Here is a 72089-nt window from a genome sequence, read left to right on the forward strand (position 1 = left end):
ACAATGAATAAAAATAGATATGCAACTTGATACCATTTTTTTGTAAAATATAAGGGTTTTTTTTTCAAACAAATTTCCAATTACCTGATCTTGCAACTTGCACCAGCTCTGTAGAGATATCGAACTGAGATGAACAACGCCTAGCAACTTGCTCAAGATCAACTTGTCGGAACCATAGCCTTCAACATAAAAAAACTTATAAATTAAAAAAGATTGTTCACAAATTGAAGATATAGATTACCATTTCGGAGGCTTTTTTCGGTGCTTAGAACGCACACGACGACCATGAAAATACCTGTTGAATATTGACCAAACATGAGATAGAGTGATTAACAAAACGGCGATAGATTCTAGGGTTTCAAGAAGCAGCTTATTAGGTCAAAATCCAATCAGAATCAAAATGCATGAATCAACTACAAAAAAATGATTAAACAAAAATCAAACATACAGTACCATCGGTCTTCAACATTAGGGTTTCCGAATTTTAAAAAACCCCCAAAATCCACACTACAATTGAACAAAACATTAATATAACCTGAATCGAACTTTAACGAATACAAAAACCGGATGAATTAGACAATAAGATGGATCGTATTTGTGGCTAAAAACTTACCGATTTAAGAATTCTTCGATTCACCGAGATACGACAGAGAATTGTGATTCAGAGTAACCTCAAAACTGGAGGATTGTGGCTAAAAACTTACCGATTTAAGAATTCTTCGACTCATCAAATAAGAGGATTGAAGAAATCAATCGAAGAAGATGAAATGTGCGGCGTTACAGATCTAGGGTTTTTGATCAGATGGAAACTCTTTTGTGGTTTGAGAGAAGATGAGAGAATGATTGTGTGGGATTTAGGAAATTATTTTAGTCTGAGAAACAAAGAATACAAAGCGTGTATTCAATTTGCCGCTCAAAAGAAAAATTGGGGAAACAATACAAAGCCACGTGTCAACTGATGGGTTAAGCTAATGACAAGTGGCTAAAGATTATTTTGCTTTATTAGAAGTAGTAGATTAGATACCAAAAAATAAACACTATAAAAATAGCTACAATTTAATGTATGTGTTTAGTGACAGCATCAGATTCCTAATTGATGGAGAAAGATATGGTGGCAAGAAAAGCTGCTTCCAGGAGGTTGTCAAGTGTTTTCGCTCGACGATTCCATTCTTGGGTGGTTGGTTTGGCTCTTGTTCCAGTAACTCGAATCCTAGATCGGTATATCCCATTTTAGTTTTACACCATTGTGAACCTTACGCCTTTTTTACTATCTGATCGAGGTTCTCGGCATTAAAAAAATCTTCGTTAACTAAATCACACATGTATATGTTGACATTTAAGAGATATACAATCAATAAAATCAAGAGCAATGGTGATATATATGCGGATTAGACACCAAAAAATAAACACTCAAAAAATAGCTACAATTTAAGGTATGTGTTTAGTGACGACATCAGATTCCTAATTGATGGAGAAAGGTCAGGTGGCAAGAAAAGCTGCTTCCAAGAGGTTGTCAAATGTTTTCGCTCGACGATTCCATTCTTGGGTGGTTGGTTTGGCCCTTGTTCCTGTAACTCGAATCCTAGCTCGGTATATCCCGTTTTAGTTTTACACCATTGTGAACCTTACGCCTTTTTTACTCTCTGATCGAGGTTCTCGGCATTGAAAAATCTTCGTAAACTAAATCACACGTGTATATGTTGACATTTAAGAGATATACAGTCAAGAAAATCAAGAGCAATTGTGATATATATGCGGATTAGACACCAAAAAATAAACACTCGAAAAATAGCTACAATTTAAGGTATGTGTTTAGTGACGGCATCAGATTCCTAATTGATGGAGAAAGATCTGGTGGCAAGAAAAGCTGCTTCCAGGAGGTTGTCAAGTGTTTTCGCTCGATGATTCCATTCTTTGGTGGCTGGTTTGGCCCTTGTTCCTGTAACTCGAATCTTAGTCCGGTATATCCCATTTTAGTTTTACACCATTGTGAACCTTACGCCTTTTTTTACTCTTTGATCGAGGTTCTCGGCATTGAAAAATCTTCGTAAACTAAATCACACGTGTACATGTTGACATTTAAGAGATATACATTCAAGAAAATCAAGAGCAATGGTGATATATATGCGGATTAGACACCAAAAAATAAACACTCAAAAAATGGCTACAATTTTAGAAATGTGTTTAGTGACGACATCAGATTTCTAATTGATGGAGAAAAGTCTGGTGGCAAGAAAAGCTGCTTCCAGGAGGTTGTCAAGTGTTTTTGCTCGACGATTCCATTCTTGGGTGGTTGGTTTGGCCCTTGTTCCTGTGACTCGAATCCTAGTCTGGTATATCCCATTTTAGTTTTACACCATTGTGAACTTTATGCCTTTTTTACTCTCTGATCGAGGTTCTCGGCATTGAAAAATTTTCGTAAACTAAATCACACGTGTATATGTTGACATTTAAGAGATATACAGTAAAGAAAATCAAGAGCAATAGTGATATATATGCGGATTAGACACCACAAAATAAACACTAAAAAAATGGCTACAATTTAAGGAATGTGTTTAGTGACGGCATCAGATTCCCAATTGATGGAGAAAGGTCTTGTGGCAAGAAAAGCTGCTTCCAGGAGGTTGTCAAGTGTTTTCGCTCGACGATTCCATTCTTTGCCTGCCATTTTAGAGAACCCTTATGATAAAATGTAACACCCCGTGTTTTCGAATGTCAAAGTCAAAGTCAAACTCCAAGTCAACTTTGACTTTCTTTGACTGTAGATAGTCGATTTTATGTTTTAGTTGTATTATGTGGAGTAAGTGTTGTAGTCAGCAAAAATCGAAGTAATCGAATGTGTTTTAAAGCGAACCGACCTACCACTGTGAATGATAGGAAGTAACAATGCGATAAAGTTAACTAATCAGTGATCAAACCGATCTAACAAACAATCAAACTCGAGACTCGAATTATGCGAATTGTGGTATTGATATACGTGTGTGTGCCTTATGTGTAACTTGTGCATGTTTACTTTACGTTTGGTGTGGTATTCAAGCAAACCAATCGAAAATCGAATCGAAACTCGAAAGGCAATCTAACACAATCGAACCCGACATCGAAATGTGACTTATAGAAGATTGTATGTTAGATATAGTGGTTGGGATTAAAAGTAATTTGACTAGGAACCCTATCGTATTCGTATCATCGTCCATCGAAATCGAAACGTCGGAAATCGTCGCAAAATACTCAAAGTGTGTCGCGGATCGAACAGGAGGCAACCTGATCGAACAGGCCAGCCGATCGGCTAGCATCTTGCCAGCCGATCGAGCAGCCCACTCCATCGGAGCTCCTGGCCGATCGGCTGCCACTTTCCTCTTTTGGAAGCCTATAAATAGGGTTGTCCTTGTCTTCATTTCCACTTTTGGAAAGTTCTGACCGGCCAGCTCCTATTCTTCACTTTTTCTCAGATTTCTCTCAATCCCGGTAAGTTTTCGCTCTAATTCTTGTACGATCTTGATCATTACTTGATTCTACACCTTTCTGTCTTTCAAAACTTGGATTCTAACCGTGAAATCACCAAGATCTAAGTGTTCTTGGGTGATGTCATCATGGTGTTCTTGAAGAACATCATGTTTTGGCCTCATTCGACTATGATTAGCTTAGATCTAACCGATTTCCACATAAACAAGTTAGGATCTATCAAAGATCTAAACATCCACAAGTTGTGAAGGATTGGAAGAAGGAATCCCAACTTTCTTTCAACTCTTTTACACTCAATGCCTTCAAAACCGCTAGAAACGGAGCTTGAACCGGCTAACTAATCATTCTAACAAGTTAAAAGGTTCAAGATTCGGATTCTATCAACAAGGTTCATCGATTCGGGTTAAACTCTAAGCCGACGTTTCGAACCGCTCAACGGACGGATTTGGGTGATTCCTGTCCGAGCCGGAGAGACAAGTAAGAACGAAGGTATCATAGTTCAACTCGTTATCAAACTACCTCGATATAATAATCAAACAGCCAAGTGTTAGACGAAAAGCCGACCAGGTCAGACTTGCTGGCCGAACGGCTAGGCTGTTCGAACAGCCCAGCCGATCGGACATGCCAGCCGATCGACCGGGCCAGCCGATCGGCTAGCACATGGCGTCCCACTTTTCCAAACTTTTGAAGTATAGTATTGACGAAGTAATGTTCGATCGAATAGGTCACTCGATTGGTAAACATTACTGTTCGGATCATGAGATACTATGCTTCAACACTTAATCGTTTTCACAACTCGTTCGTAGTAGGGAATGCCAGCCGATCGAACAGACTGTTCGATCGAGTGACATTCAGTTGAGGACTAATTCTGAAGATCCTAGCCGATCGAGTGAGCTAGCCGATCGGGTGAGCTAGCCGATCGAACGAACCGTTCGATCGATCGACTTGAAAGGTAGGAACACTTCAGTGTTCTCAAATACTCCAACAAAAACTTCAAAAGTTCAAATCCTCAAACACAAACACACCAGAGGAAGAAACAATCCACTCGAATGGTCCAGCCGATCGAGCCTACCGGCCGATCGAATAGGACTGTCCAACCGGACATACCAGCCGACCGAACAGCCCGTTCGATCGAACCTGCCGTTCGATCGACCAGCCCATTTGATCCATCCATTTACACTTGTTTACTTTTCCGCGTTACTTATCGTTATGCTATCGAACTATTCAGGCTAATCCTACTCTCAGCGCTCCCTTCAATCCACAATCAATCACTGTGAGTATACTCGATCCCTTTTTGCTTTTAGCACTTTTGGGTGTTACATACGTTACCTATCAAATCACAATCAAACACAAACTATTTGAACGCTGACCATTTGCATGTGCTACTTGACTAAATGTATATTGTTTATTATGTTTACACGTGGAGTGCTATCTACCTGCCTTAGCAACGTAGTACTATAGTTTGGACTCAGCACCCGTTCACACGGGGGTTGTTAAGGACAATTACTTGCATGGATTACGGTGGTAATCATGTATTGTGAACCGTCTCGAACGGTCAACCCGCAGTCGTTGGTATCGATGGTCCCATGTCGATAATTAACATGCATCGTTTTCCTCTGTGTACGTGCCTGGTTATGCGTAAACTATTCGAACTTTATATGCTATTATCAAACTTGTGTGCTCACCTTTACATTTTATGTATTGACTTTATTTTAATGTATGTGACAGGTATTTAGGATGCTTATTTGCTAGGAAAGCGAGGCTTGAATAAGTTTCTAGAAGCCCCCAACAAATAGTTGTCTGCCAAGAACATGCGTCTAAGGCATAGTTGTCTGTAGATCTTGTCCTCTGGCATTACAGCCAGAAAGTCAACAGAATAGGGGTCTAGAAGCAGATAAACAATTGCTGTAATAATATTTGAATCTGAGTTGTCGGAACGGAATTTCTTGTTTGGATGATTATCTGTAATGACATGTTTGTTTATTCGGGATACGGTATGGGACGTGTCTTTAACTGGATTATATAAATAGTTGTTATGGAAACTTCTGAACAATCTGTTTCGCTCAGTGCCACGCCTCGATGATTCCGCCATCGGTTGGGGTATGACAGATTGGTATTAGAGCCATAACTATAGGGAATTAGGCTAGACACGACCTAGTCCGGGTCGCTGTCTTAGAGACCTAGACTATAGTTAGGAACCATCAGGCCAAGTTTATGTGCTTATTCTGCAACCCTTCACTATCACTGCACTCAAGTTTCCAGATAAATCGGGTGATTTAGTTAGGAATAGGTGTGAAAGCCGCAAACTCCTGATCAAACTGCCTGACTTATGCTGATTTTATTTGTTTATTCATGCTTATCTCATTATTTACACCAACAAACAAGGGAGATTATACCAAATCAGGAGTGAAATCCATATTTTGATGAATAATCTCCTTCATCTTATGCAAAACAAGGAAGAAATTGCTAAGCCAAGGGGTGAAACCCTGACCTTGGCAGTTTGTTCTGGATTTTATTTATCTCACCAAGGCTTTGATGGACTCCAACGACCTGAACTCACAAGTATGACCTAGGGAACGCGTGTGGAATGCCCAAGGATCGAGGCAGAAACACGACCTCTAGAGTCGAAAGTGATGACAAGTTTACTGTGAATAGTCGAGTTGCCTTGGATAGTCGATGTCTAGTAGCCGCAGACAATCTACCTCTCGATTTTATGTGTTTCGATTCTGAGAACCGCAGCCGCGTACTTTGATGACCCGTTGATTTTGTGTGTTTATGTGTGATTTCTCTGTTTTGTGTTTATATTTGCTTTCTCTGTTTTATTTTGGGATGATATCCAATTCTGCTATCATTTTAATCGACACACACGACTCGTACTATTATTCTATCTCTAATCGATCCCCAGTTATCGCAATTCTCGATGGTATCATACTATGTTATACTATGCGACTAAGTTAGACTATACTATACAATGCTATTCGACATACTAATCAAACGACACGCGAGCTTTGAAGGATAGGTTTCTGTTTTCTGACTACTTCAGTGATTAAGTGCCTAGGTGTTTACGTGTTCTGTGATCTGTGTTCTATGTGTTTACGTGCTTCTCTGCTTCTGTGATTCTGTGCTTTGTGTACTTCTGTGTTCTATGATTTTGTGTATTTGTGAATGTGTGCCTATATGTTACGTAATGTGTGATTTGACGTGATTCTAAGCTTTAGTAGTCTAGACGTGTGAGGTGAGATTCATTTCTTTGTGATGAGTCTCGTGACGATGTCTAATGCAGACCATGTCGTCGTCTGGATCCCGACACCGTTTGACTCGCCAAGAGAAGAGAGACCGACGTCTCGCTGCGATCATCTCCAAAACCGTGGCGAAAGCTGTGAGTGAGGTGTATGAAAACGCTAGTAAGTCGTCTGAAGAATCCCGAGCTGAAATCCCTAAGGATTCAAGCAAGGCTGCTTTCAGCTTCAAGCAGTTCAAAGCATGCGGACCAAAAGAGTTCACTGGCGAAGATGGTCCAACAGCCATGTTTCACTGGTTCGACTCGGTCGAAGTCACTCTGCGCCAGAGCGGATGTCCTAAACATCTCTGCACTCTCAATGCTACAGGCGTCTTCCAGTCCCGTGCTCTAGACTGGTGGACGGCCGAACGAAACAATCGCGGAAATGATGCAGCTTACGGGCTATCATGGAAGGAGTTGAAGGCGATTATGATCGAAGAATTCTGCCCTCCTCATGAGCGCCAAAAGCTGGAGGACGAGTTCTGGGGAATCAAGCAGAAGGATGGAGACAACGCTGCTCTCACTGCTCGCTTCAAGCAGCTTAGCATTATCTGTCCTGATCAAGTCAAGACCTCAGACCAAGCCATCAAGAAGTACATTCGAGCCCTGCCCGATTGTGTAGCCGACTTTGTTCACGCCGCCAAGCCAGCAACGATCGAAGAAACCTACCTACTCGCCGCTGAGATCAATGATAAGCGAGTAAAGGCTGGTTTCTGGGATAAGTCAACCAAGTCTCTGCATCAAGCCACTGCAACACCCACCGACTCATCTGCTCAATCCTCCAAGTCTTCAAGAAGAAGGAAGAAGAACAACAATAACAGCTCCAGCAACAAGAGCTGTGCTGCCGCAACAACCGCTACTCCACTACAAGCTGTACCAGCTCAACAGCAGCAGCACCAGCGCTCAGCTCCAGTGATCAATGCACCGCCAGCAAAGCGTGCATACACAGGCCCTCACCCACTCTGCCCGACATGTTCGTATCATCATCCAGTGGGTCTAGCTTGCCGTTTTTGCGCTCACTGCAACCTGTATGGCCATTTCACTGCGAACTGTCGCTATGGTCCTCGTCAAGCCCCAGTTCAAGCCACTGCTAACCAAGCTCTACTCCCTGCCCCTCAAGGCCAACAAGCAGCTCCAGCACCAGCAGTCAATGCTCGAGTCTGCTTTGCATGTGGTGACCCTAACCACTTTGCAAACAGGTGCCCGAACAGGGTGGTTAAGCAAGAGCCCCAGCAGCAACAACAGCAACAACCACAACAGCAGCCTCAGCAACAGCAGCAAGCAGCCCATGCCCGAACCTTCAACATCAATGCCCGTCAGGCTCAGGCGGATAACAACGTGGTTAATGGTACGTTCCTTGTGAATGGTATTTATGCATCATGTTTGTTTGATACTAGAGCCGATAATTGCTTTGTGTCGTTTGAATTCGAGAAGCTCCTTAGTCGTAAGTGCTCTTATCTATCCTCGTCATTCGAAGTCGAAGTTGCTACAGGAAGAACTATTGCCGTTAATTCAGTACTCCGTGACTGTACTCTCGAACTCAACAATCACATCTTCCCAATCGACCTTATTCCAATGCAACTCGGAAGTTTTGATGTCATAATAGGCATGGACTTTCTTCGTGAAAACCATGCTGAAGTTGTGTGCTTCGAAAAGATGATTCGATTCTCGCTCGCGAATGGTGACCTATTGTGTGTGTACGGTGAAACAACGTCGAAAGGTCTCAAGCTTATGTCGTGTATTCAAGCCAGCAAATATCTCCGCAAGGAATACCGAGCTTTCTTGGCCAACATCGTAATAGCGGAGAAAGGAAAGAAAAAGAAAGTTGAAGTCAAGGATGTTCCAGTGGTTCGTGAATTTCCTCAGGTGTTCCCTGACGATCTTCCCAGACTACCACCAAGTCGTGATATCGACTTTCGTATCGACCTCATTCCTGGAGCTAACCCCGTTGCCAAAGCCCCTTATCGACTCGCTCCATCCGAAATGAGGGAACTCTCGAACCAACTCCAGGAATTACTCGAAAAAGGCTTTATTCGCCCAAGCACCTCTCCTTGGGGCGCGCCAGTCCTTTTCGTAAAAAAGAAGGACGGGTCGTTCCGGATGTGCATCGACTATCGGGAATTGAATAAGCTAACCATCAAGAACCGATACCCCTTACCCCGAATTGATGATTTGTTTGATCAGCTACAAGGTGCAGCATGTTTCTCTAAGATTGACCTGCGTTCAGGATATCATCAGCTACGGATACAAGAGGAAGACATTCCTAAAACTGCTTTTCGAACCCGTTATGGCCACTACGAATTTGTTGTTATGCCCTTTGGTCTAACCAACGCACCCGCGGTTTTTATGGATCTAATGAATCGCGTGTGTAAGCCGTATCTTGACCGTTTCGTCATCGTGTTCATCGACGATGTCTTGATTTATTCCAAATCGAAAGCCGAACACGCGCAACATCTACGTTTGGTTCTCGAGTTGCTCCAGGGGAACCAACTCTATGCCAAGTTCTCCAAGTGCGAATTTTGGTTGGAGGAGGTTCAATTTCTGGGTCACATAGTGAATAGTCGGGGTATCCATGTCGATCCTGCGAAGATTGAAGCTGGCAAAAGCTGGATTACGCCTAAGAACCCGTCAGAGGTTCGTTCTTTTCTCGGACTAGCAGGCTATTATCGACGATTCATTGAAGGATTCTCTAAGATCGCTGTGCCGCTTACTGCTCTTACGCATAAGGACAGGCCTTTTGTGTGGAGAAACGCACAAGAGACTGCCTTTCAAACCCTCAAGCATATGCTGTGCAACGCACCGATTCTTACGCTGCCCGACGGAAGCGACAACTTCATTGTCTATTGTGATGCTTCTAACCTTGGTCTCGGTTGTGTCCTCATGCAGCGAGACAAGGTTATAGCCTACGCATCTCGTCAGCTCAAGATCCACCACGAGAAGAACTGTACAACCCATGACCTCGAGCTAGGCGCGGTTGTCTTTGCATTGAAGATTTGGCGACACTACCTGTATGGCACTAAGTGTACGATCTACACTGATCACAGGAGTTTACAACACATCTTTAATCAGAGAGAGCTTAATATGCGTCAACGCCGATGGGTAGAACTTCTCAACGATTACGACTGTGAGATTCGTTATCACCCAGGCAAGGCGAATGTGGTTGTTGACGCGCTCAGCAGAAAGAGTTACGTGCTCAGTACCCGAAACATCCAAGCCCAGCACAATCTTGAGACCCTTATCCGCGAAGCTCAACATGCTTGCTTTAACGAGCGTACATTGAAGAGAGAAAGAATCTATCACGACGAAGCTCAGTTAGTGAGCAAATCAGATGGGATATTCTATTATCTGGACCGAATTTGGATCCCTAAGCGAACCAATTTGCGAAAGATTATCATGAACGAAGCCCACAAGTCCCGATATTCTATTCATCCCGGTGCAGACAAGATGTACCAGGACCTGCGTTATAAGTACTGGTGGCCGGGTATGAAACGGGATATCGCTCTATACGTTGGAAGCTGTTTAACTTGTGCAAGAGTCAAGGCTGAACATCAAAGACCTTCTGGCTTACTCGAACAACAGCCGATACCTATATGGAAGTGGGAGAGTATAGCTATGGATTTCATAAAGAAACTCCCGCCCACGCCATCAGGTCACGACAGTATTTGGGTTATAGTTGATCGTCTAACAAAATCAGCCCATTTTTTGCCAATACGAGAAGACTACAAAGTGGAACGACTAGCCCAAATCTACACCGACGAGATCATTCGTAATCATGGTACGCCTCGTGACATCATTTCAGATCGTGACGCTCGGTTCACTTCGCGATTGTGGGAAACGTTTCAAGCGGCCCTTGGTACGTCGCTTAATCTGAGTACTGCATTCCTTCCTCAAACCGACAGACAGACTGAAAGAACGATCCGTACTCTTGAAGACATGCTCCGAGCGTGTGTTATAGATTTTGGTGGTAGTTGGAACAAACACCTGCCATTGGTGGAATTCTCGTACAATAATAGCTATCATGCCAGCATTCAAATGGCACCTTTCGAGGCTTTGTATGGTAGAAGATGTCGATCGCCTATTGTGTGGCACGAGATCGGTCACTCGCAACTAACCGGTCCCGAGATTCTACAAGAAACGACTGACAAAATCCACCAGATAAGAGACAACTTGGTAAAAGCTCGGAACAGACAGAAAAGTTACGCCGATAAAAGACGCAAGCCCCTTGAATTTGAAGTTGGTGACTACGTACTCCTAAAGGTATCACCTTGGAAGGGTGTAGTCCGATTCGGCAAGAAAGGGAAATTAGCGCCTCGATATGTTGGACCTTTTAGGATTCTGGAAAGAATCGGAAAAGTCGCCTACAGACTCGAATTACCGGAGGAACTCAGTAACGTCCACCCGACTTTCCACGTCTCTAACCTCCGAAAATGCCTTGCTGATCATGATCTAATTGTACCGCTCGACGATCTTCAGGTCAACGAAACGTTACACTTCGTGGAAAAGCCCGTCGAAATCATGGATCGCTAAACCAAGCAGCTCAGGCGCTCTCGCATCCCGATCGTGAAGGTCCGATGGGAAGGCAAACGAGGCGCGGAGTTCACTTGGGAACTCGAAAGCGACATGAAGGCCAAGTACCCGCAGTTGTTTAAATAAATAGATCTGAAGCATCAAATTGGTAAATCACGGCGTTGTGTAGCCTTCGCGCCTAATTTCGGGACGAAATTCCCTAAACAAGGGGAGGCTGTAACACCCCGTGTTTTCGAATGTTAAAGTCAAAGTCAAAGTCCAAGTCAACTTTGACTTTCTTTGACTGTAGATAGTCGATTTTATGTTTTAGTTGTATTATGTGGAGTAAGTGTTGTAATCAGCAAAAATCGAAGTAATCGAATGTGTTTTAAAGCGAACCGACCTACGATTGTGAATGATAGGAAGTAACAATGCGATAAAGTTAACTAATCAGTAATCAAACCGATCTAACAAACAATCAAACTCGAGACTCGAATTATGCGAATTGTGGTATTGATATACGTGTGTGTGCCTTATGTGTTACTTGTGCATGTTTACTTTACGTTTGGTGTGGTATTCAAGCAAATCAATCGAAAATCGAATCGAAACTCGAAAGGCAATCGAACACAATCGAACCCGACATCGAAACGTGACTTATAGAAGATTGTATGTTAGATATAGTGGTTGGGATTAAAAGTAATTTGACTAGGAACCCTATCGTATTCGTATCATCGTCCATCGAAATCGAAACGTCGGAAATCGTCGCAAAATACTCAAAGTGTGTCGCGGATCGAACAGGAGGCAACCTGATCGAACAGGCCAGCCGATCGGCTAGCATCTTGCCAGCCGATCGAGCAGCCCACTCGATCGGAGCTCCTGGCCGATTGGCTGCCACTTTCCTCTTTTGGAAGCCTATAAATAGGGCTGTCCTTGTCTTCATTTCCACTTTTGGAAAGTTCTGACCGGCCAGCTCCTATTCTTCACCTTTTCTCAGATTTCTCTCAATCCCGGTAAGTTTTCGCTCTAATTCTTGTACGATCTTGATCATTACTTGATTCTACACCTTTCTGTCTTTCAAAACTTGGATTCTAACCGTGAAATCACCAAGATCTAAGTGTTCTTGGGTGATGTCATCATGGTGTTCTTGAAGAACATCATGTTTTGGCCTCATTCGACTATGATTAGCTTAGATCTAACCGATTTCCACATAAACAAGTTAAGATCTATCAAAGATCTAAACATCCACAAGTTGTGAAGGATTAGAAGAAGGAATCCCAACTTTCTTTCAACTCTTTTACACTCAATGCCTTCAAAACCGCTAGAAACGGAGCTTGAACCGGCTAACTAATCATTCTAACAAGTTAAAAGGTTCAAGATTCGGGTTCTATCAACAAGGTTCATCGATTCGGGTTAAACTCTAAGCCGACGTTTCGAACCGCTCAACGGACGGATTTGGGTGATTCCTGTCCGAGCCGGAGAGACAAGTAAGAACGAAGGTATCATAGTTCAACTCGTTATCAAACTACCTCGATATAATAATCAAACAGCCAAGTGTTAGACGAAAAGCCGACCAGGTTAGACTTGCTGGCCGAACGGCTAGGCTGTTCGAACAGCCCAGCCGATCGGACATGCCAGCCGATCGACCGGGCCAGCCGATCGGCTAGCACATGGCGTCCTACTTTTCCAAACTTTTGAAGTATAGTATTGACGAAGTAATGTTCGATCGAATAGGTCACTCGATTGGTAAACATTACTGTTCGGATCATGAGATACTATGCTTCAACACTTAATCGTTTTCACAACTCGTTCGTAGTAGGGAATGCCAGCCGATCGAACAGACTGTTCGATCGAGTGACATTCAGTTGAGGACTAATTCTGAAGATCCTAGCCGATCGAGTGAGCTAGCCGATCGGGTGAGCTAGCCGATCGAACGAACCGTTCGATCGATCGACTTGAAAGGTAGGAACACTTCAGTGTTCTCAAATACTGCAACAAAAACTTCAAAAGTTCAAATCCTCAAACACAAACACACCAGAGGAAGAAACAATCCACTCGAATGGTCCAGCCGATCGAGCCTACCGGCCGATCGAATAGGACTGTCCAACCGGACATACCAGCCGACCGAACAGCCCGTTCGATCGAACCTGCGGTTCGATCGACCAGCCCATTCGATCCATCCATTTACACTTGTTTACTTTTCCGCGTTACTTATCGTTATGCTATCGAACTATTCAGGCCAATCCTACTCTCAGCGCTCCCTTCAATCCACAATCAATCACTGTGAGTATACTCGATCCCTTTTTGCTTTTAGCACTTTTGGGTGTTACATACGTTACCTATCAAATCACAATCAAACACAAACTATTTGAACGCTGACCATTTGCATGTGCTACTTGACTAAATGTATGCTGTTTATTATGTTTACACGTGGAGTGCTATCTACCTGCCTTAGCAACGTAGTACTATAGTTTGGACCCAGCACCCGTTCACACGGGGGTTGTTAAGGACAATTACTTGCATGGATTACGGTGGTAATCATGTATTGCGAACCGTCTCGGATGGTCAACCCGCAGTCGTTGGTATCGATGGTCCCATGTCGATAATTAACATGCATCGTTTTCCTCTGTGTACGTGCCTGGTTATGCGTAAACTATTCGAACTTTATATGCTATTATCAAACTTGTGTGCTCACCTTTACATTTTATGTATTGACTTTATTTTAATGTATGTGACAGGTATTTAGGATGCTTATTTGCTAGGAAAGCGAGGCTTGAATAAGTTTCTAGAAGCCCCCAACAAATAGTTGTCTGCCAAGAACAAGCGTCTAAGGCATAGTTGTCTGTAGATCTTGTCCTCTGGCATTACAGCCAGAAAGTCAACAAATAGGGGTCTAGAAGCAGATAAACAATTGCTGTAATAATATTTGAATCTGAGTTGTCGGAACGGAATTTCTTGTTTGGATGATTATCTGTAATGACATGTTTGTTTATTCGGGATACGGTATGGGACGTGTCTTTAACTGGATTATATAAATAGTTGTTATGGAAACTTCTAAACAATCTGTTTCGCTCAGTGCCATGCCCCGATGATTCCGCCATCGGTTGGGGTGTGACATAAAATTCTTCCATTCAAGAAAATAACAAAAGGGTTAAAATCAAACATAAATCCATCATTAACTCTTGAAGCATAATTTACATTGCATAATACAAATAAAAGATTTATTAATCACCCATCAAACACTAGTTAATGCTTAGTAATACTAATAAAAGTTGAACACCATAAGGACTGAGTCATAATTTTTAATATTATATGACAAAAAATGGTAACTGAAGTTTACATCTACTCTAAATTCCCTGAAAAACCCAACAATACTCATTTGGAATTATGGAAAAGATTGTTTAATCTTCATCAATCATTCAGTTATTCAAAATAACTTATTAAAAAACGCCAACGTAATTGGGTATCAAAGTTTCACAAATCAAATTATAAACCATTAAAGAAACAAGTTGACCGTCCAATTAGACAAACAACTTACTCAGACTTTTAAAAATATGTAAAGAATAAGATCATTATTAAAGATTATGTGTTTTAGGGTTAGTGGAAGGAATTGGGGGAACATGGATGGGGCTGAAAGGGGCTTGTGTGTTGCAAACAATTATAAAGGATATGATAGTTTTCAATTGCGATTTTCGTCCCTAAAGGATATTATGGTCGTTCAACTATTTCGGTAACGTTCAACCAACAGACATTTCCAATAAGAATGTTATTGATTGTAATTGACAATCACATGGACTGAAATGACTGTTTTTTTTTTTCAAATAGAGTCTGTATGTGAGAATGAGCGTAAACCACAGAGACATAAATTGTACTTTACTCTTAATTTTAAAGGTCGGTTCTTGTCACATCAGTCTTTTCTTCTTTCTTTGTAATTTTAAAGTTATTTAATCAATAACTTCTATAATTTTATATTTCCAAATAAAATTGGATAAACCTTTAAGGGTTGTGGTTAACATATAACAAAGACATAAGAATATGAAGATTCATCATTGTGTCGAAAACACTTTTTGTTCATAAAGTAAAGATTCAATTTGGGCTAAAAATGTTATTACTATAAACATACGTGCTAAAATACATAATATATGAACATATTGTCCAAAAGTTAAAAACACACAAAACCCCTTCTAAACCCTAAACCTAACTCTTCTCCTTTCTTCCTCCACCGAAACCAGTTTCAGCATCACAATCATCACTTCAACAACCATGAAACCAGCTAGGGTTTCAGGTGCGCACAAAATGACGCCACATCTCCCCAACGATCCTGACTTCGAGCCGTTACGAGAGCTCTTCAGCCACCATATTCACTCATTCGATCACTTTATCGAATTCGGTTTAGAGAAAGCTCTCATGAGCATCAAGCCTGTTGAGGTCGTTGATCCTACAACCGATTTGAAGCTAAGAAATATCCTTTTATCTCGTTACAATACTATAATTGTATTAGTACTCGTGTTTGCTTCATTATTTTTTAAGCTGTAATGAAATTAGTCAATTACAATATGTTTTTGTTTAATTCTTGACTTGAATTGTACTCTGGTTTGAGAAACCTGAGCTGTATCATCCGCAAAAGGAACGGAGTTCGAAGCAGTTTCGTGAAGCTTTATATCCATTTGAGGTAGAGTGTGTGTATTACTGGATAATTCAGTTGGTTGTTTAGTGATGGTAGGAATGTATGAAGTTATTGATTAGCTGTGTTTTTTGAATTTGAATTACAGTGTAGACAAGCGAAAATTTCGTACACTGGTAAGTTTATGGTGGATGTTTGTTTTAAATATGGCGATGGTCCTGATGGAGCTGTTATTAGAGAGAAATTCAGTTTTGGGCAGTTGCCGATTATGTTGAAGGTAAGGGAATGTGTGTGTGGTGAATTCTTATTTAAAGTTATATGATTCTGCACTGTAGTGTTGTAAAAATCGGGATTGATTGGCGATTAATCGGTAATCAGTACTCTATTGTTTGGAATTTTATGTAATCGGACCCAAAAATCGGTTATCGGTCAAAGGCGGTCCTAATTGGAGTAAATTGTTCCTATATTCGATGGTGAGATTCTTCGGATTCACGAATTCTGATGCCGGTGACGGTGTTTATCGAATCGTCAACCGGAATTAGGGAAGGAGGGAGGACCCGGATGACTGTGTTGACGGCGGTGGGGTATTTCATGCTGGCAAAATCGTCTTCATCTTCCTTGTTACATTGCACTGCTGCAGAGTGAAGATTTTTGGAGGCAGTGAAACCCTAGAAATGGAGTCGATATGTGTTTTAGGGTTGTTTAAACAGGCTGATTGTGAGCTGGTGCGCCTAAGAATGTTATTAATAGCAACCAAACTGGGCTTCCCCAGTGGATTTTAAATGTAAAGGTTTTCTGCTTTTTAGGGTGGGTACATATATAACTTTGAAAAGTTGCATGTAAAAATTAAAAATTCCAATCTGATTAACCACTAGTCGGTACCCCACTGCCTAACTAGTGCATAGCGATTATTACAACACTGCTGCATAGTGGACCCTGGTTACAAAAACGGGAAGGATTTGGGTAATTCGTGATCACAGAACTAAAGTCTTAAGGCGTATGAAGTTGCTAAACATGTTGTAATAGGAAACATTCTTGTCACGGCCTGACATTTAGGGTTCCCTGAAACTTTTTGCAGTCAAAACTTTGTCACCTTAGAGATGCTGATCATCATAAACTGGTGTCCTATAAAGAAGAAGCATCAGAAATGGGCGGGTATGTAATTTTTTTATACTTATAACCTTTTTTATGTCATTCATAAAAGTTTCAAATTCTCACCTTCTGAAATAAAGAATGTTTATATGTCTGTTTTTTATGGCAACTTTTCAAGTGCTAATTACATTACATCTTATAGGTACTTTATATTAAATGGGCTTGAGAGGGTTGTCAGATTATTAGTTGTGCCGAAGAGAAACTACGTAAGTTACTTGTTACGCTTTACATAACTTATTTTAGTATTTTAACTGGTGACAATTTTAGCCAAATAAGCTTTGCAACATTGCATATTTGCAGCCAACTAGTATGGCCAGAAGTGCATATCGCAATCGAAGAGAAGGGTTCACTGATAAAGCTGTCATTATAAGGTCATTTCCTATGTTTCTATTTTTTGTGTGTTAAAAACAACTTTAATGTATATGTTTCTGTACATTTTCAAACTTGTTGGTTATATTATCTGTTCTCTTCTCAGATGCGTTAGAGAAGATCAATCAGCTGTAACCCTCAATCTATATTATCTTAGCAATGGGAGTGCAAGGGTTGGATTTCGGTTAGTAGTAATGATTATGGTGTAACAAAAGTTTTATGTTGTTTATAAAAATAACCGCTAATTTTTCTTACTTTGTAACATGTGTAGTATACGAGGGAGGGAGAACTTGCTACCCATAGGTCTTGTTTTGAAGGTACAAAGCACATATTTTCTAGTAAATTTAAAAATTTGTACCTTGTACTGATGTTTTTGTATATTTTTTCGGTCAACAGGCCCTTATTGATACTACTGATCATGAGATTTTCCTGAGTTTGACGTCTGTGTACCATGCTAAATATGAGAAGGCAAAAGGTTGCGTTGGCACTCAGATTTTGAGTGAAAGAGCAATGATTATTCTCAATGAAGTTAAAGATCTGTCTTTATATACCCGCATCCAGTGTCTGGAGTACATCGGTAATTATTGTTCTTTTATCACTTTCTGTTAACTCTTATTTTAGATGCATAAATTTTGTTTATATTCTTATATTGTAATCAGGGGAGTACTTTAAACCTTTTATGGACGGAATGGAACACGATAGTTACCCTGCTGTGAGTCTTATTTATACATCTCTATAATGTGTGTATTAATTTATGGATCTTTTTTTTGTCTTATATCAACAATTTTTTTTTTCTGTAGGTTGCTGACGCTGTTATGAGAGATTTCGTATTAGTCCATCTTGAGAGCAATCATGATAAATTTAATCTGTTAATGTAAGCAATTCTTGCTTTTGTTATTATTTTTTGGATTTCAAAGTATTGACATATCCTTTTATTCAGTTTTATGGTGCAGAAACTTTTCTCGTTTATTGATCAAACCTCTATACCGGACAACCCTGATTCGTTGCAAACTCAGGAAGTTCTGCTGCCCGGTCACTTGGTTACAATATATATTAAGGTAAAATAAAAGTTTATTATAAACAGGGATTAGAAGTACTGATATTAAATGAGTGATTGACATAGTTAGTGTAGGGTACGTAGGGCTTTAACTATTATTTGTAAAAGTTCAACAAGATGTTTGTGTAATAACGTGTTTTTACTTATTTTCAGGAAAGGTTACAGGAATGGCTACTAAAAGCTAAACGACTACTTCAAGATGAAGCTAATAACAGAAAGAAAAACTTTGACTTTGGCAGCTGTATGCTCTATTTCATTATTTAACCGAGTAAAATGCATTTTCGTCTCTGAGGTTTGGTCAGTTTTGCGACTTTTGTCCAAAGGTTTGTTTATCCGCATCTCGATCCAAACGGTTTAAAATCTTGCCATTTTCATCCGGGTCGTTAACTCCATTCATTTTTCTCCGTTAAGTCAGGGGTATTTCCGTCGTTTTGTTAACTTAAAAGGAAATTCGGTCTAATGGATTCGGTCAGGGGTATTTTAAGGGGGTGTTTGGGATTGCTTATGAAAAACTCCTTATCTCCTTTTTCAAAAAGTCACTCCCTCCTAACTTCTCCATTTCTCCTTTTCAAAGCCTTAAAACCTCCTTTTCAACCCATTACCCAAACATCATTTTCTAAAAAACTCCTTTTCCAAAAAGTTAAAAGTCAATAAGTTGTTTTATAAGCAATCCCAAAACACCCCCTAAATGCTTGTACATAAAGTGAAATAGACCATATTGCCCTTTAAGTTCACAAAAAAAGACGAAGATACACCGACTTAATGGAAAAATGGATGAAGTTAACGAGCTGGATGAAAATGGCAAGATTTCTGATCTTTTGGATCCAAATGCGAAAAAACAAACCTTTGGACGAAAGTCGCAAAACTGGCCATACCTCAAGGACAAAAATGATATTTTACTCTTTGACTTATGAAGACAAACTTTTCTTTAACTTAACCTTATTTATGTCTTTTTGGTTTGGATTATTGCAGTAGCTGACATAAAGCATGCATTGGATAAAAATCCTTCAAAACAAGTTGGTCAAGCTGTTGAAAATATGTTAAAAACTGGAAGATTAGTTTCATCGTTGACTCTTGATCTGAAAGAGGTACTCATTTACTTGTTTTATATACACATTTTTTTGTTAAAAACTGTTAACTGTTCAATTTCAAAGGTAAATCTGGTTTTATTTTTGTTTTTGTAGAAAGCTGGTATGACCGTGCAAGCAGAAAGGCTTAATTATCTTCGTTTTCTGTCACATTTTAGAGCTGTTCATCGAGGTTCATCACTTGCAGGACTTCGCACTACAAGTGTGCGTAAGTTGTTGCCAGAGTATGTATATTTTTGTATATTTCAACAATATTTATGTAGTTTACATTGTACTATCTTCTCTCTTACTCTCCTTTACTCTGTTTTATGCTCTTTTTCGACATATTTACAGGTCATGGGGTTTTGTATGCCCTGTTCACACACCTGATGGTACTCCATGTGGACTGCTTAACCATTTGACTGCCTCATGTCGTAAGTTTATAGCAAACAATCTCTTAAATGGTTTTATTCTAAAAGTTAAGTTAATATTATATATACAGATCTTGTAATCGTAACTAAATCATTATTTTTTTGTAGAAATAGTTTGAAAAGTCAACAAAAAAGTATTCATATGTTTTTGACCATTTACTGTATCTGATTACCCTTTATTTAACCTTTTACTGCTTCTAATTACCCTTTACCACTTTGATAATCAATTATAGGTATCACTTCCTTTTATGATTCACAAGGAAAAATTAGAGATTTTACAAAATTACAAAAATCTATTCTGAGTGTTTTGGTCGCTGCGGGTATGACCCCTTCAATTCCAAAGCTTGTCAAAGCTGGTCCTCCGGAAGTTCTTCACGTTTTACTTGATGGCCGTGTTATTGGTACTATACCAACTGATAGAATCGAGAAAACCGTCAACCACTTACGGAGTTTGAAACTATCAGCTGCATCAATGGTCTGCTTCTGTTCACTTAAAAAAGTTATTCATGCTTATCATCTTTTGTGAATTAACGTATATTAATAAACACTGAAACAGATCCCCGAAGATTTGGAAGTGGGATATGTACCTATTAGCATGGGGGGAGCGTTTCCGGGTCTGTACCTTTTTACAAACCCGTCAAGATTTGTCCGGCCCGTTAGACAGAAGTTTCCACCTCCTGGAGAGAACAACAATATTGAACTGATCGGACCGTTTGAACAGGTAAATATCATGAGTATTTTTTATATGAGACTGTAATTTTATTAATACGTAAGACATTTGTAGGTTTATATGGAAATAGAGTGCCCTGATGGAGGAAACGGTGGAAGATTAAATGAGTTTCCCGCAACTCATGAAGAAATTCATCCAACGGGAATCCTTAGTGTTGTCGGCAATCTTACTCCTTGGTCTGATCATAATCAAAGCCCTAGAAATATGTACCAGTGTCAGGTCTTTATCTTGTTATTTTAAACAATTTTGCGGTAGATTCTTATGTCACTATTTTTGTTGATTTACTGTTGAACTGCTTTTGAACTTGTAGATGGCAAAACAGACAATGGGTTTCTCTTCACAAGGAATCAATTGTCGTGCAGATCAAAAGGTGTATCACCTTCAGGTTCGTATAATCTCTTTTAAATGTAATTTATAAGTATAAATTTATAGTTGTAGTTATGTAATATTGCATGTTGGTTGTTGCAGACCCCTCAAACCCCAATTGTGCGCACTGCTACTTATGAAAAATATCTGATTGATGAATCGCCATTAGGGACAAATGCAATTGTGGCCGTGCTGGCTTATTCAGGGCAAGTGTTTTCTAGAACCATGTATATTTTGTTGTTTTTTTTTTTCAATGTATATTTATTCAATCTAATTATGCAGATACGATATGGAAGATGCCATGGTTTTAAATAAGTCATCTGTTGACCGTGGGTTTGCTCATGGTCACATTTACCAGGTAAGTTATTATCGCTATTTGTTGGATTTTCTGATTTGGAAAAAAATTGGTGGAAGATTAATAATTTAATATACTATGAATGTTATTTGCAGACTGAATCTATTGATTTGGCTGATGAAAAGGCTAAATCCGATCGTGCCAATAGAATATTTAGAAGAAGCAATCAAGATAAGGTTTCACATTCGTTTATCGATCAAGACGGTCTCCCATATGTTGGGCAGGTTCGATACTTCCCTTTATTCTCTTTTTTTTATGATGTAGTTATGTGTTTATTGATGTATGTTTTCTGTTAAAATGTTAACTGTCGACTACCAACTTTCAGAGGATTAAACCAGGAGAACCATATTTTAGCACATATAATGAAGTATCAGGCGCTTCATTTAATCAAAAGTTGAAAGGTTCAGAACCTGTTACAGTTGATTACGTTGCAGTTGATGTGAAAACCAAAAAGCAGATAACAAAGGTATATTTTTTCAAATATTTTTTGATTTCAGTTACAGTTATTGCCTTATTGGTCCAGTGGAATTAGTTTTGTGAATTTATTACAGGCAAACATACGTTTACGCCGTGGCAGAAATCCCATAATTGGTGATAAATTTAGCAGTAGACACGGGCAAAAAGGTGTATGTTCTCAACTATGGCCCGACGTGGATATGCCGTTTTCTGGAGTTACCGGAATGCGACCCGATCTTATTATCAATCCTCACGCATTTCCTTCTAGAATGACTATTGCAATGCTTCTAGAATCTATTGCTGCAAAGGTATCATAAATTCATAATCACTGTTATGTTATTAACTGATATGTATGTATGTGTGTATATAATTTGTTTGATTATATATAGGGAGGCTCGTTACATGGGAAATTTGTGGACGCAACACCTTTCTCAAGCTCGGTTAATAAGTCCGATGAAAGTGAGGGGGACCCACTTGTGAATGAACTTTTTTCCATGTTAACTGCTCGCGGATTTAACTATTCTGGTACTGAAGTCTTGTACAGTGGTGTTTATGGGAAAGAGTTAAAATGTGAGATTTTTATTGGTCCGGTTTATTATCAAAGACTAAGGCATATGGTTTCCGATAAGTTCCAGGTACGTTTTCTAAAAACAAATTTGACACGAATCTAAACACGGCAAGAAAGTTATAAAAGGGCTGCAAACGAACCGGACAAACACGAACCAGACCTTTTTCGTTTTTGTTTGTTAAAAATATGTGTTTACGAACTGTTCGTGAACACTTACCGAACGAAATTTTGATGTTCATGTTCGTTTGTTAAGGACATGAACGTGTTCGTTTGTGCTTATTTTGTTAATTTTAGGCAACGAACGTTGATGAACACAAATGAACACAAACTAATGTTCATGGCCACAAATGGAAACAAAAGAACACAAACAAGAGTTCATGAACAAAATATATAATACATTATACATCGACGCTTATTAAATATTTTATTTTTCGGAATTTTGAAGTATTTAAACAAAATCTAAAAACTAAAAACACTAATGAACTATCAAACATAAATCATAAATGAACACGTCACCGAACGTTCACGGACATATATAAACAAACGCAGCCTTTGTTCATGTTCGTTCATTTAACTAAACGAACCGTGTTCGTTTGTTTAATAAACGAACGAACACAATCGAACTTCCCACTGGACGTTCACAAACTACTTGCTGAACGTTTGGTTCATTTGCAGCCCTAGTTATAAAGATTTATTTGTGGCTCATAAAATAAATAATGTTTCAGGTTAGATCAACTGGAACGGTGGATCAAGTGACACGTCAGCCTATAAAAGGAAGAAAGAAAGGAGGTGGTATTCGGTTTGGTGAGATGGAACGCGACTCGCTTCTTGCACATGGGGCAGCGTATTTGTTACACGATAGGCTTCACTCAAGTTCAGATCATCACATTGCTGACGTGTGTTCGATATGTGGAAGCATTCTGACCACGACACTGATTCAACACCAGAAGAAAGCATTGAGGGAGATTGCTGGGCTGCCACCTGGCAGAGTCCCGAAAAAGGTCAAGTGTGTTGCTTGCCAGACAAGTAAAGGTATGGAAACAGTTCCAATGCCTTACGTTTTTAGGTATTTGGCTGCTGAGCTGGCGGCTATGAACATACGAGTCAGACTCGAACTAGGGAATAGCAATGGAGGTGGTGCTGCTTTGAAACAGTAATATATTTATGGGAGGGAGAGGGTTTTGTTTAAACATACAATTTTGCTACTTGTGAGAGTCAAAGAGATGTATTGTGTTTTTGATGTTGAATCTAGGCTAATTTTGTTGAACCAGAATGTTTATACTTTGTAGTGTTGTCAATTATATGATCGATATTCTTCTCTCTCTTTTTTTTATGTACCTTTTTCTAATGGTACATATAAATCATCAAACTAATTTGTTAACCTTTGACCTAACAATTTGTTTACATGATGAGTGAACATACGGAATTTGTTCTTTTATTTGGAAATATCAGGAAAAACAGTTAAAACCTTTTATTTTAAAAGTTTTTGAGACTGAAAAATTAAATGATTCATTTTATTAATGAGATAGAGGTGTGTTCATACTTTTTAATAGAGAAATGCGAAAAAGGTTGTAAACCCATGTATCATACAGGTTGAATAAATGAAATATCTCACGTAAGTAAAAGATGATAATTTCATACAAAAATTGTTTAAACCACACATAATTAAGAGATAATTTACACAATTTAAGAGGCTAGTATATTACATATAATTATTATTAAGGATCAAGATCATTTCAGAACCAAAAAAAATTACAGAACTTACAGAACTCATCTAAACCATTAGATCATCTGATCAAGGGCTAATATAGAATGTGGCATTTTAGTAATAATGTAGAAGTTTAAGGATAATATATTAGATAATGAAGGGTAAAAAGGTAAAGTTTCATATCCCAAATTATCACATGTTTTTGTATATCCTGATTTCTTTCGATTTCAATATTTGATTTTTGACTAACTTCCTGTTTTTTCTCATTTGTAGATCTACATAAATCGAAAAGAATATAAAGTTGTTACAAAATCCACAAGTGCTAATTGGAAAAAATAATTCGGAGGATTTCACATAATCAAAGCCGTAATCGAAAAAGTATTCAGGTTCTTTAGATTTTCATTTATTTTCAAATCATTAAGGTATACTATGCAATTTGTTTTGGGTTATATTATATATTAATACACTTGTTCCATTTCTTGTTTGTTTTCTTATAATCAATGGATCCATAGAAGATGGTTCAACTAGTGCCTCCTTTAATTGTTATACAGTGATATTATAGATTTTTAAGATCCACACGACAAAGAGTTCTAACTATTTTTACCAACTATTTAGCTAGTTTAATGTATTCGGATAGTTATTTAACTAAGCTAAATTTATTACTGAAATGATTTATAACATAAAAATATTGCATGCTAGGCGTTTGAATAAATGTTTACATATACGTAAATTCTTTAGTTACACGTATGTCGAACAACTACATATATGTAAATGGTTGACTTACACACCTGTAAAGCATGTTTCAAAAGTAGTCATTGTTTTTCTTTAGTTTAACATTTTAGAACCTATTTTTAGATTTTAATTTTATTTATTATTTACACTTTAAGGTACAAATTTTAATATACAAGTTAATTACATATATCGGTATGTTATTAAGCTTTTGATCCTACTCTTATTTACCTTGTTTGTTGTTATTGTATTTATAATAGTTTTTGTGATTGCAGGCTTTTGATCCATTTAAAGTGTTCATATTTAAAGAGAAGGGGGCCAATGAAAATGCATGTGTTGATATCAATTTTTCAATAGTTTGATTATACACATGTGTAAATATCGATTTATTGTTACATATGTACCTGGATATCTATTAACAGATGTGTAAACATAGATTTGATTTATGTTACAGTTAATATAAATTTATTAAATATATTTTTTTTGTTATTTACATGTACACAAATGTGTTTGATATAATAATGATTAAATATCTATATGATGAATGGTATGAAGAAATTTATGATGAGTATGAAGATTTACAAATATGTAAACAGGTTATTTATACGTCTGTAGAAATTAAAAGTGATTTACACATGTAAACATATAATTACTTTGAAAATGATGATGAACATGTAAATGTATAAACCTAAATGTTCATGTTATTTGATCAATAAAAATAGAGAGAGGAGAGAGAAAGAGAATAAAAAAATAATGAAAAAAGAACGTAATATTTAATAAATTACTATTATATCCTTTTTATTTAGTTTTAATCTAAAATATAATGATTGGTCTAAATTGGTTCTGCAAGTTCTGTTTAAAAATAAGGTTAATTATCATTAAATACACAAGTTAAAACTTACAATTGAATCATAAATAATTTGAAATATAAAGATACATGTGCATAATCTGCTAGTTCTATTAAATTTTAAACATTAGCTTGAGCACATATTTTATTAATGGTTTTCACATATAAGGAGAGAGTAGATGGTTACAAACAACAAAACAAAAGGAGAAATATTTATGTGATTATGATAGTTCTCTACTATAAAAGTTAAAATTGGTTTTTTATATTAAAACATCTTTATGTATCATAGTTTCTTTGCACTCCTGTTATATTAGGCAAAAGTGTTGATAAAGCAAATATATACTATTTTTAGCTAATTTTTGACATGTTATGGTTTGAAATATGGACTGGCTCACGGGCAAACCGATTCGGTAAGCATCCACTGGCTCAGGGTTGAACTGAGAGGTTATGATCGAATCTGGCTGAACCATAGAACATGGTGAACCGTTTGACATGATAGCGACGAATGAATTCAAGTCTCATCATTCATTACCGGATTATTCAAGGGTTTATCAACGTTTAAAACAAGGTGTATATCTTAATATTAACAACTATCTTCTTTGATCCCCTCTTCATTTCTTCTTCCTCTTTTCAATGGACCAAAATAAATAAATGACAGTAGGGCAAACTCAAAAATTGCCGTGCAATTTTATTAAATAATCATCGTCTCTTTAGTCGTTCAAAAGAAAAAAAAATTGTTGGGAAAAAAATTATTTACATCTATCACAAATAAATTAACAAGCCAAAGAATTATGAATGCATTCTCTTATCAACCTCATAATTTAGTTAATTACATACTCTCATTTCTTATATCCTCAGAATATAAATATAGGGTCACGTTCATTACAGAATAGCGAATTCTCGTGAGAACAAAACGAATAAAGCTAAACCGAGTACTCTTTTTAATTAATTGTTCATATTTTTAAGGGGAAATGGACTGTATCACCCTCAACTATGCAAAATTGGCCAATATCACGCTCAACTTTCAAGTTGGCTCCCACCACCCTCTACTCGACAAGTTGGTGTCACTGTCACCCCTTCGTTAAAAAAACACTAACTGAGTTAGTTTTTTAAGCCTATGTGGCATTTAAATGATGACTTGGAAGCACACGTGGACAGAAACTTGATATATCATCTGTTTAACATCAATTCAACCATTTAACCCTAATTCCCAAACAAACTCATCTTCTCCCCATCAAATTGGTGACGAAGATCAATTGCAGGTAGAGGGTCATCGCCGTTTTTGCCCTAATACCTCCTCCCCATAGCCGATCTTGCCCTAATTGCCCATTGAAACATTCAGGCAACATGTCGTCGTCTTCTACCTCTACTCTAATTCGAAAACCTAAAGTCTTCAAGGTCGATTTGGATGGAAATGTGTACTGTCATCACGACGTTGTTGCTGTTCTTCGAGTAGCTGGTCTTAAAAGTGAAAGACATGGTGAAGAATTTTACGGCTGTTCTCACTGGCCTGTAAGTTGAATTTGCATATCAATTTGGTGTTTAGGAGATATTCCATTGCAAATTCCTTATAGTTGTTGTGTTTTGTAGAGAGGGGATTGCAAATTCTTCCTTTGTAAAGAAGAAGTTGATAAGATGTTCGTTGAACGTTCATACGGCACCTCAACTCAAGTGACGTTTAAAGACCTGAAGATAAAGAACCTTGAATTACACAATATGTTGTTAATAGAAGAGAACAAGAACTTGAAAGCAATGAGATTTGACACAAAGACGAAGTCGAAGAAACCATATGTGCTAACCTTTGTAATTGCAATTGCCATATTATTGTATTTGTGGAATTAGTATTTATTGATAATGAACTGTTGTGGTATTTAGTGTTTGTAACCATTTGTGCCCACTTGTTATGAAATGAAGTGTTTTGTTACTTTGACTCAACTGGACATCTAAGTTAATGTACATGTTGACCATACTTGCAAGTGACTCAAACTGCATATGAAGCCAAAATGGCCACTGTTTGAACCAAAATTCACAAACTGTGTAAAGCAAAAGTGGCCAAAGTTTGACCAATTTTGCAGTCAAACTCTAACTAGGTGCATAATTGGCTAAAGTTTGACCAAACTACAGTCAAACTGTAAATAGGTGCATAATTGGCCAAAATATGAACCAAAGTGCAACTGCACTTGCAAGTGACTCAAACTGCATAACTAGGTGCAAAATTGGCCAAAGTATGACCAATTTGCAGTCAAACTGTAACCAGGTGCATAGTTGGCCAAATTTTGAACCAAAGTGCAAGTGCACTTGTAGAAACAGCAGACCAAAGTGCAGAAGCACTAAACCAAACTGCTGTCAAACTGTAAGTTGAATCAAAATTAGCCAAAGTGCAGAATCACTAAACCAAACTGAAGACTGACCAAAACATACCAAACAGAAAGCATGGTCATCAATTTTTGAGTCAACCTATTAAAGTGTACACAATGACCATAATGGAATATGTACACCAATATGTGACTCAATCAACAACAAAAAAAGTCAAACAACACTGAAAAGTCAAACAACACAGAAAAAGTCAAACAACATAGAAAAGTCATAGATTGACTACTTAACTGGTCCCACATTACTAGAAGGTGTTTTTAGACAAAATATTAGAGTCATACATAACATTGCCTACTTAAATAAGTCATACATAACATTGCCTACTTAAATAAGTCATACATAGCAGTGCCACAAACACAAAAGATCACATGTAACTTCAGCCTTGATTGGTCTTTCTCTTTCCCTTTTGACTTGACTTGTTGGTTCCCTTTTGAGTAGATTTCTGAGTTGGCTCTTGAGTGGACTGCTGGGTTGCCTCATGAGTGGACTGCTGGGTTGCCTCTTGAGTGGACTGCTTTGTTGCCTTTTTAGTTGACTTTTTCCGTCTCTTTGGAGCAGAACCACCTGAGACACAAACTTTAAGCCATGTAATTAACCAAAGAATAAACTTAAACTTAATAACATTTACCTTCAGTTGTTTTCCCCTTCTCAGTGCACTTTCTTTTGTTGTGACCTCTAGCCCCACAGTTACTACATTTCATTATAACCCCATGCTTTGTGAGTTTCCCAGGCCTTTTTGGATCTTCATGAGGATCCCTCTTCCTATTCTTCTTGGGCCTACCAGGAGCAGATTTGATTGGTGGTGGATCCATTGGCTGAAACCCTTTTTTAAGCACAACACCTTCTTGCATCCAGCTAGAAACCCTTTTTTAAGACCATCAAAACATACAAACAGTCTGAAGAATGCTTCACATGTGGCCTCTGGATCTAGATTAATGAAACCTGGTGGAGCAGTTTCCAACTTGAAAGTTGATGATGGATTTGCTTTCCTTAATGCATTCAGATATGAACCAATCTTACTGTAATGATCTCTCATTGATCCATGAAGCTTCTTATGTGCACTTTTCTTAGCCTTATAAGCCAATCACTTACTTATAATCACCTTGTACTTTTGTCTGACAGCAGTTATGATTTCCTTAGCAGACCAGTGTGGTTCGGCCTTAAATAAAGGTAGGAACTCATCACCTATAAACTTAGCAGTTAGTTGCCTGTTCTTTATCATGTTTCTTTGGCAAGTGTGACGGTTTTTCACACTTTTAATCATGTAACATTCTTTCCCTGTGTGCATTGAACAAAATAGATAGAAAGGACACCCTGCTACACACTTGATTACTACACGACCTTCTTGTTTGGTATCACTCTTTGCTATGAAAAGATTCCTGCCATTAGACACAGCATATCTTCTAACTGCCTCCTTAAAGGAATCCTTGAAGCAAACCTTGTCCCAACTTTCCAAACAAACTTCTTCCAGTTAGTTTTGTGCACTTACACTAGGAGCAGTTTCCCTAAACTTTTTACCTCGAACATCGTCTTCTTCACTATCGCCTGGTGTGGCAATATCACCATCTGATTCTTCATAACTACTGTATCCCTCTACGTGTGCACAACTTGCATCATTAGATTCATGAAAATTACCTTCTTTTTCATTATGTTTGATACACTCTTCAATTATCTTCTTTGTGGCTGCTTCTTCATCCTTGGTAGCTTGTTTAATTGCATCTTGTGATTGTTTCCATTCTAAATCTTCTATGTCTGAATCTAAGCCAACCAATTCTTCCAAAACCTCATCATCATCAGAATAACAATCCTCATCATCATCACAACTGGACTCTTCATTGTAATCACTGTCTTCACTGTCCTGTTCTAAATCAGCTTCTTTATCACTATGTTGACCAAAGACTTCTTCTTGTACAACCTCTTTTACTGATTCTTTCACAACCTCTTTAAGATTTGTTTCCTTATCTATATCAAATGCCCATGAAGCCTCGTGTACTGGTTCTTCAACAACCTGTTTAACACCTGATGTACTTCCAGATCTAGGGACTTCAGGAGTTGTAAAACATTTACCAGATGCCCTACCCACTTTCACGTGTATTACTTTTTTTCTGGGCTTGGGTACTAGTTTTTTTGGGTTGGGCTTGTCGTTTAATGGGCTGGGAACTAGATTTAGGTTTAATGGGTTGGGTATTGGACTGGCAACTGGATTGGGCCCGTGGTTTACTGGGTTGGGAACAGTGGTGGGTCTTATGTTCAGACATAATTGGGCTATGTTGAACAAAGACTTAAATGAACGATTCACTCCAATTTTTTGCCTTCATTGCAAGTTCCAACACATCTTTATCATCACGAGACAGTTTAAAATCACCATTATCCGCATCCATCCCATACATATAAAAATCTCTACTTTCGTACTCGTTGGTTTCCAGTGCATAATCAACTAGCTCAAAGTATGCGATATGATCAAAATCCATTTGGATTAACTTACAATTACCATCAATATACTGAGGTTGATCAAAAGAGAAATCAAGACAACCACCGTACCAAAGCATAACATCTATACGCTCCATAAGTTAAATCAGTGTGTAAAATCACAATGCAATCAACCCTAACATAAACCTTACCTCTTGGGAGTCTGAATTTTGCCTGCAATCGTCGATGATCAAGGAACTAGGGTTTGATCGCCAACATCGAAGTGAACTGGTGAACAGAACTGGATTTTGATGAAATGTAACTGATTAGAGAGGGAAAGGGGGTATTTATTGAGGCTCTGTCCACGTATGCTTCCAAGTCATCATCTAAATGCCACATAGGCTTAAAAAACTAACTCAGTTAGTGTTTTTTTTAACTAAGGGGTGACAATGACACCAACTTGTCGAGTAGAGGGTGGTGGGAGCCAACTTGAAAGTTGAGCGTGATATTGGCCAATTTTGCGTAGTTGAGGGTGATACAGTCCATTTCCCCTATTTTTAAAAGTTTTTTATTCTTTACATACAAATGTGTATGTTATATACACAAAAAGACCACTAATCTAATGTGTATTTTTTTTCTTTTACTTTCTAACGTGTCTCTACATAATACATCTTACACGTGTGTAGATTCTATAAATAAACAATTTATGTATATTATTTATTTATGAATTTTAAGATAGATGAAAGATTGCATTTCAATCATTTTCTTGAATTTAAAAAACTTTTAAGGTTGGAAAATGAATGGTTATTTTGTTCGTGTTTTGCAAAAAAAAAAAAAAAAAGAGTTCCGGGCCTAGAACCCTTCCTAACATGTACATGTACTTATCCCCTCACATGTGGCCTAGTGGTAGGAGGTTTGGTTTTCCAATGGTGACTCATGTTCAATTCCCACTTATGTCATATTGGGATGGATATAGGCAATGAAGGATTTGGACTAGACCTTGTGTGAGGTTGTCAGTTTGATTCCCAAGCCCAACCGGGTTTTCGTCCCACTGTGTGTTACGCCAGAGAGTTCTGCTCTTGTAGTGGCACAACTGTCAAGTGGCAGCCGACAGTATGGTTTCACGGGAGAACGCCCAAAAAAGCCAAACTTTGAAGTCAGTGTGGGCCCGGTTAAGACAACATAGTCTAGCCAAAGTGGGGCAATACGAGACTCTCCAATTTAGAGTGTGGTAGCCTTATACATGAAGTTCACCGGGTTAAAAAAAAAACATGTATATGTACTTGAATATAATAGTTATTAGCTCCAATCCTCGGAGCTAATAACTCGTATTTGTCATACCAAACCAAACAATTGTAACAACCACAGCAATCAACAATGAAGCAATGCATCATATCCCAAGGGTTTATGGTTATACTTACTAAAGTATCAAATGAATATCTACATTACCATGCAATTATTAAAATACCTAACAAAAAAAACACGAATGAGTTAAAACAAATATTGGTAATATCTTTATAATATAACATGTACATCCCTCGCTCGATATGACTCCGCTTGAATACACAAATTTATTGCATTACAAGAGCCAGTGATTTCCTGCACTTATGCTGTTTATAATTTATCCTGCTGTAAATCAACTCCTTTGAATCATCACCACTATGTACCTGCATAACATATACATATAATCAAGTCTAAATGTATGTATGCACATGAGTTTTTTGTGTGTGTGACTGTGTGTATAGGGGCGCGTTCAACTCTTACCTCGTTGTCAGTCTTCATCCAGGCACTAGATAAAATATCGTGATCTAGAATGATTATGTCGTTGGCATAGTCATAGTGTGGGACCCTCGACCCACAGGAAGAACACCAGGAAGACCTCCATATTCTTCCTCTTCTTGTAAAGAACCTGCATGATAAATGATGTTAATATGAAATCCCGTTGATAAGTGTAGTGAGGTGTTATGTAGGGGTGTAAACAAGCCCAGAGGCTCGAGAGCTACTCGTGATCGGCTCGGTTAAAAGCTCGAACGAGCCGAGCCTTAACGAGCCCGAGCCCGAGCTCGAGCCTGAAATAGAGCTCGTTTTGTTATCGAGCTCGAGCCTGAAATACAAAGCTTTTTTAGGCTCGCGAGCCTAAACGAGCCCATACAAAATTTTAGTTTTTTAATATATAATATACTAATAATGATGATAACATTGATGCGCCGAGCTTTGGCTCGTTTAAGCGATGTTGAAGTGAGCTCGAGCCGAGCTTTTAGCTCGTTTAAGGTTGTTCTCAAAATAATTTGAGCCGAGTCGAGCCGAGCTCGAGCTTTGGGTTTTACTCGCGAGCCGAGCTCGAGCTTCATAAAAACCTAACGAGCCAAGCTCGAGCTCGGCCCGGCTCGTTTACACCCCTAGTGTTAAGTCCCAAAAGACTATGTACCTGAAACTTCATCATCACCAGCCTGAGCACCGGCAACGCCAATGCAACAGTACAATGATTGCTCATCAATTTTCAACTGTTCATATGCCAGGTAAACATCTTCAATAGTGGCGGCTCCGTATAGCATTGTCAAATCGTTAATGCATGAGATATCCTGAAAAAAATACGTACATTGAAGGGTAAAATAGTCTATTCAGCAAAGTTGTAAAATCGTCTACCGAGTTTAACAGTTTACCTTCCTATGGACAGAAGCAGCCTGCAAATGGGCTATCAACCCGAGCCAGTATGCATTTGACTTACTTTCAGCATCATGTTTCATCAACAGGGTTCGTTTAGCCTGTCAACATACAAAATTATACTTTAAAGCAACTTTCACCTAAACAACCCATTCGAACCGTTACAGATTAAAAAAGAAACATAATTCGAATCATTTGATTTAAAAAAACTTTTTTTTGGTGTAAAGTGAACGGGTTTAATGAAGAACGAACCCGGTCCAGTTCATGTTCGGCTATCTTTTTACTATGCAAGCCTCTTAGAACACTTTTGCAAGCATCAACAGCCCTATGTACCTGGAGTAGAATCCAACTTGTTAGAACGAAAAAACGTTTCCAATAAGAGAAACTACTACTCAAAACAAACTTAACGCACCTTGCTCGGTGTAGATGTTACTGAGATAACATACCAACCAAGATTCAATCTGTCAAATAGGTTTATCTCGAAAGATACATCGTATGTTAATCCTTGCGAGTCTCTGACTTCAGTGAAAAGCCTGTAAAATTCAAATCGTAAATCAATACTAGAAAATAAATACAGTTATGAAATATGAGATGAGGATTACTAAAAAAATTAGAGTTAAATGCCATTTTAGTCCCTGTGGTTTGGGTCATTTTGTCAATTTAGTCCAAAGGTTTCATTTTTAACCTGTGGGTCCAAAAAGGTTTCAAAGTTGCCATTTTAGTCCACTGGGTTAACTTCATCCATTTTTTTTGTTAACGAGAAGGCCAATTCGGTCATTTTATATGGCTGAATTGCCCTTTTAGTTAACAGAATTACATACAAAATGACCGAATTGGCCTTCTCGTTAACAGAAAAATGGATGAAGTTATCCAAGTGGACTAAAATGGCAACTGTGAAACCTTTTTGGACCCACAGGTTAAAAATGAAACCTTTGGACTAAACTGGCAAAATGGCCCAAACCACAAGGACTAAAATGGCATTTAACTCAAAAAATTAATTAAAATATTATTTACAAACATATATTCACAAAAAAAAAATACCTTGAATTGATTATCTCTGCCAACAACCCAACTGCAATTGCAAAGAATAGTGGGTGATTCCTAGATCTTCTTTGCAGGTCGAAATTGACGTTCTTTGCCTTCATAACTTGTCCCCCGGTATCTGAATGTACATCTGTAAAAGAAATTTAATATATTTTAAATTTAATATATTTGTATACTTGTTAGATATTAGATAATGATATAATATACAAATTCTACATGCTAAAATATATATCAGAAAGGTTTACCTTTATTGACGGGCATGTTTCTTACGGACTCAAGAAAGTCGGTTCCATCAACTCTATATCCCCAGCGATTAGGTGCAGGGCCCGCAATGTACGCACACGCTCTCTCATCAGTGTCCTTCAGGAACACCTGTCAAATAGGAAACAAGTCATGAGACCACACGTAATTTATAAAAAATATTGAAGTGTCATTTTCGTCCCCTGAGGTTTGGTTAATTTTGCGACTTTCATCCAAAGGTTTGTCTTTTCGCATCTGGATCCAAAAGGTTTGAAATCTTGCGATTTTCATCCGACTCGTTAACTCCATCCATGTTTCTCCGTTAAGTCAGGGGGTATTACCGTCTTTGTAGACATTTTTTATTAAACTAAAAAACTATAAGAAATAAAGATCCACCTCTGATGACTTTATTTCTTTTACGGTTTTTAGTCTAATAAAAAAATGTCTAAAAAGACGGTAATACCCCTGACTTAACAAAGAAAAATGGATGGAGGTAACGAGTCGCGGATGAAAATCACAAGATTTCAAACCTTTTGGATTCAGATGCGAAAAAACAAACCTTTGGACGAAAGTCGCAAAACTGGCCAAACCTCAGGGGACGAAAATGGTATTTTACTCAAAAAATAATTACATAAAGGTCAGATGATAAAAAACTGTTTGCTCACTTGTTGAAAGTGCAGATCATTAGGTGACGGTCTAAAGAGGATCGGGTTGTAACTCAGAGCCTTGTCAGCACCTTTCGTTGGTCTAACCGTACCTAGGTAATCCATTACACAAGACTCGATGTCCTCTTCTGAAAAATCACCGACAATGCTCACCTCCATGTTATCACTGACAAACTGATTCATAACTGCATCTTTTACGGTCTGTAATGTTAAGTTTTGTAATGAATGTGGTGTGGGCTCCACAAACCGCTCGTCTTGGTCCAACATAGCTGTCATGAGCTTGTGAGCGGTTGACCGCTCCAAGCTTTTTGGAATAGAGCGATAATATGATAAATATAGTTGTCTTGCTCTATCAAATGCATCTTCAAGCCAAACGCTATGCTGCAAAATGGTCGTAAAAGTCAAACCTTGGTTGACCATCGAATATTAACATGTGATGTAATCCTAAAATTATGTCGTGTTTACCTCAAGAACCATATGAAGCAGCTGAAAAGCAGCACGCATTCCATTATCTCGTGTCGTAAACCGAAACTCCATACATAGGAATTCTTCTGTCGACTCTAGTGAACAGTTGATCAAATGATTCACGCAGAATAGCTCTACCTGAAAAAAACCAAAGATTTACAAATATTTTTAATTAATTAAATTACTAAGTACCAGAATGTTGGTAGTTAAGTGGCAGATATATTACCTGTTCCCTTGTAAAATTACCAACACGCCCCCCTTCACTCAAAGTTCTGACACCCAAAACAACCGCACCCTTTGTTTCTGGTGTTTCTGCCGCCCGTCCACCGCCAACTATAAGCCGCATCACCCCACCACATTTTTCGGTTTTGGATATCTTATTAAGATAAAAAAAACAAAAACTCATGTGACATAAGACAAAAAAGAATGAATTTGAAAAAAATATAATTAAAAAGATAATATATACCTTGTAGTTAATAGCAATCCCATTTGAGAGACGACACTGGGTGATTCCTGTTTCTATGTCATGAAATCTAAGAGCATTCGAATACGATGAACCCGCAGGTACAAAAGACGGTTGAAGTTGTAACTTCAAATCTTCCACCTCTGTTGAGGTTATTAAGTCCTTTGGTACCTCAAACTGCATTTTAAAAAACATAAAAGAACTCTGTAAATATATATATATATATATATATGACTGCATAGTGTGAGGTTCATTGGGGAACACTAAAAAAGTGGGGAACAGTGGGGAACCGACTCAAACGAACTCCGATTGGACTCATTCCAGCGGCGTTGGAACCGGCTCGTCGAACCCTAACTAGGATCGCTTAACACTAAACCCTAAATCATAACCCCTAAACCCTAAATATATTAGGGTTTGGCTTTTAGGGTTTAGCTTTACGGTTTAGCTTTAGGGTTTAGCTTTAGCTTTAGCCTTTAGGGTTTAGCTTTTAGGGTTTGTAGTTTAGATTTTACGGTTTAGCTTAGGTTTCAGCCTTATTTTTTAGCTTTAAGGTTTAGAGTTTAGGAGTTAGGATTTAGGGTTTAGGGTTAAGAGATCTTAGTTAGGGTTTGACGAGTCGGTTCCAACGCCACTGGAATGAGTCCAATCGGAGTTCGTTTGAGTCGGTTCCCCGCTGTTCACCACTTTTTTAGTGTTCCCCAATGAACATTCCCCTACAGTCATAATTGTCCCAAACCATAAAGAAGCCGATTATATATTTATATACCTCAGCCTCGGGCTCTATGGGTTCCTTCAAACCTTCTTCAATTGCAGCAGTTATCTCACTTGGGGATATCTTGAAATCAACTTCACCTACTCCGTCAACATGTACTTTTCTTGGAACACAAGCAACGATAGCTGCAGGTACCGGTGCAGATTCTTTTCCGAAATCTGATATGTACTCCAGTACTTGTGCACCAACGAAGTTCACCTGCATAAATTACGTTGAAAAACTCATTCAACGATGTGAAAAGGGTCCGTTTTTATTATAAAATGAGCTTACTTCTTCAAGAGTGATTGTCCCAGCAACGCTAATCAAACTTTCGTAACTTTGTTTATGATCCATAACCATATGGCCAAGTGCATCACTCTCCATAACGAAATCCAAATTATCGACTGATGATATATTATCACACATTGCAGCCAACTGTTCGCTATCTTTTAATAACGCATCAAGATAACGTGCCAGTTCTCCTTGGGTAACGCCAAATTCCTTAAGCCTGCGAACCTGAATCAAATAGATTATCATGAAATGAGAACCAGATCATATGAAGACAAAATTCTGAACCGTGAAACCGTCATATGGACATGATTCAATACCTCTTGTGTAGCCACTTTAATTGCGCTTTGCCAGCTCTTAGGTTCAGCAGTTACTGTAAGAGTAGTGACAGTGCATCCCTCTCTTCCTGAGTCACTATGATCCAACTCGATTGACGTAAACGGAGGGCTAGAACTCTGTAAATTAACCGTTGATTAGCAATATATAATATAATTACACGAAGAGCAAAAAACAAATCAAAATGCTTGATAAACACATCACCTTATATCTTGAGTTGATGCGAAAATGCAAAGCCGAAAGGAATATTCTTTTCATAAGAACATTACGCAAGTCACCATACGTTTGGACCTTGTTCACAGGAATCTACAATTGCAAATGGTCATGTTAAAACTATTGACTATATATATATATACATATATATATATATATATAGAGAGAGAGAGAGAGAGTTTAAAAATACAAAAGCCCCTAAACGTACGCAACCACCCGATAACGTGCGTAATTATACATATAACATGCACAATTAGGGTTGAAAGTTACAACCCATGCGTAAATTTCATGTTTGGTGGCATGCGGATTTTGATTTTTTATAATGTGCGTAATTATGCAAATAGTGTGCTTAATTAGGGTTTAACCCAACCCATGTGTAATTATGCATTATAACGTGCGTAATTATGTCAAGTTAATTACTATTGTGCCACTGCGTTCAATTGAAAGCATAGGGTAGGTCAGATGTGCGGTTGAGATGCTTGCGTACGCTTCGCATGATAAGGTGGTCTTGTACATTAACCGGCCTATATATATATATATAGGGGAAGGTTATACATTCGTGATCTTTTTCAAAATCAAAAAATGTTGGGAGGTTAGAGTTTCCTAGGTTTTCTCAATAACTATGGGTTTTCTCCCAATATTGCGAGAACACGCAGAATAAAATGAATCACCCATTTTTTTTCAATCCTAAAAACATAAAAAGTAAATGAAAATGTTACAAATGTAAGATTTATTGTTTCTCACATTAGAATTCAAAACAAAATATAGAAACTTTTCAGTTTTTATATAACCTACACATATGTAGGTTATGTGTAGGTTAAATTACCTACATGTATGTAGGAATCGTAAAATTTAAAAAATATGAACCTTAAATCCCAAAATTTAGAGATTTAGAGTTTTTTTTTTTTTTTGTTCTCGCAATAACTAGTGTTCTGTAATGATCCTCATCCTATATATATAGTACAAGTATCATTAGAAGCTTCTAGATCATTTCCCACCTTACAGAACATGTTGACCGAAAAGTTTTGGAGCAGTTCGTGCTGAAATATCTGGGGAGACTTCAGATTTTCATGTTCCCCAGGAAGGGACCAATTATGTTCAACAGGAGGGCGAATTGCGTGTCGTTCTTTTTTAACAAGCTTTGATTGGTTCGACGAAAGTGATCTGTCATGTGATGAGTCAGCAGATATCCCTCCTGTGAACTTAGGGACAAGAAAATTAGCCATTGCACCAAATGCACTAGTTTTAGGTGCTACAGGAGCCTCGTTCTCAACTTGCTTCTGTCCAAAAACAGCCTGCATATAAATTCTTTAATTAAATGTAATTCTCGTAACTAACGCCGTGCAGTATTTACTATTTATAAGCAGGAAATAACGTACTTGAATGTGGTGAACAATCGTTGGAATATTATCGATATCTCCCACGATATACAGAGTTGCGTTTGCTGGGAAGTACCATCGTTCGTGAAATTTCCTAATTTTTTCTGCATCCCACTTCTTAATTTGTTCTTCGAGTCCAATCGGAAATCTTTTACTCAGCTTATTCTCGGAATGTAAATGCTGTAATAACTGTAAATATAAAATAAAATACGGATTACAAATACTGACAACAGTAAGAAGGCTAGCTCATTATTTTCAAACTAATAGAAGCTAAAGGAAATATATATATATATATATATATATATAGGGTAAGGTTCATGCGAGAACCACCTTTATTGCGAGAACTAATGTGAACACAACCTAAAATAGCTAAAAAAAAACCTAAAAAAACCTAACCCCCCCCCCCCAAGCTAAAATGCTAAAAACTAAACCCCCAAAAAACCTAAAAAAAATCTTAAAAAATCTAAATTTTTTTTTTTAATATTTTTTATGTTAAAATCGCTACTTTTAGTAGCCAAAAAATTTTTTTGGCTACTAAAAGTACCGATTTTTTTATAAAAAAATATTAAAAAAAAAAATTTTGTGTGTTTTTTAGCTATTTTTAGGCATTTTTGGTTGTGTTCACATTGGTTCTCGCGGTTCTCGCAATAAAGGGTGGTTCCTAACGGATCATTGTCCTATATATATATATATATATATATATGATATACCTGGCAATCAACACGGTACTCGATAGTGTTCATCATTTGCAGCTCTGATAATATGGCACGTCTTTCTTTCTCAACCCGAGAAGTGAGGAACTTTGGGTAAAAAGCTATCTACAACATTAAAAAAAAAAATTATACGCATTATATGTTTCTACCAGATTGAAGAAACAGACGTGAGATTTCGAATTATGTTTCTAAACTGGCTCTTACCTCATTTAAAGCATCCAAAACAGATGGAAGCAGATCCTCATCAGAATCCTGTTAAAAAGATGCAAAAATAAATTGTGTAAATATGGATAGAAAGCCTATATAGACTCATCTTCATCGTTATTAGTGATAGCTAGTTGTGTTTACGTCTATGTACAATAGTTAGAGAGAATAAATGAAATCTGCAGTTACAAACCTGCATGGAAGTTGGTGAATGGATATGAAAAACCGTATGATGAAAATCCGTATACGCATTCGAGCGTGCACCGGTTCTTAAAAGCTTTTCACGCTTCTTACTTCCAAGAAACGCAACATGCTCAATCATATGTGCAATGCCTTGCTCATCGTCTTCCTCGTCAATCGACCCCGCATGGATCTCCATGTGCGCTTCAAATCTTCACATAACAAAATATTAAGTATGTTAACGAAATACGTAAGCAAAAACTTTAGAATCATGCGTTGGGAAATACAAAATTAAACCTGTTTTGTGGAACTTTATTGGGCAAGATGAGGTAACGAAGACCGTTTTCTAGTTGTCCCCTAAACAGCTTTGGGTGGGACGGAAGTTGAGCACTTAAAAACCCTTGTAACTCTTGCCACTCACTGTTTTCTGAGTCAACCATAAAATTATCAGAAGATTGCTGCTCCAAAACACCCTCTGGCCAGGCTGTACTTGCTGCATGTGGCTCGTCGGGACCCACAGCTGCACATGGAACTCGAACCCGTTTCCCCTAACAGTTCACAAGATATTAATCAGATACATATACAACAAGGTGCAATCAAAACTTTCACTTGATTATAATTAACATAATCAAAGGTTTGGTAATTCCCTTTGTATTCTTGCTCCGTTAATTACAGTTTAACCAAAGAAGTTTCATTTGTAAAGATAAGAAGATATATGGAACGGATCATAAAAACGTACAAGGGATGAAAAATAATATACCAATGTAACAAACCAAAATTAGAGAACTTACAAATACATTGTCTACTCCATGCTTTGACAGATGAAACACGGATTTGTCAGAGAAGGCACTTGGGGTAGATTTGCATATAGGAAAGCGTTTTCTCCGCCCGTGATGAAAGCAAGAGAAGCGTGTACATTGATCTAGCAATGGCCTTTGAATCACTGGCTTATCCAATGGAAAAACACATCTATTCCCAGCAATCTGTAGCAATTAAAGCAACAATATATGACATATAGTCAGATTAAGAAACTACACAAGCATCTGTAAATAATAAATAAAAATAAAAAAAAGACAAATAATATATTCACTAATTCCATAAAAATTGAGGAAATTTCCATCTTCATCATGTATTACAGTTTCAACTTACAATCATATAACAAACAATACAAAACTCTCAAAAAAAAAAAAAAACTCTTCTATAAATAACCAGTTACAAACATCCATAACTCCCTCTGATCCCATCAAAATCACAAATTTTGACCTACCCATAACTAGTCAAAGTCCTAAATCACTCCTCAATCATCACAACCAAGAAAACCATGTATACACAAAAAAAACAATAACTTAAACCCATATTAAAAATACCCAGTTAAAGAAAATTAATTGCACTATAGATACACAATAAAACAACAATAAATTTTGGTCTTTTATCAAAATTAAAAATAATGAAAAATACCCAGATAAAGAAAAGATGAAAAACAACCTTAGAGGTGAAGTAACGAGGCGGAGCAACGGCGGAGCGGCGGCTGTGTGTATGAAAACGGCGTAAAGTAACAGTCTTGATGGTGTTGTTGCAGGGTAAGAAGCGATGAGAATTGTTGGGTTTGTTAGAGTTAAGGTTTAATGGAGGCGAAACAGGAACATGAATGATTGATGAAGCAGCGGCAGCAGCTTCCATTGTTTGTGTAATTTGTGATTGTGAAGAAAGAAAGAAAGAAAGAAAGAAAGAAAGAAATCAAGACGGAGAGATATAATAAATTTGGGGACTTTTATTATCCTCACACACCAAAAATTGTTGTCTTGTGTTGCAGCCAAGGTTTGATTTTTTTTTTTTTTTCTTTTTTTGTGGCTTTATTTTGATTTGATTTTTAGGTGATTGGGCTTGGTTTAAAGCCTAATGGCTAATCTATGGGCTTGGTTTGGGTTTAGTATTTATGGGCTTCATATTTGGTGGAGAATATTTTTTGAAGAGTAAACTGTCATTTTGGTCTTTGAGTTTTGGTCACTTTTGACACTTTAGTTCAAAACTTAAATATTTTGCATCTAGGTCCCTGTTGTTTCAGTTTTATTGCCATTTTGATCCAAAAGTGAAACCAGATAATATTTGTCTTATAAAATCCTGCTATTTTGTCTTTTTCCTCATGAGCAAAATAGTCATTTTAATTTTTGTTAATTGAAATAATAAAATTAAATAATCCATCACAATATTCTGACCTGATTCCATCAGATTGTGAGCTTTCTTCTCACAATTTCTCCCCAAATCCCTTTGTTGCCCCTTAACCCTTTAGATTTCCCTATTTTGTGCATCACTTGATGACAGTAATTGCACTTGCATATTCCCTCTGGTTTTTTTCTTGTCATATAGGCCAACAAACAAAGCACATTAATTTGCAGGTAGGCTCAACTGGGTTTTGTGTGAACCTGTTACTTAGATATATGGATGTGTAAGTATATGTGATATATCACTGATCAGAGTCCGGTTCTTGTCCAAAGTAATATTCCGTATGAAGTAATTAACTGGGAGACGAATGTGTGCATGCGCTAGTTTTATTTTATGCGCAACGATACGTGCCTCCATTTACGAACACCGGTTTGACACCCATATTAATTAATGTGCGTATTTCCATACTAAGAACCCAAAGTGGGGAAATCCAAAGGGTTAAGGGGCAGCGAAGGTCAGGAGGTCGATTTGGGGAGAAATTGTGAGAAGAAAGCTCACAATCTGATGGAATCATGGACGAAAAGATGAAGATTTAGGGTTAGGGTTTTGGTGCTGAAGAAGATGAGATGATAGTATAAATGGATTATTTAATTTTGTTATTTTAATTAAGAAAAATGACTGTTTTGCCCCTGAGGAAAAGGACAAATAGTAGGATTCAATTTGAGAAATATGAGTTGGTTTATTTTTGGACCAAAATGGCAATAAAACTGAAACCACAGAGACCTAGATGCAAAAGGTTTGAGTTTTGGACTAAAGTAGCAAAAGTGACCAAACCTCAGGGACCAAATGGCAGTTTACTCTTTTTTGATTAATCAAATTTGTAACAACCCGACTTTTCAGGTCATTACCTATATCTGACATTTATTGCTTAATTGCCTTGTACTCTCGAGATTTCGATTATCGCAATGGGTTAAACGATATTTTTAAAACTATGTTTTTACAACGCATTCCCAACGCTCATTCAAGACGCAGTTATCACAACTAAACGCATACTATTTAAACGCATTTTTTCGCATATCGCATCGCACGATTATACTAAACGCTATTGCATCGCAATCTCATCGCAACTCGAAACGCAGATTTACTTTTATGCATCTTAGTTATTATGTATGTTATTTGTGTGTTTACTTGTTTAATGTTATGTGGATACCTCATCGCAATGCTTACTCGCAGCTCGCTTAAACACAACGCAACGCTCAACGCACGAAACGAAAGTCGGAAAACTAACCCGCACAACTCGGCCGATCGAATGACCACTCGGTCGAATGGACATTCTTCCGGATGACCATCCGATCGGATGGCCATCTGATCAATTGGCCATCCATCCGATCGGATGGCCATCTGATCAATTGGCCATCCGACACCTCACTCCCACCGCCTTATCTCTCTCTCATCCTATAAATACCCGTCTGTCACATCAGTGTTCACTGATGTGACAGCTCTATCCGACCCAACTCGCTCCCAGTTCATTCTCAGGCACTTTTTTCACTCGATCCAAGGCTATTTCGTAAGTAATTCTTCCTAAATCTTGTACTTCCATCATCACTACACGCTTCTACACCATCTTCTCCATCAAAATCATACATATGTAAGACAAAAACGCTTTTAGCACTTTTAAAGCTTAGTTAGTTTAATTTAGTATGTAGTTAATTACTTAACATGAAATTAATAATCATATTTTAAACAATAAATTAATAATGTGATAAATCAAGTGGATACATGGCTCCTTTTTATGTTTTGTTTACAGCTATGGGGTGGAAAATATGCATAGAATCGTTATTCTATGGTTATTCATATTGAGTCTAAAAGATAATTTTCTTTTGCTTGTAGGATTTAAATTGTTATACATAATGCATTCATTCATATTATTGGCTCATCTGTAAAGTCCTAATCGTTACACACAACCACTAACTTTGTCAAGCCAACAATAGTACGTTGACAGATCTATTGGCCTGACAAGCCCATCCAAGTAGGGGTCTGGATATACAAAGACTAACATTCAAGTAGTTCATTAGTTTGATCTCCCTGAGTTAATAAGTAAAACAACAGGTGGCGCAACATTTATTGTGACAACTGTCAAATTTGCATACATCCGTACAATTATTAAATGATGATTAGTGCTTAATGACTGTGCTAATTTACAAATTCATGACTTGAATATACTTACATGTGCATCACATATTGCAAACGACATATCATTGACTGCATGCAAACATGTTGACATAAATGATGCACAAAGCACAGTTAGCACAGTTAACAGACAAACCGGGAAAATGCTGACGGAGTTCAGTACATAGACAGACGTTGTTTTGAAGTAAGGACCACAAAACTGCTTCACTAGGTGATAGTTTAGGTGTCAGAAAGTTCCTAAAACTCACCCAAAGTGCTGAATTCAGCATAATTCAACAAAAAACAGCTTTTTAATAAGCTAATAACATGCAAAAACATGACTAAATGGTCCTGAATACTTTCATAAGTGTCGGGAATTAAAAGTGTCACAAAAGGGTACATAAAGATCACTAAACGGTATAGTTTGACACTTTAACGAACCGGTAATTAACCGAACAACCGGATACTACCCGAAACACTAAAATTTTACTAGAAGCATTGTTTTAACATTACTGGGCTAGTTATGATCCCCGAACATCATAACACCCACAAAAAATATCTTATAACCAAGACATGTAACTTACACTTGAAATTAAACTAGATTACAACTTAATGGTTTAAACCTAAGCTAATACCCCTACCTATCTAAGGCCCAAACAAAGGCCCCACCATCAAGATCTTACTTAATCTTACTAGATATCATTTGATCCTCTAAGATTTGTTAGAAGATTTTGTCATGTACTTAAAGAACATGTTATCCAACGGGTAATGTATAAACATGGTTATAAGATCAAGACCTCATCATCATCTTCATCACATTTCACCAACACAAACTCTCTCTCTCTCCCTCTTGCTTACATACAGCCAAGAAGAGCACACCCACATCCATCTTCACCTTTCAAATATCATTCATTCCACATGTATACAAAGGTGTAAGAAGATAAGTTAGGAGGCTTGGAGCTTTCGGAAGTTGAAGGACCTTCACCGTTTGCTTTTATCCACTCCATTTCTTCTAGTAATCTTCCCTGGCCTTGAGCTAGTAGTAAGAACACTACACTCTTCCTTTTACATCTATATTGAGTGGTTAAAAGATGTTACATGATGAATACTTGAAGAACACTAAAGAACATAATCATGAAGCATGAACATAAGCTTAATAAATGAAGTAATCATGATGAACTATGTTGTTTAAGTATTGTTTTGCTTCTTGATGGTTGATTCTTGTGTTTATGATGTTAGACATCATGTGGAACATACTAGATTGTGATTAAACACATGATCTAGCAAGTAGAGGTGATGATCTTGTGAAAAACCAAGATGATCATACTTTATGAATACATGAACTTGAAATAATAAAATTGTTCTCATATGAGATGATGATTTAAACACAATATAAGTCTTGTAAGTGGATGATTCCAAAATAGTTTTCTCAAGAAACTAAGTTAAATAACAAGTTTTACCTAGACTTGGTTCTTACATAAACAAATACTATTTTTAATGATTAAACAAGTGTAGAAACACTTGTGTAACAAAAAGATTACATAAAGAAGCATTTTTGGGAAATATGTTTGGAAGTTGTAAACACCCAGCTTCTTTAAAGATGAAGCTTTTAAAGAAGTAAATACATTTCAAAGGGTAACCAAACCTACTAAGCACACTACCAAGTTACTACAAGTTTTTATGAAAGTTCAAGTTCATGTTGTTATGTAAAAAGCGTTGTTTTGGCACTTGGTAAGTGGAGGTTAAGTTGTTGATTGTTGTGATAATTTTAAAACGAAAATGATATGCTTTAAAAGCATGGACACCTCCATTTTTAGGGGAAACTATGGCAAAATTTTCTAAAAATATAAACACTTAGAAAAATATTTTCGAACAAGCATTTTAACCATGGATTTTCTACATAAACTTTGCCATAATTTTTGTTACAAAAATACAAGTATTGGAGGTTGGTTTTTATAAATAAGAATGGATAAATATATATTTAGAATATATATCTACATTAAAGACATGATGTGTGAATATTTGTATATTTGTGCAATAGTTATATTATATTAGGATTTGAAATAATATAACATAACAAAATACCAAGAAATTACAATCCAAAATAATACCAAAAATCTCAAGGAATAAATATATAAGTTACACACATAATATCGTGAAACCGAACAAGAACGTAACCTACAAATATTCCAGAAAATACATTTATGAGTATATTTTTGGTAAATATTATTTTGGATACAAAAGAAGTGAAGATATGATTTTTATTATTATTACAAAGTATATCATATTTTCGGCAAGAAGAAAATATATTATTTTTGAGAAGTAAAAATATATTTTCCTAGAGTTTTTAGAAGGTATATTATTTTTGGGAAAATATACATTTTCTTGGGTAAACTTGAAAATATATTGTTTTGGAAATATATTGGCATTTGGAATAATACACCGGAATACGACGCCAATACATGACAAGATATACAAATACAAGAACACCAATACACATGTATGAGATACCCCCATCCTTGGGAAGGAAATACGAATAATAATACTTGAAAAGTATTATTGCAAAAATATTGTTTAACAATTATTCCGAAATTTAATAAATATAATTTAAGTTAAAATGTTAATTATTTTAACAAATAATTATATGCTTGGAATAATAACGAAGACACTTTAAAACGTAACTCAAAGGCACTAATTAATACCAAGACAAGGCACGACCCGTCCGTCTAATAGACATTAGTACTTTGTAGGTAGTCGTGTTTGCTGAAGGAACGTGAGTTACGAGTACTGAAGACGCAAGACTGTGAGTTCATGTCCCCCTTTTCTCTTAATTGTTTTCAGTTTTATAACTTCGGGGGTGAAGTACATGTTTCAAACGACTACAAATGCGTACAGACAAATACAATTGGTATGGTTAGCTAAGGAAAGTACAGTAGATCATGTGAATGGGTAGGCGCATACTTAAGGCCATTAATCTTCGCAGTAGGACCGAGGGACATGAGTGATAGATCTATTTAGGTGTAGCGAGCCCCATCCATGAGTCCGCCGAATGGGCCAGGTGGTGACTATGTCTTACAGCCGGAAGCCCGGTACAAAGTCTGCTAAGTTTGAGTCTTCCTGCACCATGTCATGTTTATTAATGTATTAGCTACACATTAATTGATCTGTTTCCTTATTGCATTCATACCGGGACTTATAAACTTACATACATACTTACAACGATTTCAAAGGTTTATACATACACACAAACAAACACATGAACTCGCTCAACTTTTGTTGATGTTTTCAAACTACATGTATTTTAGGGATTTAGTAAGTGGATCTGGTGGGCGTTGGAAGTTTTTATGCTGCGCTAAGGATAAAAGATGCCATCCATGGTCTTTGAGTATGGTCAGTGTGTCTTATTCCTGGACGAGACACGCCTTCCAAACCTTGGTGTTATTCAGTATCTTTTGATGAGTCCTTAATGAACCCATAAACAATTTGTATGGTTTGTAAAGCTTGAATTTGAAGTCTACGTTTTCAAAACAATGTTGTTATATTTTAAACTTATTTAATGGATGACGAATCTATGGTTTTATCACATAGTTGTTGTTATGATTGAATGCAATGGTATTAAGAAAGTCACACCATAATCACGCTTCCGCAAAAGTCAGGGTGTGACAGCTTGGTATCAGAGCTTCGATCGTAGCGAACTAGGATTCTTTCTCGAGTCTAGACTACGATCATTAGGGCTCTCACAAAAATGTTTTTACAAACATGTTTTCATTGCATACACGAAACGCCCAGATCCAGGAAAACAAGACATTTTTACAAACAAAAGACACGAAACACATTTCAAAGTTTATGCTTATGATTCAGTCTGAGAGACTGGGAAGTGTAGTCTGAGAGACTAGGGAGTTTAGTCTAAGAGACTGGGAAGGGCAGTCTGAGAGACTAGGAAGTTCAGTCTGAGAGACTGGGAAGGGTAGTCTGAGAGACTAGGGAGTTCAGTCTGAGAGACTGGGAAGTTTAGTCTGAGAGACTAGGAAGGATAGAAAGTTTCAGGAAGAATAATGTAAATACATGATTACATGATGAATCGTCCTTATTTTCAATATACTAAGTGTTAGTGATTGCTATAAATATACATGCTATGATTGTTATATACCGGCACACATGTCACCTTTTTCCGAGAGTGAGGAATCAGACATTGACGACCCTACGGCCACCGCCACAGATAATGAGATTGTACCTGCGCCGGAGATATTTGCGTCAGACACTGAGAGTGATCCTGATATGATGACCGAGGACGAGGACGACTTCCAACCGTCTGCGCTGCTAGACCTTGGTGATGATTTACCATTGCTGATGGCTTCCTTGACGAAGATCCTTTCGCCATTCCTGTTCCAGTCCATGACCACCTTATCATTGGTTACCCCGATGGCGAGCACATCGTGGCTCCGATCCTCGATGCCGTACCTCTTGTGGTCATACTTTCCGAGGCTTAGCCATTCGATGACCTGTATGATTATGACGTTGATTTGTTTATTGATGGTCCTCCTAATGACGCCCATGATGATGGAAAGTTAGACGAGAACGTTGTCACTAATTTCACTTCTTGAGATCCCTGTTATCAAGCTATCCTCTGATTCTAGTATACACTCGATCTCAGACTCCTTTGAGTCTATGACATCTGCAGCCTTACAGACGGCCGGATTGCAGCTTTCTACTACTGACTCAGACAATGACACCGCTATGACTGCTGCACCATCACCTGCTCGAGATCCCACACCTTTACCTGACCCAGAGCCTGCTCCTGAGCTAGCTTCTACTCCTTTTGGGACAGTCTGATGATGCGCCTAATGATCTTGAGCCGATTTCTGATCCCGACTATGTTTATTTTGGTTTACCAGACATTGCACCCTTATATACCTGACATAGTACCCGCACCGGATGATCTTCTCTTTTATTGAGACATTTGTTCCTGCACCTGCACTCGCTGATATTGCTCCTTTTCCCCTATGGAGACCGACGTCCATTGCACCAACATGCCTATCGCTTTCTTTCAAGACATACCCGCACCGTTTACTCCTTTCATTACTTCCCGCTGGACAAGCCATTCCGATAGCTCTTATCATACATTATGCTGATTGCAGACCCTCTACCATCCCCCACATTATGGAGGCTATACACAAAATGAGTCGCTCCTATCACATCAACTACAGTTTAAGGATATGAGTCGCAGAGTTTTGGAGCTTGAGCTGACACCACGTCCTCCACTCTGTCTATTGCCAGTATACTTTGCTCCTCCACATTCATCACTGTCTCCTTTTGCACTCTCACCTGCTGCTATTACACCTTTCCCAAGTTTTGATGCTCACCTCTTTGCTATTGTGCAGCAAATCAGTTAATTACTTCGACACATATATAAGCTCGAGGAGGAGTTCGCGCATGTTAACAATTTGCTTTCTTTCCCTCTCCACATCAGTCACCAGTATAGTTGGTTTCTGGTTTTATGCGGATTGCATTACTTTTGAGTAAAGACACTACTAAGGAGCCGAGACTGGGGAGACTTTTGAAGACCACTTTTGACTACGTGACTTTGATACACTGACATACTTATTGGACAAGGGTAGGGTGACCCTGTGTCCCTTTCGATGTAATACAGTTTGAAAGACAATGTAATTATGGTCAGAGAATAATGAAAGCCCAATCATCATGAAACATGCGACAATACTTTGTGGCCAATGACCAGTGAAAGCTCAGTCGCTATGTCTTCGTTAAGCACATTGTTGATCTGCATGTATGTGCTATAATTATAATGCTACGTGCCTGCTTGTTATGCTCTCATTAAACAATAATTCCCAAATTACTTGGTTATGCTATGGTTATGCTATTGCTTGATTGGTTGATATAAAAATCTAATATGTGTATGTACATATGAACTCTAAACAACTATATGCACTCCCTGAACATATAAGGCCTGACCTAACCGATCTTCTTCTTAGAAGATGTCGATACAAGGGAACGTCGATACCAACAACCCTCTGCTGACGACAGTGGCAAAACTACAAGAGCGCATCTCACAGGCCATAGCACAACACGAGGCCTTCGCTCCGAACGCGGCGGAGGTACCCCAAGAAATAACCCACCCAACGGCTGCACCTACAAGCAGTTCTTGAGTTACAAACCTCGAGACTTCGACGACACTGGGGGTGCCATAGCTTTTGTACGTTGGGTTGAGAAGACGGATTATGTTTTGCGATTAAGTAAATGCGCCCCCGAACATCAGGTCACGTACATAGCTGGACTATTTCTAGATGGGGCTCTGTCATGGTGGAACCTTCAGGTTTAGACGATGGGTGAGACTGCTGCATATGCTTTGTCATGGGACGAACTGAAAGAACTGATGCGCAAGAGATATTGCTCTAGGGCAGAGGTCCAGAGGTTGGAGACTGAACTATGGAACTTGAAAATAGAAGGTCCAAAGATAACTGAGTATGTGCAGAGATTTCATGATTTATCACAAGTTGCTTCGCGTTTGGTGGAACCTGAATCTAGGAAGATCGAACGCTTCATCGGGGGACTGGCACCTCAGATTCTAAGCCTGGTGACAACATCTAAACCTCCAACAATCACCGAAGCTATCGACTTAAGTGTGGCGCTCACTGAAGAAGCGATTAGACTAGGAAAATTTTCCACTTCGGAAGAGAAAGAGGAGACTCCTGTAGAGTCATCTGGAGATAACAAGAGAAAGCTTGCAAATTTCAAAAAGGGCACTCGGGCGAATAGTAAGAACAGGGCCAAAAAGGGAAAAGAATACATGGGTATCCTACCTAAGTGCTACAATTGTCGACGTTATCATATCGAGCGATGCAGATATGGAAGATGTGAAAACTGTGGTGTAACACCCCGTGTTTTCGAATGTCAAAGTCAAAGTCAAAGTCCAAGTCAACTTTGACTTTCTTTGACTGTAGATAGTCTATGTTATGTTTTAGTTGTATTATGTGGAGTAAGTGTTGTAATCAGCAAGAATCGAAGTAATCGAATGTGTTTTTAACGCGAACCGATCTACGACTGTGAATGATAGGAAGTAACAATGCGATAAAGTTAACTAATCAGTAATCAAACCGATCTAACAATCATCGAACTCGAGACTCGAATTATGCGAATTTTGGTATTGTTATACGTGTGTGTGTGCCTTATGTGTTACTTGTGCGTGTTTACTTTATGTTTGGTGTGGAATTCAAGCGAATCAATCGAAAATCGAATCAAAACTCGAAAGGCAATCGAACTCAATCGAAACCGACATCGAAACGTGACTTATAGAAGATTGTATGTTAGATATAGTGATTGGGACTGAAAGTAATTTGATTAGGAACTCTATCGTATTCGTATCATCGTTCATCGAAATCGAAACGTCGAAAATCGTCACGAAATACTCAAAGTGTGTCGCGGATCGAACAGGAGGCATCCTGATCGAACAGGCCAGCCGATCGGCTAGCATCTTGCTAGCCGATCGAGCAGCCCACTCGATCGGAGCTCCTGGCCGATCGGCTGCCACTTTCCTCTTTTGGAAGCCTATAAATAGGGCTGTCCTTGTCTTCATTTCCACTTTTGGAAAGTTCTGACCGGCCAGCTCCTATTCTTCATCTTTTCTCAGATTTCTCTCAATCCCGGTAAGTTTTCACTCCAACTCTTGTACGTTTTTGATCATTATTTGATTCTACACCTTTCTATCTTTCAAAACTTGAATTCTAACCGTGAAATCACCAAGATCTAAGTGTTCTTGGGTGATGTCATCATGGTGTTCTTGAAAAACATCATGTTTTGGCCTCATTCAACTATGATTAGCTTAGATCTAACCGATTTCCACATAAACAAGTTAAGATCTATCAAAGATCTAAACATCCACAAGTTGTGAAGGATTGAAAGAAGGAATCCCAACTTTCTTTCAACTCTTTTACACTCAATGCCTTCAAACCGCTAGAAACAGAGCTTGAACCGGCTAACTAATAATTCTAACAAGTTAAAAGGTTCAAGATTCGGATTCTATGTACAAGGTTCACTGATTTTGGGTTAGACTCTAAACCAAGTTCCGAACCGTTCACCGGCCGGACTTGGGTGATTCCTGTCCGAGCCGGAGAGACGGGTAAGAACGAAGGTATCATAGTTCAACTCGTTATCAAACTACCTCGATATAATGACAAGTAACCAGACGACCAAGTGTTAGACGAAAGGCCGACCAGGTCAGACTTGCTGGCCGAACGGCTAGGCTGATCGAACAGCCCAGCCGATCGGACACACCAGCCGATCGACCGGGCCAGCCGATCGGCTAGCACATGGCGTCTCACTTTTCCAAACTTTTGAGGTATAGTATTGACGAAGTAGTGTTCGATCGAATATGTCACTCGATTGGTGAACATTACTGTTCGGATCATGAGATACTATGCTTCAACACTCAATCGTTTTTACAACTCGTTCGTAGTAGGGAATGCCAGCCGATCGAACAGAGTGTTCGATCGAGTGACATTTAGTTGAGGACAAATTCTGAAGTCCTAGCCGATCGAGTGAGCTAGCCGATCGAGTGAGCTAGCCGATCGAACGAACCATTCGATCGACCGACTTGAAAGGTAAGAACACTTCAGTGTTCTCAAGTGCTGCAACGAAAACTTCAAAAGTTCAAATCCTCAAACACAAACACACCAGAGGAAGAAACAATCCACTCGAATGGCCCAGCCGACCGAACAGCCCGTTCGATCGAACCTGCCGTTCGATCGACCAGCCCATTCGATCCATCCACACTTGTTTACTTTTCCGTGTTACTTATTGTTGTGCTATCGAACTATTCAGGCTAATCTTACTCTCAGCGCTCCCTTCAATCCACAATCAACCACTGTGAGTATACTCGATCCTTTTTTGCTTTTAGCACTTTTGGGTGTTACATACGTTACCTATCAAATCACAAACAAACATAAACTATTTGAACGCTAACCAAATTGCATGTGCTACTTGACTAAATGAATGCTGTTTATTATGTTTACACGTGGAGTGCTATCTACCTGCCTTAGCAACGTAGTACTATAGTTTGGACTCGGCACCCGTTCACACGGGGGTTGTTAAGGACAATTACTTGCATGGATTACGGTGGTAATCATGTATTGCGAACCGTCTCGGACGGTCAACCCGCAGTCGTTGGTATCGATGGTCCCATGTCGATAATTAACATGCATCGTTTTCCTCTGTGTACGTGCCTGGTTATGCGTAAACTATTCGAACTCTATATGCTATTATCAAACTTGTGTGTCAAACTTGTGTGCTCACCTTTACATTTTATGTATTGACTTTATTTTAACGTATGTGACAGGTAATTAGGATGCTTATTTGCTAGGAAAGCGAGGCTTGAATAAGTTTCTAGAAGCCCCCAACAAATAGTTGTCTGCCAAGAACAAGCGTCTAAGGCATAGTTGTCTGTAGACCTTGTCCTCTGGCATTACAGCCAGAAAGTCAACAGAATAGGGGTCTAGAAGCAGATAAACAATTGCTGTAATAATATTTGAATCTGAGTTGTCGGAACGGAATTTCTTGTTTGGATGATTATCTGTAATGACATGTTTGTTTATTCGGGATAAGGTATGGGACGTATCTTTAACTGGATTATATAAATAGTTGTTATGGAAACTTCTGAACAATCTGTTTCGCTCAGTGCCACGCCCCGATGATTCCGCCATCGATTGGGGTGTGACAGATTGGTATCAGAGCCATAACTATAGGGAATTAGGCAGACACGACCTAGTCCGGGTCGCTGTCTTAGAGACCTAGACTATAGTTAGGAACCAACCGACCAATCCTATATGCCTCGTTATTCTTGCTTTGCACTACACAGCTATCACCTCATCATCTGACGCCGAACGAGTAATTTGGTCAAGATTAGGTGTGAAAGCCTCAAAACTCTCGACTAAATTATCTGTTCCGGCTGCAATTTATTCACAAAAGAGGAGATTATTCATCGGGAATAGGTGTGGAAACCGCAAACTCTCAACCGAATATTCTGCTCAACCTCCTTTATTTTATTGAAAACAAGGAAGAAATTGCTAAGCCAAGGGGTGAAACCCTAACCTTAGCAGTTTGTTCTGTATTTTATTTATCCCACCAAGGCTTCGACGGACTCCAACGACCTGAATTCACAAGTATGACCTAGGGAACGCGTGTGGAATGCCCAGGAATCGAGGCAGAAACACGACCTCTAGAGTCGAAAGTGATGACAAGTCCACTGTGAATAATCGTGTTGCCTTGGGTAGTCGATGCCTAGTAGCCGCAGGCAATCTATCTCTCGATTTTGTGTGTTTCAAATTTGACGAGTCATCAGGTACACTCGTTGATTTTATGTGTTTATGTGTGCTTTCTCTGTTTTGTGCTTATATTTGCTTTCTCTGTTTTGTGTTTACATTTTGGGATGTTATTCGATTTTACCACCACTTCGATCAACACACACGACTCGCAATTGCTATTCTATCTCAATTCGACACCCAGTTATCGCAAATCTAGACGGTATCATACTATGTTATGCTAAACGACTAAGTTAGACTATACTATACGATGCTATTCGATACGTTATGCGAACAACACGCGAGCTTTGAATGATAGGATCTTGAGGCAGTCAGAATGCTATATGTGCTTATAGGGGAAATTACGTGACGTTACTTGCCTCTGTAATCAAATAGGAGTACGCTATGGTGTATGTGCTTCTGTGCTTCTATGTTCTATGTGCTTATGTGTTTCTGTGCTTCTGTGCTTCTGTGCTCTATGGTTATGTGTATCTGTGATTATGTGCCTATATGTTACGTAATGTGTGACTCGACGTGATTCTAAGCTTTAGTAGTCTAGACGTGTGAGGTGAGATTCGATTTCGTTGTGTTGAGTCTCGTGACGATGTCTAATGCAGACCATGTCGTCGTCTGGATCCCGACACCCATTGTAGGTGGAATTTGTGAATCGGCCATGATGTTTCTTGGTGTAATTGGTGAAGTGGGTCCTGTTTTCTCGCAATAAAACCCTGTTTTGCCGTAATGTTCTTTCGATTTCCGGATCAAATGACAATGGTGACGCTTTGTGAGAGCCTCTAGTATGCATGCACCTGTAGAACCTGCACACTAAACACACCAGTGTAAACCCGAAATAACAAAGCAAAACTAACAAACTGACACACGTTGCGCACTACTCCCCGGCAACGGCGCCAAAATTTGACGTGCTGTCGTAGGTACACGCAAATTTAATCCCAATAACAACTATAGATAGCGGTAAAAAGGTATCGAACTCAGGGAGTATGTGGAAAGTGTGTTGATTTTCTAGCCTTGCGAATTAACTACAATTAACCTAATTTGCAGAAAATAAAGTTTAATGATTGGATTGTGTTTTAGAAAACTAAATTAAAAACTAATTGCAAATCAAATATTGGTTGTAAAACAGATTAGGAGAGAACAATGACCATCTTAGGATTCAGTTTCTTTAAACAATTGTGTGAAATTCCAACTAGAAAGAGTTACATAGACATAACTCGTGCATACATAATCGAAGTGATAAAAGGGAACAAAGTACTCGGATTATATGAACGCGAGGTTGTTTCCCGATGATCAATTAATCAATAACCAACCCTAACCCTTCCCGTGATATCTCGATTGCCAACGGCACCAAGAACGTACGATTGAGATTATAAATTGGACTATCAATTAACAAGCTACAAACAATTATGCATACACCATGACATTCAAGCAACGCAAGTTATCATTCTAGAAATTCAGAAATAAACACACAAAAGTTCAAAAGAAACCTTCACCTAAGATGATCACCGAGAGTTTTAGCCACGCATAGCTTGGTGAATCATCATAACAAGTAGTTTAATGTTCATACAAATCAAAGTCACAAACCGAATGTTAGAAATTGTTCCAAGCCAAGCCAAAGCACTCAAAATCGCCCCTAGTGTCTCCAATAACCGACCAATGATGAAAAATACATGAAAAGACACCATCAAACTGCATAAATGATGGCAGTTACGATTTCAGCGTCACCTCCACCGTAAATTACGGCTCTACCGTAAGTTACGGTGGACATAAAAATGTTACGGTGCAAACTATCTGTTTTACGGTGGGAACCAGGCCAAGATCAGGTCCACCGTAAATTACGGTAGGACCGTAATTTACGGTGACAACCTGAATTTTGTGCTTTGTTTCATCCTTTACTCCGCACACGACCCGTTCGACTTCAAACTTTCCAAAGCTGCATTTTTCTTCACTTTAAGCCGCCAAACCGCACCTGAGACATAAGCAATAGTAGTTTTCAAGATAATTACACACTTAAATGAGGGATAAACTTGTCTTTTAACATCATAAAGGGTTGTCCAATGGACCACCCGTCACATCCCCACACTTAACCGTTGCTTGTCCCAAGCAACTCGTCAAATCAATTTCTCAACAAGTGATCAATGTAAACCAAGCAAAAACAAGCAATCCTTTTACTAACCCCTTTGTAACACCCAACTAATGCACCCCTCACTATGTCTCTCCTCTCGGTTACAAGTAAGCACTAGCAATATGAGCTAGACACACAAAGGCTAACGGGCGGTTGCAAAATTATAGGCTTGTACCTAAATCGATCCTTCTCCCAACAAGTGCCAAACATGAATGCAAATCAAAGGAACTTTCAAGGTTGTAACGTGGCTAGGTGTATGGGTAGGAAATGGAATATATATGAAGTAGCGAAAATTTAACCCGGTCTTTTTATTACACAATAAAACAAACTAACAACTACCAATCTAAACTACTATGTACAGACAACTAAACATCCTTTCTTTTTTTTTCATTTTTCATTGCTTTTTCTCTTTTTTTTCTTTTCTTTTCTGATTTTTCTGAATTTTTTTTCAAGCAAACAACCATGCAATAAAGCATCAACATATCTACATCATATTACTACAACTACTACTACTAATACTAAAAGACCGGATCAAATTGGGCAAATTTTTAGGTAAGTAGCTAGGGGTAACAAATGATAGGCTTTTAGGCACAAAATTGGGCAACTAAATGTCCAAACCCCCGCCCCTCTCGCAACCATGCTCATATATATAACTTATGAGGTCCAACCCCCCAAATCCCACACTCGCACACACTAAAGACGAGGCTGCCTAGATGCCCTTATCCTTTTCGCATTCATGTCTAACTAAGGACTCAAACCGCATACAAGCACAAGTTCTAGTATACCCCTACCCGTAGCCACTCTCATCAAAGATAAGCATTATTTATATACAAATGTGGCTTCAACTCTCACCAAGAATGAAAGGGTATCAGGGGTATCTGGTGCACCATTTGGGGTTACTCTAGGGTGTTCAAATTCTCACAATATTTCGCTTGATTTAAAATTTTTCAAAATTTCCAAAAATTCCCCCCATCCCCACACTTGGGATATTTGACCCCAATGTATGGTTTTAGGAGGCTTTGATCACTCGAATTCATTCAACATCAACAAAAGCTCTTTCACTCAAACCCCAAATTTCTTTTTGGATTTTTTCATTTTATAATTTCCTTTTTTTTAAACACATGACACCACCAACAAGCACCATCCCAAACTCAACATAACAATCATACACCACCCAACCGCCCAACCATACACAAAAGAAAACAAAATAACACATATGCACAAAATATACAAAGGAGGAACACAACCTGACTAATAGTAGCGCGGTCCCGGCGGTCCAAAGATGGAAGACATCATGTCGTTCCATTCTCCAAATGCAAATGAGCCGCTACTACTACTTCCTCCTTGTTGTTGTTGGGCTCCCTCCTGTTGTCTCGGATCAATCCATTGTGAGTGGTGAAGCTGTGGAGTCGGATACGACACACTACCATCGTAAGGTGGTAGCGAGGCATAATCCACATGTTGTGGATCCACAACTACCGGTCTCCCGGCATGCCAATCTGCGTGCATCCTTCTCTCTTGATCGTCGAAATACCGATTATTCATTTCCACCTCTTGGGAATACGCAAAAGTGCGGTTCCACGCCTCACTACGATCAAAGTTTTGTTTCAAGGACCGCTCTATGCTTGCACTCATCATGGTATTTTGATCATACAACGTCCGCTCCGGACCCGACCAAGTTTCAAAAACGGAAGCCGGAGGACGTTGGTTTGCTATCACCTCTTGCATAGTACCTTCATAAGCCCACCCGGGCACATAAGATCGCTCCGTATAGTCGTAGAAAGCACCACCAAAACCTCCACCCGGGCCCCCTTGCCCCACGTTCAAATTCACACCACCTTGTGGTTGCTCAACATAATCTTCATCCCCACTTGGGATCTCCGCCTCACTCTCGGGTTCATCCTCTTCACCCGGTAACAAATCTCTCGCATTCGCCTTAAGCGCCCTCCATCTTTGTCCTTCCGACTTAAGTTTATGATACCGCTCCGATTGTGTATACGTCCAACAATTCCCCAACTTATCCAACGTAAAAGGCTGATGCCTTTTTGTTGCTCCTCGATCTTCAGATGTTATTGCCTTTTGTTGTTTCATCAACCCCGTGATTATTCGACAATACGGGATGATATCTCTTCCATACTTATTCCGGCAAATCCATAAGTGGTTCATGATCAGATAGCGTATCGGAAAACGCGGAGACCCATGCATCAGAGAATATAGAACAGGTACCTCCGGGAACCTGACCTGCTCTTTGTCCCCTCTTCGCGGTATAACATTGAGAACACAGATTGCTAGCAACAATTTAGCTTCTATTTTTAAGTTCTTCCGGTATAGAATACCATTGTATTTACCGGGTAAAAACAGTGCTGCCAACATGTCATTCCATCGAACATGTTTCTCCGGTTTAACCAGGAGGTCATCAAGAGTCGGTATCATGTAATCACTGGCTGCAAGACTATCATATTTCCCAAGCCTCTTCAACGTGTCAAACGACATCTCCACTGGAATTCCATTCACAATACCCGTTAGCTTCATTTGTGATGGCCTGTCATATTGGTTAACCTTAAGAGTTACCATCCACTATTGAATTTCGGTCATAAACAGGTTGCTCCTATCTATGTCAAAACATTTAAGCGCCGACTCCCAACCTAGAGCACGAAACTTATCAAACACACCAAACTGTTGGAATTCCACTTCCCGAACTTCCCTTTCACAAATAAAGGCCGCTGCCTTATTCTTCAGCCGATTCATTCTATCATGATACAACGTTGGCTGCCATTCCTCGAGTTGGTCTTCCAATGATCCTGAATCCCATATCGGCTTTTCAGTCGGGTCCAACTCCATCTCTTCCTCACTTTCACTTTCATCCACTCGGCCCAAATATTGTCTCTTTCTCGGTTGTTGTTCCGGTTGTTTACCCTTTCCTTTCGAAGACGAAGATGAACTAGCTCCGGTCTTCTCTTTTGTTCGTGCCATTCCTACACACATTAGAGTAAACAACACAACCAAACAAAACAAAATTAGGCTCCTTTCTCCAAAATATCCCCACACTTGCTTGTTACTATGGTTGTAGATGTTAGTGAACCAAAACTTTTATAATTTTTTTTCAAAAATTTGGGCATGGTGTCTCTACAATGTAGAAATCCCCAAAAGTTCACTACTTTACTAACAATCCTACATCTACAAACCATACTCATGTTCAAGAACAAGTAACAAGTCACAACTATGAACAAGCAAGTGGGTATGAACAAACATCAACAATAACCTCAATCTTCACAATGCATCATCAAAATACAACAACTAAGCTTCCATACCTTTGATTTAAGATGCAAGAATGCTTTTGAAACAAAAACTCCAAAAACCCCCAAAAATTTTCGGACTAGGGTTTGAAATCCGAACCCTAAAGCTTCGTTTTCTCGTGAATCTCTCGACAAAATCAGAAACTACGTGAAAAATTAGTCAAGATAGACTCCAATTTCACTTAGTTTGGACAAGAATTGAGAAGGTTATGGAGAGTTGAAGGTTGGAGAAGAAGATGGATTTGTGGGTCTTGTGAAAAAGATGGAGATGGATGGTGATAGATAGAATGAAATTGTGTGGTTGGGGGTGACTTCACGTGACCAGATGTCTTTATTTGTTTTTTTAAGTTAAATGCGGAACCCCAAACGACGGATCAACTTTTTCTGCGTACCGTAATTTACGGCCATACCGTAAATTACGGTGAGACCTGAATGTCAAATTCTACCGTAAAACAGTAGAGAAATACCGTAAAGGCCACAAAAATTTTATCTCCACCGTAAATTACGGTGAGATCGTAATTTACGGTGATGTCTGGGAGTTCCTGTTTCGCTTAAAATGTGATTTTTTATCCATAAAATTTTATATTTTTCAAGTTTTTTCAATTTTTTTTATGTTTTTAAAATTTAATTTTTTTCAAAAACGTATAAAAATCACCCTACCCCCTCGAAAGTCCCGTGTTGTCCTCAACAGAATGTTAGAGAAACTCGTGACCCGAATATCCCCACACTTGTTTCAAACACGGATTTCAAGAAAATATGGTAATTGTGCAACTATACAAAACAAACAAAACAAAACACTACTATTTACACTACCAAACCTGGGCCTCTCATGGTTGTTCCTCATCGACCGGGCGCAAAATGTAGCCCGCTTTATCAATCTCCAAGTTGTTGATGTCGTTCCCCTCCAAGTATGGCTTCAACCGGTGACCGTTCACCGTTTGTTGTTTAAGTGTTTGCTCATCTTGGATGTCTACATCACCAAACCTTCCAACTCTCCGAATGACGTACGGGCCCATCCATTTGCTTTTAAGCTTACCCGCGAACATCTTGAGTCTTGAGTTATACAACCAAACTTTTTGACCCACTTCAAACGTTTTCTTTCGCAGTTTTGCATCATGCACCTTCTTGAGTTTATCTTTATAAGCCGATGCACATTCATACGCCTCATCCCGAATCTCTTCTATCTCGCTTAATTGCAACTTTCTCAACTTCCCCGCCTCATCATAATCCGCGTTTACCGTCTTAATTGCCCAATGTGCCCGATGCGCTAGCTCCATTGGCAAATGACAACCCTTTCCATACACCATCCGGTAAGGCGTTGTGCCAATAGGAGTCTTGTAGGCTGTTCGGTATGCCCACAATGCATCATCTAACTTACTTGACCAATCCTTCCTATCCGTTCTTACCGTCTTCATAAGAATCTCTTTGATTTGACGGTTGGACACTTCGACTTGTCCACTCGTTTGCGGATGGTAAGGTGTGGCAATTCGGTGATTCACGCTATACCTCTTCAATAATTTCCCGAAATTGAAGTTCTTGAAATGCGAACCACCATCACTTATAATAACCCGCGGGATGCCAAAACGAGAAAAAATGTTGGATTGAACAAATTTACAAACAACCGAATGGTCGTTTGTTCGTGTTGCAATAGCTTCAATCCACTTCGAGACATAATCCACCGCTACCAAAATGTATAGGAAGCCATTCGAATTCGGTAAAGGACCCATAAAATCTATACCCCATACATCAAATATCTCTACAACCAAGATTGGTTGTAATGGCATCTCATCCCTCTTCGATATACTTCCCATTTTTTGACAATTTATGCAATTTCTAGTGAACTCACATGCATCCTTGAAAATTGTGGGCCAATAAAACCCACATGAAAGAACCCGATAGCCTGTTTTGTGCCCACTAAAATGACCCCCACATGCAGACAAATGAGCATGGGTCAAAATTTCCAACACTTCTGTCTCGGGCACACACCTTCGTATAACTTGATCCGGTCCAATCTTGAAGAGATCCGGTTCATCCCAAATATATTGCTTCACTTGAACCATAAATTGTTGTCGACGCTTCTTGGTCCAATGACTTGGGATAACACCCGTGGCTAAGTAGTTGACATAGTGAGCATACCACGGTGCAACAAAGGTGGAAACGGCTAAGAGTTGCTCGTCGGGAAAACTTTCATTGATTTCACTAATGTCATCGATCCCTTCCACCGGAATCCGAGACAAGTGATCCGCTACTACATTCTCACTTCCCTTTTTGTCTCGGATTTCCAGATCGAACTCTTGTAACAATAAGACCCACCGAATCAAACGAGGCTTTGCATCTTTTTTCTCCATCAAGTATCGGACCGCACTATGATCCGAATAAACCACCACCTTGCTCCCCCAAATATACGAGCGAAACTTATCCAAAGCATACACCACCGCTAGTAATTCTTTCTCGGTTGTGGTGTAATTAAGTTGCGCTTCGGATAGAGTTTTGCTTGCATAGTAAATCACCACCGGCTTTCTATCAACCCGTTGACCCAAAACTGCACCAATAGTGGTATCGCTTGCATCACACATTATCTCAAACGGCTTTGACCAATCCGGTGGTTGCAAAATAGGAGCCTTGACCAAATGTTCCTTCAAAACAGTGAACGCTTGCATACACTCGTTAGTAAAATCAAATGGGACATCTTTTAACAACAAGTTGCATAAAGGCTTAGTGATAACACTAAATCCTTTAATGAAACGTCTATAAAAACCCGCGTGTCCCAAGAATGACCTTACACCCTTAACATTTTTCGGAGGTGGCAAAGATGATATTACCCGTATTTTTGCCTTATCCACCTCCATACCCCTTTCAGAAATTACATGACCCAACACAATGCCCTCTTGCACCATGAAATGACTTTTCTCCCAACTTAGCACTAAGTTTTTCTCAACACATCTTTTTAACACTTTTTGTAATTCGTTGAGACAAGCATCAAAACTAGTGCCAAAAATGGAGAAGTCATCCATAAATACTTCAAGCGACTCTCCAACCATGTCCGAGAATATACTCATCATACATCGTTGGAAAGTTGCCGGAGCATTGCACAAGCCAAATGGCATCCGCCGAAAGGCAAAAGTGCCATATGGACAAGTGAAGGTGGTCTTATATTGGTCATCCGGGTGTATTGCGATTTGATTGTAACCCGAATACCCATCCAAAAAACAGCAGTATTTTTGACCCGATAATTTTTCAATAATTTGATCAATGAATGGTAGCGGGAAATGATCCTTAGAAGTGGCGGCATTCAATTTCCGGTAGTCAATACATACACGCCACCCGGTAACCGGTCGGGTGGCAATTTGTTCACCACTTTCATCTTTGACTACTTGAATGCCGGCCTTCTTAGGCACAACTTGGGTGGGACTCACCCAAGCACTCTCCGAAATCGGATAAATAATTCCCGCATCCAACCATTTAATTACCTCTTTTTTAACTACCTCTCGTAGGTTCGGATTCAATCGCCTTTGAGCTTCTCGTGTCGGCTTTGCATCTTCGGTGGTAATGATCTTATGCATGACAATGAATGGACTAATTCCTTTAAGATCGGCAATCGTCCATCCGATAGCTCCCTTGTTTTCTTTCAAGACTTCCAACAATGCTTGCTCTTATGCCAACTCCAAATTAGAGGCAATAATGACCGGTAAAGTGTCATTATCCCCTAAAAATGCATACTTCAAGTGGCTTGGCAAGTCTTTAAGTTCCAACTTTGGGGGTTCCTCTAATGATGGTTTGGTACCCGAATCTATCTCCGCCGGTAGACCTTCAAATTGATGAGTCCATGGTGGTCTACCTTCTTTCAACGCCATTGCATCTTGCTTTTCTTCTTCAACCCGGAGTGCATAAGCATGTACCTGTTCAGAAAAATCACACAAGCAAACATCCAAACCATCCTCCTCATACTCGTGCGGGTTGCATCCGTCAACTATATCTGCCATGAAACACTCATCAACATCATTAGCATTAGAATTGTTAGTAAACACATTCAACCGCATTTTTCGATTCCCAAAAGTCATGTCGACCGTACCAAATCTACAATCGATCACGGCATGAGCGGTGCTCAAAAATGGCCGACCCAAAATTACGTGTTGTTGTTGTTTTGGGTCCGCGGACGAGTAGTCCAAGACTAGAAAGTCGACCGGGTAATAAAACTCATCAATTTTTACAATTACATTTTGAACCATACCCCGAGGTAGCTTATGAGACAAATCGGCCAAAACAACCGTTGTCTCCACCCTTGCTAACGGACCAAAATCATATTGGTCATATAGCCCCCCGGTAAAATACTCACCCCGGCTCCAAGATCTAGCAACGCCTTAGCCATTTGAAAATTACCAACTTGTATGTTAATCAATGGCGTACCCGGATCTTGGAGCTTAGGAGGAAGCTCCCCATTTAAAACTGCACTTACTTGTCCGGTTAAATCGACCCGCTTAGGCACTTTCTTCTTGTTTTGCCTTTTTTGTGTACATAATTCTTTTAAAAATTTGGCATAGGCGGGTACTTGTTTTATTGCATCAAGAAGTGGGAGGTTTATTTTAACTTGTTTAAACATGTCCCACATTTCTTCTTTTTGGGGACCTCTCGATGCAATAAAATTTTTCTTTCCCGGGTCAAGTAAAGCCGACGGAAAAGGGACTTGACTCGGTTCACCCTCAACTTTTTCACTCTTTTCATTTTCACCTAAACCCGGTTTGTTAACATTTAATTCTTTTGGTTTTACCGGTGAAACATCATCATCACTATCATTACCCGTGATATCCTCAACTACCCCCTCAACCAATTCGGGTGACAAATTGGCTTTAAACTCTTTTCCACTTCTTAAAACACTAACATGATGAACATTAACATTACCTCGTGATGTACCATGCGAAGGGTTTACCTTAGTGTCGCTAGGAAGTTGACCCTTGTTTTTCTTCAATTCAGCCACGTCAGTTGCTAATTGACCCATTTGGGTTGTTAGTGATTGGATGCTTTTATCACGAACCTCATCCTTTTGCATTCGAACTTCATCTAATTGGTTCTGTTTTTGCATCTCCATTTGCATGCTTTTTAGCATCTCCATCATCTCGTTTCCACCCGAAGACCCCCCTTGTTCTTGACCCGTTTGATATTGTTTTTGATAACCTTGGTTGTTCCCGCCTCGGTATCCACCTTGGTTATTGTAAGGTTGGCGTGAACCAAAGTTACCTTGGCTACCTTGAAAGTTCGGGTTAGCTTGATTTGAAGGGTTCCCATACCGAAAGTTTAGGTGGTTCCTCAACCCGGGGTGGTAGGTATTAGAGTTCATGTTGTTGTAATTTCTACCACCCCCTCCTTGACCTTGACCTTGAACCGCATGGATTTCTTCGTACTGCCCTTCCATCATCCCTTGGCAATTTTCAGCCGCATGACCTATTTCATTACACAAAGCACAAACATCATAAATCTGGTTAGTAGTTTGAACATTACCATCATCTATGGCGTGCACTTGAGGTCGGGCAATGGTCGGTCGCGCTCTCCTTGATGCTTGAGCTTTCCTCTTTGATGTAGTTGCCATGCTCTCCAAGAACTCCCAATCATCATTCTCATAATTTGTACCAAAACTCCCACCGGTGATAGACATTAGATCACGAGCATCTTCGGCACTCAATCCCTCGTGGAAGGCATTCATCAACTCCCACAATTCAATTCCATGGTGAGGGCAATTCTTTATCATCATATTGAATCGTTCAAATGCCTTATGGAACATCTCACCATGTTGTTGTTGGAAACTTCTCAACCCCTTTCGTGCATCGTTGGTCTTTTGGGCGGTGTAAAACTCATCCAAGAAAGTTTGTTGCATCTCCCCCCATGTATATATGGATGCCGAAGGCAAAGTGTAGAACCATTTTTTCGCCTTATCTTCCAAAGAAAATTGGAATAATACCAATTTAATATCGTCGGCCGAAAACCCTTGACTCCCAAGAGTGTTACAAATCGAGTCATAAGCCTCCAAATGAAAGTAAGGCTCCTCCGTTGCTAACCCCTTATACTTTGGTAGACTTTGCAAAGAGTTGGTCCTCTCTTCAAATGTCCTCCCTTGATCATTGTGAGGAATTACTACCGGTGAAGGGTTTTGGGTGATTACCGGCCTAAAATGTGCTTCGATGCCCCTCACATTTTCTCTAAGATGTCTCCTTGGAACACCAAACCTACCTCTTGGAGGAATAGGACCCATTGGCCTTGGTACTTGCCCTTGTGGTGCGATTGGTTGTTGAAACTGTTGTTGTCGCATCAATGGGTATTGAGGTGGTCTTTGAAATTGTGGTTGTACATTTTGTGGCCGGACTTGTTGCAATGGGATAGAATGTTGCATTGGTGGCCCTTGTGGTCTTGGCCGAATGTGTTGTGGTATGAGTTATTGTTGTTGTGGCATTCCACCGACACTTGCCATCCCTTGAGATTGACTTTGCACATATCCAAATTCTCCTTGATTACCATAACCCCCGTAAGCATACCCATCCTCATCATAACCTTCAAACTCCTCAAATCCTTCATCATACCCATCTCCTTGAACTCCCGACGATTGCCCAAATGGAAGGGTTGAATATTGAAAACCCGCTTGGTTCGATGGTCTAAATGTTGAAGTAGCATGGACAATGGTCGAAATTGGTGCCATGGTATGACTTGAATATGACGGACCCGCACCCGGAAAGAAATGGGACAATGGTGGTATAGTAGTGGAAGGGTTAAAGGTAATGGTTGGTTCTTCTTGGGTAGTAATGGGTTGTGTGGTGTTGGTTGGTGTAGTGTCATGAGGTGGAGTAGGAATGGTAGTGGAATTTGGTATGGTTGTGTTTGGTGATGGTTGTGTGGAAGTAGGTATAAATGATGAGGTCGTTTGACCCATTGTAGGTGGAATTTGTGAATCGGCCATGATGTTTCTTGGTGTAACTGGTGAAGTGGGTGAACCAATAATTCTGTTTTCTCGCAATAAAACCCTGTTTTGCCGTAATGTTCTTTCGATTTCCGGATCAAATGACAATGGTGACGCTTTGTGAGAGCCTCTAGTATGCATGCACCTGTAGAACCTGCACACTAAACACACCAGTGTAAACCCGAAAATAACAAAGCAAAACTAACAAACTGACACACGTTGCGCACTACTCCCTGGCAACGGCGCCAAAATTTGACGTGCTGTCGTAGGTACACGCAAATTTAATCCCAATAATAACTATAGATAGCGGTAAAAAGGTATCGAACTCAGGGAGTATGTGGAAAGTGTGTTGATTTTCTAGCCTTGCGAATTAACTACAATTAACCTAATTTGCAGAAAATAAAGTTTAATGATTGGATTGTGTTTTAGAAAACTAAATTAAAAACTAATTGCAAATCAAATATTGGTTGTAAAACAGATTAGGAGAGAACAATGACCATCTTAGGATTCAGTTTCTTTAAACAATTGTGTGAAATTCCAACTAGAAAGAGTTACATAGACATAACTCGTGCATACATAATCGAAGTGATAAAAGGGAACAAAGTACTCGGATTATATGAACGCGAGGTTGTTTCCCGATGATCAATTAATCAATAACCAACCCTAACCCTTCCCGTGATATCTCGATTGCCAACGGCACCAAGAACGTACGATTGAGATTATAAATTGGACTATCAATTAACAAGCTACAAACAATTATGCATACACCATGACATTCAAGCAACGCAAGTTATCATTCTAGAAATTCAGAAATAAACACACAAAAGTTCAAAAGAAACCTTCACCTAAGATGATCACCGAGAGTTTTAGCCACGCATAGCTTGGTGAATCATCATAACAAGTAGTTTAATGTTCATACAAATCAAAGTCACAAACCGAATGTTAGAAATTGTTCCAAGCCAAGCCAAAGCACTCAAAATCACCCCTAGTGTCTCCAATAACCGACCAATGATGAAAAGTACATGAAAAGACACCATCAAACTGCATAAATGATGGCAGTTACGATTTCAGCGTCACCTCCACCGTAAATTACGGCTCTACCGTAAGTTACGGTGGACATAAAAATGTTACGGTGCAAACTATCTGTTTTACGGTGGGAACCAGGCCAAGATCAGGTCCACGTAAATTACGGTAGGACCGTAATTTACGGTGACAACCTGAATTTTGTGCTTTGTTTCATCCTTTGCTCCGCACACGACCCGTTCGACTTCAAACTTTCCAAAGCTGCATTTTTCTTCACTTTAAGCCGCCAAACCGCACCTGAGACATAAGCAATAGTAGTTTTCAAGATAATTACACACTTAAATGAGGGATAAACTTGTCTTTTAACATCATAAAGGGTTGTCCAATGGACCACCCGTCAGGAAGCAAAAAGCATTTAAGAAAATATTGCCCTAAAAACAATCAGACACAAGGATGAAAGCTCAACACCGAAGCTAGGGAGGCACGTGGACATCGGTACCTCCCATATTAGTCAACATTATGCATCTGTCCTGCTAGATAGTGTTGCCAATTTTAGCTTCGCATCTCTAGAGTTCGAAAGTATACTTGATTTGGTAGCAGTAAGTTAGATAACCCGTACCCGATAGAACTAGCTAATGGAAGCTAGTGGAAGCCAACAAAATAATTAGAAACGTGATGTAGTGAGTGATACGATAAACGAAGATCAACACGTTGATTCTACGAATACCCGTGTGTCTCTTTCCCAACCCCCAAATTGCAACCCAAAGGCCACAGAATTTGAAGTGAAAAATAACTTTTCTCAAAATTCAAGTCTGATTGTTTCATTCACTCAAGGGACATATAAATAATGACAGAAATTCAAAACGGGCCTAAAAAAGACAACGGGCCAAACACAAGCCCAAAAACAAAATGCCCAAAATACTTGAAAAAACATAAAAATGGAAAAAACTAATAGAAATAAGCGTTTTTTCGGCCCGGACGATGACCCAAACCGCCGTAGGCCGTTTGCAGCAAGATAGAGCTCGTTCTCCCGTTCGTTTTGACTGGTCACACGCCCCAAACGGACCTCCGTAGCCCAAGTTAGAGCCATTTCAGTGAGGCCCCTTTTGTGACGCGATCTTGGGCCTCCAAGTACCGGATGGCCCGCTCTTCTACGCTTGGGCCCGCATCATTCCCTCCTGGGTAGACAAAATTCGACCTCGAATCCGCAGCAACCTCATCATCAGACGAATCCCCATGAAAAGGCAGCAAATGTTTGACATTGAAAACATTAGAGCAACGAATATGGCTTGGTAACTTCAGACGATAGGCATTAGAATTTATCTTCTGCACAATCTCTACTGGCCCAATCTTCTTGGCTGACAACTTATTATACTCCCCCACCGAGAAGCGATCCTTAGTCAAAATGGCCCAAACAAAATCACCCTCTTCAAAATCAACTTGCCTACGCTTTTGATCTGCAGCTTGCTTGTACTTTGAATTAGCGTTGGCCAAGTTATCCTACACAGTTTTATGAACATCATGTAACCCAACCACAAAATCTTGCACCTTTTTGGGAACAGAACCTGGTGAAGGAAGTGACATCAAATCAAGAGGACCCCGAGGCTTAGCAGAATAGACCACCTCAAACGGACTAAACCCAGTACTCCTATTAACAGCATGATTATGAGCAAACTCAGCCTGACAAAGCTTTTGATCCCACGACTTCACATGATCACCCACAAGACACCGCAAAAGATTACCAAGTGATCGATTGACAACCTCTGTCTGCCCATCAGTTTGTGGGTGGTAAGCACTGCTAAAATTGAGCTGAGTGTTCACCATTTTCCATAAACTGCGCCAAAAGTGACTCAAGAAACGAGTATCCCGATCAGAAACTATGGAAGACGGCAAACCATGCAAACGATAGATATCTCGAAAGAATAACTGAGCCACATTAACTGCATCCGTTGTCTTCTTGCAAGGAATAAAGTGCACCATTTTAGAAAACCGGTCCACCACGACGAAGATCGAATCATTACCACGCTGAGTACTCATGCTCCTTTGGACTCATTCTGTAATGGGGCTTATTGGGTAGCTGGGACCCCGGTTCCAAATCAATGTGATGTTGGATGTCTCGTAGGGGTGGCAACCCGGCAGGTAAATCATCTGGGAAAACATCAACAAACTCCTCGAATAACGGAACCATACATTCAGGAATGTCGACTTCCTCGGCCACAGGCTTCCCAATCAAAATAAAAACATTGTCTGCTTCCTCCAACTCATCTTGAAACTGACTAATGGTCAACAAAGTGCCCGACTGTTTCGTGGCTAATTGCTTAGGCTTGCTAGGAACAAGAGTGATCTTCACACCACCAAACAGGAAACTATACGTATTGGACCGCCCGTTATGTTCTATATTACGCTCGTACTCCCAAGGCCTGCCCAACAATAAGTGACACGCGTCCATAGGGACCACATCACACACGACATCATCCTTGTACGTGGACCCAATGGAAATTGAAACCAGTGCCCTTTTAGATACCGTCACTTCACCTCCCTTTTTCAGCCATTGAAGCTTGTACGGTTTCGGGTGACTCTCTGTCTTCAAGGCCAACTTTTGGACTGCCTCTTCAGAAATCAGATTGTCACAACTCCCGGAATCGATGACGAACGTGCAAACCTTTCCCAAAATAGTACATGTTGAGTGGAAGATGTTATGCTTCAGCCAATCATCCCCATCTGCCTTTGGTGTATAGCAAGAACGTCTAACCACCAAATTCACCCCAACATCACCAGTCACAACCTCCTCTTCATATTCAGTTTCTTCATCGTAGACTGGATTGTTTTCATACTCTTCATATTGTTCGTCCTCAGACTCAGCAAACAAGTGCCTTTTGCCAGCCCTTTTGCACTCCGCCTGACGATGGCCTGTCTCACCACAATTGAAACATCTTGGACCACTACTACTAGCCCCCTTAGAAGTAGGCCCGGTATTGCTACCCCCCGGCTTCTGTTGACTCGGCCCGCCACGAGGCGCCCCACTGCCAGACCCAACGTTTCCCCCAGTAGGGGTAAATGAACCGCCCACCCGACGGTTTTGCTTCTCAAAGGCCAACGCCCGTTGGTGTGCCTCAGGAATGGTTAACGGATCAAAAAGATTCACGGCCTCCATGATTTGAACCCTTAGACCCCCAATATACCGAGAAACAAGTTGCTCCTCCGGTTCTTGAATATCATTCCTCGCAATCAACTGGTAAAACTCTGTGGTATAATCATCAACCGATTTAGCCCCCTGTTTCAAATTCTGCAGACGCTGGTACATCAACCTTTGAAAGTTATGAGGCAAAAAGTTGGACCGCAAGCATTTTTTCATCTTGGTCCATGTCACGATCCTTGACTTCCCGAGCCTGTTTCTGGTTAACTTCAACTGTTGCCACCACGCAGAGGCCCTACCACGTAACCTGGTAGCGATCAAGGCCACCCGCTTATTTTCAGGCACCTCCTTGTATTCAAACACCTCCTCCACGGTAGCCAACCAATCGATGAACCCCTCTGGATTCAAACTAGACCCATCAAATTCTGAAATATCAACTCTAATCCCAGAATCCCAACGCCTGTTGCCCCCTCCACGTTCACCCCTTGGTCTCCCCTCCTGTTCGTCTTCGGAAGCCGAACCGTCACCAAATGGGTTACTAAAATCAGAACCATACCCGCCATCGGGTCCCTGCCTCCTACGATTGATCAAATCGGCCATCCGATCAGTCAACTGATTGACCACTTGATCCAACCGTTCATCCATCCTCGCCATAAGGCGCTGCTCCAACTCTCGTTCATACACTTCATCGAGAGGCCTGTTGTTGTTTCTCCTCGGAGGCATTTTGAGCCAGGAATTCGGCTCTGATACCAACTGATGTAGTGAGTGATACGATAAACGAAGATCAACACGTTGATTCTACGAATACCCGTGTGTCT

General features: G+C 39.2%; 3 protein-coding genes and 1 non-coding gene across 4 annotated transcripts; 2 read left to right on the plus strand and 2 right to left on the minus strand.

The window, feature by feature from the left end:
- The first annotated feature begins 15398 nt into the window (after positions 1 to 15398).
- LOC110937441 (DNA-directed RNA polymerase I subunit 2) lies at positions 15399 to 23744 on the plus strand. Its single transcript, XM_022179862.2, has 27 exons — positions 15399 to 15707; positions 15835 to 15917; positions 16018 to 16146; positions 16948 to 17024; positions 17164 to 17227; positions 17322 to 17392; positions 17497 to 17574; positions 17662 to 17707; positions 17787 to 17967; positions 18050 to 18102; positions 18191 to 18264; positions 18331 to 18448; positions 18601 to 18688; positions 19420 to 19535; positions 19632 to 19759; positions 19869 to 19948; positions 20179 to 20420; positions 20502 to 20666; positions 20730 to 20894; positions 20986 to 21060; positions 21144 to 21247; positions 21324 to 21399; positions 21492 to 21620; positions 21722 to 21862; positions 21948 to 22160; positions 22242 to 22487; positions 23146 to 23744. The coding sequence occupies exons 1-27, from the start codon at positions 15509 to 15511 to the stop codon at positions 23575 to 23577; spliced, it is 3573 nt and encodes a 1190-aa protein (XP_022035554.1). The 5' UTR covers positions 15399 to 15508; the 3' UTR covers positions 23578 to 23744.
- Positions 23745 to 28453: 4709 nt separating this feature from the next.
- LOC118491594 lies at positions 28454 to 30644 on the minus strand. Its single transcript, XM_035989484.1, has 5 exons — positions 30390 to 30644; positions 29567 to 30085; positions 29040 to 29149; positions 28706 to 28941; positions 28454 to 28641 (listed from the first exon to the last, which is right to left on the minus strand). Exons 1-5 carry the CDS (start codon positions 30642 to 30644, stop codon positions 28454 to 28456), a joined length of 1308 nt encoding a protein of 435 aa, XP_035845377.1.
- Positions 30645 to 31859: 1215 nt separating this feature from the next.
- LOC110937440 (stromal processing peptidase, chloroplastic) lies at positions 31860 to 41906 on the minus strand. The gene is made up of 24 exons (XM_022179861.2): positions 41577 to 41906; positions 40883 to 41074; positions 40389 to 40639; positions 40105 to 40303; positions 39912 to 39959; positions 39705 to 39812; positions 38995 to 39183; positions 38614 to 38910; positions 37607 to 37708; positions 37387 to 37521; positions 37070 to 37294; positions 36794 to 36997; positions 36031 to 36204; positions 35791 to 35940; positions 35565 to 35702; positions 35100 to 35480; positions 34440 to 34566; positions 34192 to 34324; positions 33563 to 33683; positions 33403 to 33483; positions 33150 to 33251; positions 32915 to 33068; positions 32251 to 32395; positions 31860 to 32153 (listed from the first exon to the last, which is right to left on the minus strand). Exons 1-23 carry the CDS (start codon positions 41769 to 41771, stop codon positions 32304 to 32306), a joined length of 3798 nt encoding a protein of 1265 aa, XP_022035553.1. The 5' UTR covers positions 41772 to 41906; the 3' UTR covers positions 31860 to 32153; positions 32251 to 32303.
- A 23977-nt stretch (positions 41907 to 65883) lies between these two features.
- Positions 65884 to 65989, plus strand: LOC118491966. The gene has a single exon (XR_004892411.1). It is a non-coding gene; the product is annotated as a small nucleolar RNA R71 (small nucleolar RNA).
- The last annotated feature ends 6100 nt before the right edge of the window (positions 65990 to 72089 follow it).

Source organism: Helianthus annuus, chromosome 4 (genome assembly GCF_002127325.2).
Source record: "Helianthus annuus cultivar XRQ/B chromosome 4, HanXRQr2.0-SUNRISE, whole genome shotgun sequence".
NCBI lineage: Eukaryota > Viridiplantae > Streptophyta > Magnoliopsida > Asterales > Asteraceae > Helianthus > Helianthus annuus.

Bases quoted from the DNA above. Each gene is read 5' to 3' on its own strand.
- LOC118491594 (XM_035989484.1), bottom strand. From the start codon at position 30,644: ATGGAGCGTATAGATGTTATGCTTTGGTACGGTGGTTGTCTTGATTTC. The intron at 28,942-29,039 runs GTTGGAAACTGC...GTCTTAAAAAAG, and splicing joins AATCCATCATCAACTTTCAA to GGTTTCTAGCTGGATGCAAG. The intron at 28,642-28,705 runs GTAAATGTTATT...TTTGTGTCTCAG, and splicing joins GAAGGGGAAAACAACTGAAG to GTGGTTCTGCTCCAAAGAGA.
- LOC110937440 (XM_022179861.2), bottom strand. From the start codon at position 41,771: ATGGAAGCTGCTGCCGCTGCTTCATCAATCATTCATGTTCCTGTTTCG. The intron at 39,184-39,704 runs GTATATCATATA...TTATATTTACAG, and splicing joins AGTACCGTGTTGATTGCCAG to TTATTACAGCATTTACATTC. The intron at 38,911-38,994 runs GTACGTTATTTC...ATTTATATGCAG, and splicing joins CGATTGTTCACCACATTCAA to GCTGTTTTTGGACAGAAGCA.
- LOC110937441 (XM_022179862.2), top strand. From the start codon at position 15,509: ATGAAACCAGCTAGGGTTTCAGGTGCGCACAAAATGACGCCACATCTC. The intron at 17,228-17,321 runs GTAAGTTACTTG...GCATATTTGCAG, and splicing joins TTGTGCCGAAGAGAAACTAC to CCAACTAGTATGGCCAGAAG. The intron at 19,536-19,631 runs GTACTCATTTAC...TTGTTTTTGTAG, and splicing joins TGACTCTTGATCTGAAAGAG to AAAGCTGGTATGACCGTGCA.